The 72,089-nt window shown below is 36.4% G+C and overlaps 2 protein-coding genes and 2 long non-coding RNA genes across 4 annotated transcripts; 3 read left to right on the top strand and 1 right to left on the bottom strand.

Moving 5' to 3' along the window:
- Positions 1 to 22,028: 22,028 nt before the first annotated feature.
- Positions 22,029 to 24,099, bottom strand: LOC141626641 (uncharacterized). Its single transcript, XR_012536245.1, has 3 exons — positions 23,704 to 24,099; positions 22,497 to 23,444; positions 22,029 to 22,285 (listed from the first exon to the last, which is right to left on the bottom strand). It is a non-coding gene; the product is annotated as an uncharacterized LOC141626641 (long non-coding RNA).
- Positions 24,100 to 24,477: 378 nt separating this feature from the next.
- LOC141629669 (uncharacterized) lies at positions 24,478 to 26,678 on the top strand. The gene is made up of 2 exons (XM_074442640.1): positions 24,478 to 24,525; positions 25,821 to 26,678. Exons 1-2 carry the CDS (start codon positions 24,478 to 24,480, stop codon positions 26,676 to 26,678), a joined length of 906 nt encoding a protein of 301 aa, XP_074298741.1.
- A 15,807-nt stretch (positions 26,679 to 42,485) lies between these two features.
- On the top strand, positions 42,486 to 43,511 carry LOC141629670 (uncharacterized). The gene has a single exon (XM_074442642.1). It carries the CDS (start codon positions 42,486 to 42,488, stop codon positions 43,509 to 43,511), a length of 1,026 nt encoding a protein of 341 aa, XP_074298743.1.
- Positions 43,512 to 52,108: 8,597 nt separating this feature from the next.
- Positions 52,109 to 52,778, top strand: LOC141634525 (uncharacterized). Its single transcript, XR_012539249.1, has 2 exons — positions 52,109 to 52,322; positions 52,435 to 52,778. It is a non-coding gene; the product is annotated as an uncharacterized LOC141634525 (long non-coding RNA).
- Positions 52,779 to 72,089: the final 19,311 nt, after the last annotated feature.

Below are 72,089 nucleotides of genomic sequence, written 5' to 3' on the forward strand. Positions count from 1 at the left end.
TATTGTTGTGGAGTTGGGCATTGGAAGAGAAACTGTTCCAAGTATCTTGGCGACATCAAAGCTGGAAAGGTTATTCCAGTAGGTATATAACTATCCCTATCTTTTATGTTTCAATCTCAATTAGTATGTGATACAAGTTGTGATGATTACCCTTTTTATTGTAAATAGGGGCTCCTACCAAAGACAAAGGCAAGGAGAAGCAAGTCTAGAGGATCACGAGGAAAGCTAGAGTAGCCGACCATGGTGATGGATCATTGGAAGCTTGGCTTTAATTTGCTTTGTCTTTAATTTTATGATGTATTTCATGTTTTAGAACTATTTTGATTTCCTTGTGTGACTTGGAAATTGGTTTGTATCCTTTAAACCCGGGTTGTATTTTGGATATTGGTGATTTGGTTTTCAACCCAAATCACTTATTTTATTATGTTATTTGTTCTAAAATCATCATCATTAATTACATGCGTAGAGAAACATTAGATAAACAACTTAAATTGATTGTTTAGACGATTATGATGATGGGATCATTATATGTCCATAAGCTATGAATTTGATTCTCCTTATGCCTTTGTTACTTAAAGTAACAACTTACTTAAATAAGATCAATCATAAAGTTGTAATGAGCTATTGAACTTATCAAGTAGGGAATTTACGATACCATATGGACAGATTATTCTAATTGGATGGTCAACCATGAGATACCTAGTATAGAGAGTCTATTAAACAGATGACATGGGTAAGACTCGTATATTATCAAGCTGCCATGTTAGGATGGCCTTTTGAATGCTAAGCTCCATTAAATATATATGTTTGTATATATATATATATATATATATATATATATATATATATATATATATATGTTTGTGACTCACAAAGCTATCTCTCAAGAAATAGATATATTTACGAGAGATAGAGTGGGAGTAAAATTGAATCATCGTCACAAACATCACTTATAGTTGAAATGTTACTTTGTGAAAGTAATTGAATTATAGAGTGGGAGTTGGTATTGAACTATTATCTATGAAGATAGTATGAGAGCATAGTTCAGTGGGAGTTTATCACATATGTCTTATTGTTCAAAAATATTACTTTGTGAAAGTGATAGTATCATGACCTTGTTTCATACAAGCCGAAGCATTACAATCCAAAAATTGTTACTCAAGAGTAGATTTACTTTAAGGCGCGGGTCTCCTCAAAAGTAAAAGGAGCTCCAGAGTACACAAATGTATAAGACTTACATAAAGATGTTGATCAGATAAATTGTGTTAGGAATTGCCGCATTTCATTATAATGAAGAATGGCAAATAAAAATTCGCTTTTCTAAAAAGGGAATAGAGAAGGAAGTGTTTAAAACACAAAACCTTATATGAAGATCTAAGAATCCTAACATATTATGCGTAGCTATCTTAAGTGATCACAAGATGGTCTTAAGCTAGCATTAAAGGATTATACTTTCCGTTCATGTGATTATAGTGAATTGTTTCATTCACATGATTGAAGAATCATGATATACATGAAGTTAAGTGGGAGCTAAATTTATTTAATCCATGTCTTATACATTGAATACATATTAGTTATTGAGTATTATGTACCAATGCTCTCTTCTGGCAAGAGTAATTGGAAGACTTGGAAAGGGGTGCAAAGTATTCTAGATTTTGAATCTATGTGAGAGAATATTGGCATAAAGTTGAGAGTCTTATGAGGATAAGTTCTTTCGTATTTGTTTTACATCAACAAAGTTGAATGGCTTATTCATGATGATGAAAGTGGAATTACTATGATGGAATCATAGTCGTTCACTGAACCCATTAAGTTGTTGATTACATAAAAGCGATTACTAATGTTTCCGCCATTAGAACGATTATGTATGCCAACAGACGCACCTGCTGTGATGTACCATTTGCTAGGTACATTATGAATCAATAATAATTTAATTCATTATATGGGCTTGTGAAAGCCTTAAAGTACAATTGATGACTTGTACACATGTTTGGATGATAAACTAAGTTTGTGTTGAAGGGTTGCACAAACTTTAGTTTCCAAGCTTAAAAGGATTTGATGAAATCCTAAGCTAATGTTATTGACTAAGGAGTAAGAAACTAAGAAAAATGTTTTAGTTTCATGCATTTCAAATTCTACAAAAGGATTCTAAGTAAATAGTGATTAAATGGTCAACGTAGGGATTAAGGGTGAATCCCTCTACAAATGACTTTATCACAAGTTATGCGATAACAGTGGGAGCATCTTTCAAGTTAAAGAGCCCAAGTCTAGTTAGATGTCTAGACATACACTTGGATAAAATTCATGTCATTAGAGATGACATTGAATGTAAGGAAATAGCAATTTATAAAGTTGGAATATATGGATATCGGGTATATCCACTTGCCAAGCTTGTATTGCATTTTAACTAGTGTTATAATACACTAAAGATTATAGAATATGAAGTAGTAATAGTGTATTGACTATTCATATGCGATAATCACATTTATCGTTTGAGTTTTATTAAACTCACCCGCTACCTTGTCGTATCCGAATGGGTTGTAGAGACAAATTGAACCCCATTAAAGTGAACTGGATTGACATGGTATTCGCCCCTAGTTAATTATACGAGGTGACGTCTCGAAGTGACTAGAGTGTGATGCGATTGATGGCAAGTTCAAGTGCCATAGAATCATATGGGATGACTAGTCGATCACATAGGCGGTGTATGGGACAATCGTCGGGCGGTGACCGCTTATAGAGTTACGGTAATTCATAAAGCCTGGTCGTGGCAAGAGCTACTATAGTATTCTTATGAGTCGATTCTTTTGACTAGAGACTATTCGCCCTTGATTGGCACAACTTCGATTAGCTTTGATTTATACTCTACGATTTCGTAAATGAGGTCAAACTGGGTATATTTTGGGTTATGATGGACTGTGGACGAACGAAGGGAATAGGGCGATAGAAATTGTCCACCCCTTGTCAGGGTTGTTTGAAATCTCAAGGCCACTCGAGGAGTAGTTAACTGGAAATGTGTGGCCACGCTCGGAAGGTATCTATGATGGATAATTCCGGTCAGATAGTTAATCTCCAGATCGAGAAAACCACTCAGGATATGATCAAATGTAAGTACGACCTGCAAGACACCTTGCATTGAGTGGGAGATTGTAATAGGACAAGAGAGTTGGTGACGCACACTTGTCGAGGACAAGTGGGAGATTGTTGGGAAATGTGTCCTCAACAATAGTGCGATCATATGATTTAAATATCATTATTAAATCTCATATTAAGAATACGTGAGGAATGATTCTTTATACGATGATGACCGTCATTAATTGGTAATGATTGGCTAACTAGAGTTTGACATTCTTGTCGTGTGACGGTGGTGGTCAATTGATCCCTTTAGGTCACACCTATAGGATGAGGCCCAAATAGATATTTAATTAATTGTATGCGATACAGATTAATTAATTCCTTAATTATGGGAGTGCAATTTTGCGTCTTATTTTAATGTGATTAAATAAGATTGAATTTAGTAATTAAGTGTTATATTACTAAATTAGTTGGGGTATAAATATAAGTTTTGAGGTAGAGGAAATTAGTTATTTAAAGTTACATGAAGTTGTAATTTTAACTAACTAGTAATTATAGGACCCATTATATGTTAATATAATGGTAGTATACTACTCAAAAAGTGGAGTGTATATTATATTATTAAGTGTAATATTTAAGTGTTAAATGATTACATTAATAATTAAATATGTAAGATAGTTAAACATAAGACTTATAAGCATTTGTGGGACAAATGACAAAAGGCAAAAATGGACCATATAAGGACCATTTTTTCGGCCAAATAAGATGAGCAAAAGATGCTCTTTTGTCTTATGTTGATGTTGGTTATTGTGTGAAAGAGACCTTACATACTAGCCTTTACATACTACATCTTACACAATCTACCTACAATTAACAAAACAAGTAAAAACAAATGACAAATGATTCCTCCTTTGTCTAAAAGCCACCGGTTTTGGCTTATAAAGACGAGCATTTTGGTTGCTCATTTTACTACTACTTGTTTTTGCTAGTTTTGCTTATTTCTCTCTAATAATTCCTCACATGCAAATGCAACAAAGCTCTCCATAAATACTAATACACATCATATATTACTTGAGATAGTAATACAAGATCATTAGTATTATTAAGGTAATATTTCTACTAAATATCTAGTTAATATTAGTAGGAATTTTTGGGATTCATCTTGGGTGCAATTTATTGGAGTGGCTTCTATACTTGGAATCTTAGGAGGATCATCCATCATTATAAGCTCAAGAACAAGTGAAGGAAGGTGACCTTAGTTGTGCCCATAATTTCGAACCAACCAACAATGTAAGGAACATTGTTTTTCTTATAAATCTTTCATTTTGTTATGCATGCACTAGATCTAAAGAACAAATAATTAACAAGTTAATTAGTTCACTATTAGAGGAGTCTAATAATAGGTATATGAACCTAACATGTACACCCATTGAAAACATGACCATTTTTACCACAATAATTGCAAATAATGTACTCGGGAAGACCAACGTATTTCCTTCTTCTAAAATCATTTTTAGGCTTCTGGATGCAATAGTCAGTCTGACTGTTCCATTTGAAGCCCAAACCAGCAACTTTGTTACATCTCTCGGTTTGATTCGTGAGAAAGTTTAACACGGTTTGACTTCCTTCCCATTTTTCAGTGATGTTTTTAGCACTCACAAGTTCATTGGTCAAGTTATTGACTCTGGAGAGGAGATGTAAATTCTTTTCTTTTTCTCTCTTGAGTTCATCATTGTTTACACTTTCTATAGACAACCTTTTCTCAACTATGAAGTCATGGGTGTGGTTGTTAAGTTTAGACACGAGATACATGATTCTTTCTTTGGACTCTTCATAATTAGACGTCATCTCGTCAAGAAGTTTGTTTAGATCAACGATTTCATCGGATCTATGATGAGGAGTAGACCTAGAAGTGCTACATTCGGGCATACCTTTTTGAATAAAAGTAAGCCTATCATGAAGAACTTCTATTTCTTTCTTGAGACAAACAACCTCACCTTTTAGACACTTGTTTTCATTTACTAAACATTCAATCTTTTCATTGGACTTGTCTAAATGTTTGTCGAAGCAACGATCTCGGTTAACTTTGTTTCTCTTAGGTCTACAATCTCAACTACAAGGTCATAGACTTCATTTTCAAGAGCATATTTGTCCCTCAAAAGATCATCACGTTCCTTGGTTAGTGAGGAAACTTGCATCACCAAGGTAGTGTTGACATTTTCAAGGTCAGCTACGTCCGTGGGGGTCATCTTAAGACACTCTAGTTCATTAGTTAAATGTTTGTTTAACTTGTTGACTCTTTTAACTTCATCATAAGCCTCAGAGGTGACAGTGACGCTGTCTGTTGCTTTCAGCTCATTTTTAAGGTTAAAGTTCTCTTGAGCAATTTCCTCAATTTCATTTTGCATTACCTCAAGCTTATCATTTTGAAACCGACACTTATCAAAAAGTTGGTCAAGAAGCTTACATACTTTTTATTTGGAGTAAGTTCTAGCCTTGGCCTTTAGATGATTTACCTCGTTGTCGGAATCGGATTCGGAATCGTCGGGATTAGCCATGAGACATCTTAAATGTTCAATTTTTGAGGTTTTTGAGACTTTTTCTTTAAAATGATTTGTAAGACACATTTTAGCCTCTAGTTCCTCCTCGATGAGTTCCTCATCTTCCTCGGAGTCGGACATTCCCCAAATGGCACTCATGACTCTATGTTTATAGTCCTTTTTAACCTTTTCTCTTCTTTCCTTTGATTTGATATCATCCCACTTGGGACATTCTTTAATTTGGTGAGTTTTATCACCACATTTAAAGCATCCCACGGTGGAGTTAGGTCGTTTCTTAGGAAAGCGTTTTTTCGAGTAATTATTAGTGAACCTTTTGTTTCCTTGACCATTGACTAACCGGGCTAGGTTTCTTGAGAACATAGCAAACTCGTCTTCCTCCTCATCTTCTCTATCACTTGGAGAGGATGTGAGGGCGAGACTCTTTCCCTTTGAGGACTCACTAGAATGATTGTCGAGATTAAACTCGTGAGCCATTAGTGATCCCATTAGTTCATGAAGAGATAGGGTTGACAAGTCTTTAGCTTTCTCTATGGCGGTGACCTTGGGTTGCCATTTAGAGGTTAGACTACGAAGGATTTTTCGAATGATGTCCTCGGACTCAAAGTTCCTTCCTAGAGTCTTAAGCTCATTAATAATACAAGAAAAAGGTGAAGAGAAACTATTTATGGACTCGTCCTTTGACATTCTAAACATTTCATATTGTTGCATGAGAAGGTCAACACGGTTTTTTCTTACTTGGGATGTCCCTTCATAGGCAAGTACAAGGGAATTCCAAATAGATTTTGCCGTAGGACAACCAGAGATTCGACTAACTTCCCCCTCACCAACACAACGTTGAAGAATCGACATTGCTTTGGAGTTCTTTTCGGCAAGTTTGAAGTCATTTTCATTGTAGTTTCTTTCCTCTTTTGTTTTGGTGAAACCGTTTAAGATATCGGTTTCCTCAATAGCAAGAGGTCCATTTTGGATGATGTTCCAACATTGATAGTCTATACTTTTGATGTAATGTTCCATTTTGAGTTTCCACCATCCAAAATTCGCACCGGTAAAGACCGGGATCTTGGAGTGTTTCTCGGAATCCATTACCCACGAATCAAACTCTAAGGCGTTTAGCCTCGATCAAGAGCACGAGGCTCTGATACCAATTGTTGAGTTTATGGATTCAAGTACCTAAGAGAGGGAGGGGGTGAATTAGGTACTATTTAAAATTTTAACTTCTACTTTATTGAATTAAAGTGAGTTGTAAGAGTGAACGAGATGAGAGAATACTTCAAGTAATATTGCAAGATTAAATGAGTAATACAATAAGTGTTTGCTGAAGTATGAAAGTAACAACTGTTCTGACTGTAGCTATTTGTCTCAGTTTATGGAGTACAGACTGCAGACCAAATGTGACAGTATGATGAACTGTTACTTCGAAAGTTAAGCAAAGCAAAACAAACAAAATAAAGAGCAGCGGAATAAAATAAACAGATCAAACACGAGATTTTGAATTGGTTCGGCAAATACTCAAGTGCCTACGTCCAATCTACTTTTTATTGATTTCTTTTAGTGATCTACTCCGACTACTAAAAGACCCGTACAATAAAAGACAACAACCTACTCCGGTTGTGATACAAGTCCAAGAACTACTCCGTTCTTAGAACAAGCCAACTCGCAACCTACTCCGGTTGCCAAAGAGTTGAAGACTACTCCGTCCTTAACTCTACACACACACTTAGAATGTTATAAGGATCAAGTTTCCACTAGCTTATTCTTAACAAAGAATTGAGGTGGACAATTTTTACAAGATCAACAATTCATAAGTAAGATAGTTTAGTATGTTAAAGTAACAGTAGCCATAATTGTAACAACTTGAAGACTTTTAAAAGTTTTGCAAAATAAACACTCGGTTTTTTAAGCTTTGAAAAAATGATTTGCAAACTTAAGATAAATCTCAGAAAAAAGTCTTGGGATTTTTGAGAGGAAATGGCACGCCTTTTATAGAGAAGATGGGTAAGGGAGTTGCTAGGGTTTTGAGGGTCAAAGACCTCACATGTGATGAGTCTCAACAACTTCCCAAACTTACACCAAAGAAGGTTCTTATTCAAAGGCAAAAGAGAGAAAGAGTGTTTGAAAATTATCCATAAGAGCTCATGCAAATTCAAAAAACAAAGAAGGAAAAACAAGTCACATGATGACAAGTTTACACAAATATGGCAAAAAGCATTTCTTGTTTTATGAAAGACCAAAGGGTCAAATTTGCACAAAGAGGAAACATTTTGAAAATGATAATTATTCAAACCACTTTTTCTAGAGAGCCAAGTCCTTATAAAAATCTGAAGGTTATCTTTCAAAAATAAGAGACACGAAAAAGACTTTTGAAAGATAAGAAAGAATTCAAGTGTTACGAATTGAGGCAACAATCCAGGCTACTGTTACTTGTGAAAGTAACAGTCGTCTTGACTGTTTCAATTACTCTAAAATACTTTACTTTCTAACTTGTACATTAGATGACACCTACGACTCAATATAATGGGATGATCAACAACTCAACACTTCTTAATCCAAGCTTGATTTAACCATAAATCCTGAAAAGGTAAACTAAGATAACACACATCAAATGGGCATGTTATCATCAATCAAAGGAACCCAACAAAAGGATTTCTATAAAATGTTTTTATTAGTATAAATTAATAATTGAAACTTAGATATAAATTAACAAATTAAATATATACAAAAATATACCCAAAAGATGTTGAACCATTCTTCTTTTTGTTAGGGCGTAGCGTCAATGCAACAAGTAGCAACAGGCCCCGTCATCTTCTGTTTCGTACTAGCCGAACAACCACTAACAACCGTTCTGCAGTTAAACCTGAAATACAATATGTTAAATACAAGTACGCGTTTATATTAAACAAAGACGGAATATTGTAACTTTAATGGAGTATATGAAATGAACATATGAATAACATATATCTTACCAAAGACCCGCCGGATCAAGTATCATCTTCCCATCCGTAGTCCACTGAATCTCGGGTCCCTGATCTGATGAGTAATCATCATTGGTCGATTCCTCGACCGACGGTTGCTCAATCTCCATCTCCTCTTCCTCTAAAGAAGACGTACTATGACGCTGACTACCCCCACCTCGCTGTCTACCTCGTCCTGTGCGACCTCCTGCCATCTACAATTGCAAAAAAAAAAAATATTAAACAATGTTGTTAGTAAAATAAAAACATAATTGCAATAAAATATAAAAAAAATTAAAAAAAATTTACCAATAAAACTAACACTAATCCTCATCATCCTCTTCATCAGTTTCATCCTCATCCTCATTTTCATCCTCCTCCTCATCGTCATCATCAACAACATCATCATCATCATCATCATCATTATGTACTTCCTCCTCCCACTCCTCCAACTCTACATCTTCTCCATTCTCTTCCTCCTCTTCCTCGTCTTCCAACTCTTCACCCTCTTCATTCCCATTCTCGTAATTGATTTCTTCAATTGGAGATAAAATTGTTCTAGTTGATACTACTTCTTCTTGGAAAAAAGAGGTATATATTTTTGATCTTGCCTTTGTCTTAAAGACTGCCCACAATTGCTTTTGATTTCTATCAATCCTCGTGCATGGATAAGAAGAGAAATACACTTGATGAGCTTGATGTGCGAGTATAAATGGGTCATACTTAGAATATTTTCGAGTATGATTCACTTCTACGAGTTTGTAACGTTCATGTACTCTTGTTCCGGCCATAGAATTATCCTTCCATTCAACCTTGAATAAGACAGTCTTATAAGCACGGTCACGCCTATTATAGCACATGTCAAATATTTCCTCTACTATACCATAATAGTCATTGTCATCAAGAGAAGAAATAGTGACATCATAATTGCATCTAGCCTTATTTTTACCATAGTTGAATGTATGAAAATTGAATCCATTAACTAGGTATCGATTTCAAGTTCTAACCATTCGTGAAGGACCAGAGGCCAAACTCCTTATCAAATCATCTTCGATATTCAACTCAATAACATGCTTCTTAAACCACGATGGAAATTACTCCTCGTGTTTATTCCAAACATCATCCTTACTCACATTAGGATGCTCTTTCATGAAATCAGTCACAAACTGCATTTCATATGGCTCTAAGATTTCACAATTAGATAGAACGTAAAGGTGAGCACGATTATATTCTTTGTCATCCAAATATCTTGTTCCCCCAATTGTTGACCAACATTCATCATCATGAGTTTGAAAAAACTCGGGTAAACTTGCATCAATTTCATCCTCTTTGTCAATGTTCAAGTATTTTGCCTTGGTTTCTATATGTTTTTCAAAGTAAAGAGAGCAAAAATTTGCAATCTTTTCTGTTAAATATGCATTGCATATAGAACCTTCTTTACCAATTTTTTTCTTCATATGTTTAAGAAACCTATAATATAATTGTAGAGCTTAATTAAAATTTGATAAAGTTAAAACATTAAAGTGTATAAAAGAATAATAGTTATAATTTCAATAATACTAGTTAACTTTTATTACCTTTCAAATGCATACATCCACCTATATTGGATGGGTCCTCCAACTTTGGCTTCGTAAGGCAAGTGAACCGGTAGATGGTCCATGGAATTAAAAAATGTAGGAGGTAAGATCATCTCAAGTTTACACAATATTTCTGGTATTTGCTCTTCGAGATGTATCATGTCATCAACGCATATTGAGGAGGAACATAAATCTCGAAAAAATTGAATAATCTCAACAATTGCATTATACACGGTAGTCGGAAGAAGATGTTTCAAAGCAACGAGTAATAATCGTTCCATGAAGACATGACAATCATGGCTTTTCAAGCCTTGTAACTTTAGCTTCTTCATATCAACACATCGTTTAAAATCTGATGCATATCTATCTGGAAACTTCAACTTTCGTAACCACACACACAATACCTTCCTTTGAGCTTTGTCAAGAGTAAAAATGGATTTTGGCTTTGACCCGTCTTTGCGAATGTGCAATTTGGGACGGTCACAAAATTTCTTTATATCTTTTCTTGCGGCAATAGTATCACATGACTTTCCTTCTACATCCATAATCATATGAATCAGTAGCTCAAAAAGGTTTTCTCTATGTGCATTACATCCAAGTTGTGCCTAATTAACATTGTTTTCCAATACGGAAGGTCCCAAAAAATGCTTCTTTTAAACCTAACATTTTTTTTTCAACTCTTTAAACTCTTCTTGTGTACCATCAACAGTAGTTGGAAAATCACATATCAACTCCCATACCTCATCCCCCGGAAGTCAATCCGGAGCATCGTCACGCACCTCTTTACCTTTTAAGAAAACTTTCTTATTCCTCCTATGTCCATGTCTTTCCGATAAGAAGTGTCTATGATAATCAAACCAACTTATTTTCTTGTAATTAGGGAGATATAATGCTTTACTCTCTTCCATGCAACAAGGACATGCCTTTTGCTCAGCAGTAAACCAACCCGATAACATTCCATAAGCGGGAAAATCATTTATTGTCCATAAAAGTGAAGCTCTTAATTGAAAATTTTGCTTTTTTGACACATCATATGTTTCCACACCAACTTCCCACAAATGTTTCAACTCTTCCACCAACGGTTGTAAATAAATATCTAAATTACCTTTTAGATTCTTTGGACCGGGAACAATAAGTGACAAGAAGATAAATTGCTTTTTCAAGCACGACCAAGGTGGTAAGTTGTATGGAGTGACCATTACTGGCCAACATGAATAAGGTTTACCAAGCTGATCGAATGGAGAAAACCCATCTGTACACAAGCCAAGTCGCACATTGCGGGGTTCATCGGCAAAATCAGGATACATCATATCAAAACGCTTCCATTCCTCCCCATCACTCGGATGACACATCTTTCCCGGAGTACGAGGATTTTCCTTGTGCCATCTCATTTGTTCGGCAATAATTTTTGTTGCATACATTCTTTGAAGTCTTGGAGCGAGTGGAAAGTAAATTATTGGCGGGTTTATTGATATTGGTTTCCTACTCTTTCCACCTCTCTTACAATCCTTGTTGCCTTTTTTTTCCCACAAAACAATATCTCCCTCACTTGTCTCATATCTATCTCTTTGAAATTTCTTGCACTTGTCAAGGAAAGCATCATCTTTCAAAAAGAGCATACATCCTTCCGGACATGCATCAATCTTTTGATGCGGAAGTTGAAGACCTTAAACTACGTTTTTGGTATTGTAGAAACTTCGGGTCATGACATTATTTTCGGGGAGAGCGTCCTCAAGCAAAGAAGCAATGGCATCAATGGCATATTAAACTCACATTTCACGGTTACTATCCTAGAGGCGGCTTGTAACAATGACATTTTGCTCCCTTCATATAATGGTTGTTCAGAAGCTTTTAACATGTCAAAAAAGACCTTTGCTTGTGGATTTGGTGTTTCTTCTTCATTCATTACAAGATGATCGTAATTATTGAAAATATTAGACTTCAAGGCATCAACAACCATATCTCTATATGGGTTCTCATTTTGTTGGATTTGAGGTTGTTCGGGAGAATATGCTTCTCCATGAGAAATCCAATTGTAATAGTTTGGACAAAACCCATTTGTATAAAGATGTTCTTCTACCTCTATGTCGTATAGATATTTCACGTTTTTGCATTTAGTATAAGGACATCTAAGTTTACTTTCTACCAATTCATATTCATCATTATGTTTAGCAAATTCAATAAATCCGTGAACCCCCTTTATAAATCTAGCGGTAGGACGTCTCTTCTTATCTACTCTTTCTTCGTACATCCATCCACGTTCCAATCTTTTTTCATTTTAATCTAAATAATATATAAACCATAATTTTAACAATAAAACATAGAACCATCTTTAACAATAATCCATACAAACTAATTAACTAAAATTATAGTAACTAACTAAAATTATACTAAAATTATACTAATCAACTAAAATTATACTAATTTATACTAATTATACTAAAATTATACTAATTAACTAAAATTATACTAACTATACTAATTTATTACTACCTTTAAGAATACTCCACATCAAACTAATTAAAATAATTTACTACCTTTAAAAAAACAAACTTTATACTAACTTACTATATTCAACATTACTAACATATAATAACTTCCACCTTACTAACATTATACTAATTCACTAAACAATATAACCAATAAACAAAATCAACAACACTAACAAAACTAATATTAATCAAAATCAACAACACTACTATAACTACAATCATCACTATGAAAAGCCCCAATTTACACAACCCTTAATCCCAATTTAACCAAAACCTAATTAAATTACATTTAAAAACCTAATAATCAACACAAATGTTTATATAAACATATCAAATCATCCTAATACTAATTACGATAACAAAATAATCTAAAATTAAACAAAGTAATTGAAATTTAAAACAAAGAAAGAAATTATACCTTCAAATAGCTTAGGATGAACCGAAATAAGGCACCAACTCTTCTTCCCGGCGTCGAGGTGGTCGATGTGATGGGGGTCGGAGTAGTGGTCGGAGTGGTGGTCGGCTTAGGTGGTCGGATTAGGTGTTGCAGTGGTCGGGTCGATTTTTGTGTGTTTATGTTTTAGTAAAGTAAGAGAGAGGGGAGAAAGAGTCCCGTGTTGTTGTCTATAATAAGTGACTGGGCGACTGAATTGGCGACTGATAAAGGGTAGTCGCCAATTTGGCGACTGATTTCAGTCGCCCGTTTTGCAAATTAGTCGCCAGCTCCAATAATTGGGAGGAAATTGGTAGTCGCCAAATTAGCGACAGATACTAGTCGCCCGAGTTTTTTTTCAGTCGCCAATTTGGCGACTATTTCAGTCAGTCGCCATTTTTATTCGCCCAAAACAGGAATTCTTGTAGTGGTTGGATAATTGGGTGTTACCCAAAAAATCTCCCCCTCCAACACAAGAGACCACCACCGAAGAATCAACCATTAGCCTTTTTAAATCACAAGCTGCACACCAGAGTTAGTATCCGGTCCTCACCCTAACTCACTATCACAGCCAATGCACCGTGTACAGCCTAAATCCAGTCAATGACGTTAATTGACTCTAGAGAGAAACCTCTTACTCTCCACCTTCCCACCAGCAGGAATTTTACCTTTGCGCCCGTCTGTAACCTGAAAATAATTTACCTTCATTGCCTCTTCCGCAAACGAAACACGTGCACGATTTCTCCGTTTCCAGCCATCCTGTGAGGTTTTTATTACATGTCCACCCAGACGATATAAACCACGACGAAGCTCCCCCTTCATGAGGACCATAGAACCCTTAGTAACTTTTATTACTTACCCATGAGTTTTACACCCATAACCTTCGGAGTCTAGTTGACTAAGTGAGATTAGATTACACCGCAACTTTGGAACATAAGAAACCTTATCCAAAGTGTGCACCACCCCATTTGACATTTTTATTTTCACCACCCCAATACCCATGATATCAACCGTTGAGTTATCAGCCAAACTCAATTTCGGGCCTTCTTGGAGCTCATCAAAACTATCCTTTCGGGTGCAAATGTGGTTGACACAACTAGAATCTAATATCCATTCTTCCCTTGAAGACACGTCGTTTACATCCGTGACCGCAAATATGTCACTACCATCGGTAAGGAAACAACCACTACTTCCTTCACCGGCAACCAAGTTGGTGTCGCCCTTGATTTCTTCATTCCCGCATTTCTTAGGATAGAACCTCTTAATATGCCCAAGGTCACCACACTTGAAACACTTCACATCATTATTCCTAGAAGCGTTCCTAGATCGAGACCTCCCATGCTTCGATCCATCCTCCCTGTTAAACGATCGACCTCTCCCATCTCGAGCAACTGCAACTGTACCCCTACTGTCACTCCGTACCCCAGCCTTGTCCTTCTTCCTCGCATCAAAGGACAATAAATCTGTTTGTGCTTGCTCCACCGTGATTGTGTCTTTACCGCACAAAATAGTATCCACATAAGTCTCATATGTGTCCGGGAGAGAATTGAGGAGTAATAACGCCTTATCTTCCTCCTCAAGTTTTACTTCGATCTTCTTTAACTCGTCTAACAGTCCATTGAACAAATTCACATGTCCAATTAAATTATCATCCTCATCCATCCTCAGCCGATATAACCGCCGCTTCAAAGGCAACTTGTTGATCAAACTCTTCGCCATGTAGAGTTTCTCCAACTTTTCCCATATCACTGATGGAGAGTCGTCATCTAGAACACAATTGATGACTGAATCCGAGATGCACAACCTACTTGCACACTTGGTGCAAACCTCTTCCCAGTTGGCATCACTCATCTTCTCCGGCTTACCATCATCTCCTTTTAAGGCTCTAGCCAAGCCAAGATGTATTAGGAGATCCTTCATCCTTCTTTGCCAAAGGCTGGAACTACTTTTACCGTCAAACTTTGGTAATGCAAATGGAGACCCCATTTTTGACATCCTTGCCAATTATAAACCAGCCACCAGCCCGAGCCTAGCGGCTCTGATACCACTGTTGGGAAATTAGCGCCAATCTCTCATGTGCAACGGAAGCAATCAATCGACAAGTAAACCGTAAAAGTAAATAAATGTAAGCAATAATAAGATGAGAAGGTATTTTAGGGTCAAACCCAGGGCAAAACCATCCAAACCGGAAGTAAAACCAACTAGCCAGATAGACTAGAATCCACTATAATAATATAGTACCAGTATAACGTAACCGTCTCGAATTAAATACCAATTCGAAACCCACAATAATATAAGATAACAACCTCTAGCCCTCCAGTAATATTAGTCAATGCCACTAATAGTATCCCTAGAGTAACCTCCTAAATTATTGTATAAAAACACCTGTTATACTGCCTCTCACCCTCAAACCCGACTTCCTATTTACCAAGCTAAGTCACCTTGTTTGATATTTTGTTGTGAGATACATTTTCCAAAGGATTTGACATCCTTTATATAGCCACGTGAAAGTGACGTTATAACTATCCATATGTTTTTCACTTTTCCACACGTAATGTTAAACAAATGTTTTAACATTCATTTAACATTACTAAATACAAAATGTTACATGTGCATTGTAACACTTCAACATAAATCCTTGTGTTGGATAATTGGGTGTTACCCAACAATATTTGATTTCGAAAATCGTAAGAGAATCAATTTAGGGAGATTTTAAAGACTTAGCTTGATCCGTAATTGTTCAGTATTGTTTAATTTGCAGTATTTAAAACGTTTTTTACCTTTATATTTGGGGATTTCTTGTTGGGGAGAGAGAGAGAGAGAGAGAGAGAGAGAGAGAGAGAGAGAGTTTGTGTCTATTTCGGGAGCGAGAGTTGTTTAGATACTGAGGAAAAACGTTATTAGGTGAGATAAAATCTAGGTTGTTGATCTTACATTAATTTAATGGTTGATTTGTGAGCACAAACTCACCATAAGAAACCAAACTTACAAGATCCCAACTATATATATATATATATATATATATATATATATATATATATATATATATATATATATATATATATAGAGAGAGAGAGAGAGAGAGAGAGAGAGATAGGTTGGATGAGTCCACAAATTTGGTTGATTCCCTAAGTCCTCATCTCTACCATTAGATCATACAAAATTAATTGTTGAGATTAAAACAAAAAAACACTCAACAAACATGCAATTAATGAGGGATTAAAGTTACACTCGTAAAACACTATATCTTAATTGAAGTAACACCATATTCACTTGAAGTTACATCTTTTTTTACTTGAAACTAAATAATTAATTACTCACTAATTAAAATACATGAAAGTTACGCTAATAAAAGACTAAAGTTACACCCGTAAAAGGCTAAAGTTACACTCGTAAAAGACTAAAGTTACACTCATAAATTACTAAAATTATATAAACTTATGCTAAAATTACCAATATTCAAAATAATATGCGACAAAATCAATTTGTAATATAAAATTACATTATTAAGTATTAAAGTTACACTCGTAAAAGACTAAAGTTACACTCGTAAAACACTATATCTTAATTGAATTTACACCATATTCACTTGAGGTTACACCCTTTTTACTTGTAACTAAATAATTAATTACTCATTAATTAAATTATACTAAAGTTACATTCATAAAAAACTAAAGTTACAGTTAGAAAAAATTAAAGTTACGCATAAAGGACAAAAGTTACATCATCAAGAACTAAAGTTATACTCGTATAACATTAAAGTTACATAAACTTGTCAAAAAACTACATAACTTCAAATTAATATATTCAAAATCACGCTATCAAGTACTAAAGTTACATTCGTAGAAGACTAAAGTTACACTCGTAGAAGACTGAAGTTATACTCGTAAATCACTAAAATTACATATATATAATAAATAAAGATTTCATCATCTCGTCATCCATCAATCTAAATCTCACATTTTTATCGTCAATTTATTACGCCAAAGACTCAACAAGATCTTCATCGTCAATGTATACCGCCAAATACTCATCCATCTTCATCATCATCATCATCATCTTCATCATCATTATCATCATCATCATCATCATCATCATCATCATCATCATCATCATCTCCATCTTCATAAAAAAACTTTAATTTATTATAGTTAAAAAACGTAGATATAATTCAACAAAAAAATAATTATACAAACTACTATATTTCGAACTATAATAATCTCACCCATTATCCAAAAACACTAAGTTGCACAATTAAATTATTCCAAATACATAACCAACATTTCTAACAAAATTCAACAAAAATTTCACAAGAAACAAATACACAAACGACAATATTTCGAGCACAACCGAGCAGTACTGGATATTTTGAAAACTAAATAGGATATGAAAATATTACCATTGCAACGGCCTCGAAAAAATAATAAAGTTAGGCTTTTGTTTCGCCTTAATCGGAGTCCGAATGAAGATATACGGAGGTTTTTATGAAACCGCTTTTGTTTTACGCGGAAATTGTAAAGATGATAAAATGGGAGAGAAGAAGAGGAGAAAAGTGTGAGTTGATAAAAAAAAAAATCAGATTTTTGTAATATGATTTGATGAGAGGGAGAATAAAAATATATGAAAAGAAATTAATTAAATTAGTGTATGGAAAATTGGGGTATGAGAGACAAGAAATTAATTATACATAGGGAGTGTGTTTTTCTCTTTTAATCTTAACCATCCATGTTATAAGATCTAATGGTTTACATTAGGACTTATGGACTCAACATAAAATATAGAACTTACATGATCCTATTTATTTATATATATATATATAGATATATATATATATATATATATATATATATATATATATATATATATATATATATATAGAATTAGGATCACATGAGTCCACTCTATCTTTTTGAGTCTCGTGAGTCCACTTATGTATCACACGCTCTACACAAAAATATCACGTTTTTTTTTTATGAATAAATTTTTTTTTTTATGAATAATTTTTTTTTTTAAAAAAAAATGTCTAAGCTGTGATATTGTTTAGTATAAGCTGTGATATTGTATCTAAGTATGTTAATCCAGTAAAAGAGTATCACAACTTATACAAAACAATATCACACCTTATGATAAATAATAGGATTAATTGACGGGAATAATCTCACCTTTACACTCTCTTCTTATAATGATCCAAGCTTTTATTAATCTCGTAATAATCCGACCTTTTAGCCTTATCTTCTTTAAATGCACCCAAAGCCAGGTTACCTGTTGAGCCGGTTGCCCAAGTCACTAATCATTCATATTTCTCTTTAGTTGTCTTTCTATCAATCAATCAATCAATCAATCAATACTATATATTAAATCCAGAAACCAAGGGACTTCAATGTAATTAAAGAAAGTTATACAAATTAATTATACTATATAGTTTTAAATCACTAGCACCGTGTGATGGACCCGATTAAGGGATCTCAATGCAAATATTACATAGTTTGGGTTAAAATTAAATTATATAGAAGTTTGGCAATTTTCCTAAACATGGTCAGTTTCCTTAGAATAAAATAATTAATTAAGATTGTGAATTTCCTTAAAATAAAATAATTAATATGGTCAATTTCAAGGAAACTAAAACAAAGAAGATGCTGGTAATTTTCCTAAATTTATAAAAGACTAGAAGATGGTCAATTTCCTTAAAATAAAATAATTAATTGGTATAAACATGCACACTTATGACATTAATTATTATCATCATAAAACTATATATTAAATTTAAAATCTATGTAATTTTATTAAATTTTATAGTTTATTAGATGTATAAAGATGTTAATTATTTAACATACAAAAATATAATAAGTAGGTTATAAATAATTCAAGTTGGAATCCATAATATATAATATTGCATAATTCTTTCGATTTGATTTAATGCATATATGTAATATATTTATATAAATATATAATCCTCTTAAAATTGCATGCCTAAGTAGTAAAAATAATTTCGTCAGTAAAGAAAAGAATTGTAGTAACATTGGATATAGTTATATAATAATAATCACTCATCTGAATAGTAAAAGTAACAATATTATCAACAAGATTAGTGAGAGTGGTAGAAACAACAACAGGGGTAGTGAAATAATCAATATTAATGCGACAATAGTGAAAGTAACATTAATCACGACGGGAGTAGTGAAATTATCAATATTAATGTGGCAGTAGTGACAGTAACAATAATTACGGCGGGAGTAGTGAAAGTAACAATGATTACGGGCAAGTAGTGAAATATTATTACTATTGTTTCATTAATAAGAGAAAAATATTAATAGCGGGAGTAGTGAATTTGTCTCAAAATTTATTTCATCGTAATTTTAGGATGTGTTATAAAAATATATTAATGATAAATTTATGGGTTATGCAACTTTAAGTAATTTTATTTAATGAAAAAAAAATAATGGTAAGTAGAGGTAGCCCGGGCGAAGCCGGGCACCAATACTAGTTAGTCCTGTTACAAGGCACACCCTCATTCTCTCTCGTTTTCTCCTGTTAATCTCCTGTTAGACCAAATTAATCTTCTTCCCAAGCAAATCAGTCATTCATTATACATTGTATTTATCTAGTGTACAATGTATCTTTCGCTTGTATTACAGAAGTATTTCTTTGGTCCTTTATTGTTCCCTTACATCTTGCAAATCAATCAGAAAATATTCATCTTTCCATTTCCATTTGTGTCAATCTCTTTACCAAACATTTCCTTCATAGTCATTTTCTCCTCTTTTCATACTTCTCGCGTCATCTCCTTCATCGCCATTAGATTAATCATTTTGTGCTTTTTTTTGGTGATTTACGGGTGGTTGAAGGTGGCCATGGTGCACCTGATTGGGCCATAGCTGAAACGAAAGTGGACCATGGTGCCGTCGATGATTGTTTGTGGAGGGTTGATTTTGGGCTGGTGGGTGGAAGTGTGGAACCATGGTGGCTTAACTAGAGAGTTGTGGTGGTGCCGTCAGTTAAAGGTTGACGAAGGAGGTAATATGGTGGTCATCGGGTAGTTGATGATGGACGAGGCTTGGCAAGATGGTGCAGGGCATGAATAGCCATGACAAGTTCAATATTGGCACCGAACTAGGATTGGGATGTTAGATGTATTTGGTCACCTTGACTTTGGTTCATTTGCTTAAAGTACGTATTAATTGAGATAAAAATGACTAATAAATTGGCAACATGAATAAAAGAGAGACATTAAGTAAGAGAATACAGCTAGTTACCTACTATAGCAAGTCTAATCTATAATAGGTGCATTTAAAGAAGATGGGGTTAAAAGGTCGGATTACTACGAGATTAATGAAAGCTTGGATTATTATGGGAAGATAGTGTAAAGGTCGGATTATTCCCATCAATTAATCCATAAATAATATCACTGGTTATACTAAACAATATCAGTGGTTGTATTATACAATATCACACCACTGAACCTAATTCCGCCTTTTACTCCGCCTTGGTTGTCCTCTTGAAGTCTTGGTTTTAGAACTCCATAGAAAATTGTCATCTGAGCGAATTTGTAAGCATTAACAAATATTTAAGCTCTTTGGATTTTGGACGTAATACAAAATTGATCTCATTTCCCTTCGCTACAAGCCTGACCCCTTGCATCCAAATTCCAAACAAGGGTAAAGCAATCTCAATCATGGTACCAAATGTCCAAATCACAGTATTAGATACGGTAAGTCGGTAACAACGCGACTTTAACCGTATATCACAGATTATAGGCCCTCACTTTGTAATTGAATCATCCTTGTATAGTTTGCATAGGTCAAGTATCAACCATATCCACTAATTGGCAAGCATTTATTACATGATATTGATACAGTGAACTGAAAACCTTTCACTCCCTATATATCATCTATTTCGCCATAATTGAAATGCACTGTGTAATGTAGAAATAAAGGAGGTAGGGATATGGATGTTATATCAGTTGAACAACATCCTTGTCTGTGATTCCAGTCATACCCAAGAGAGAAACTGAGGTCAAATTCCCAGCACATTTTACCGTTGATATTTGGAACGATCCATTGTCAGTAATTTGACATCCCCATCGACTCCTCGATCTGAACGTTAGGCATACAAACAAGTGAATAATAAACGAATGAAGTAAAGACATCGCGGAAAATGTTTCATCTCGGAAAGTTCAATCAACAAACTATTTACATTATAATTAGCGGTTGCCTCATTGGATTCAGATGACAATTTGCGATTATCTCAATCTTGCATGTCCTCTTGAAGTCTCTTCCTCAGTCAACAATTTATCGTCTCTTTTGGTGATAATGTTAAAAGTTATAACTTGTACGTCAAATAAAATTATTGTAAAAGAAAAAAAGTGATATTCTTGTGCACAACGTGTGATACATAAGTGGACTCATGGGACTCAAAAATATAGGTGGACTCACCGGATCTTGCCTCTATATATATATATATATATATATATATATATATAGTTGAGATCTTGTGAGTTTGGTTTCTTATGGTGAGTTTGTACTTACATGTTATTCTACTGTTATTCTTATACTCTTATGCTTCTCTAGTTTTCTCATTATGTTACCCTTTAATTTAATTTATTTTTTGTGTTAACACATATTATTCCAGTTTTTTTTTTTTTTTGGTTAATACCTGTCATTTGAGTGTGATTTTTTTTTTGTCTTTTTTTTTTGTTACTCTAAAATAACACTACAATAACACGTGTTATTCTGTTGTTATTGTACTGTTATTCTAGTGTTATTGTAGTGTTACTCTGATGTTATTGATGTTATTCCGATGTTATTCTGGTGTTATTGCATTGTTACGTCGATGTTATTCTGATATTATTGTGTTGTTATTCTGGTGTTATTGTATTGTAAAGGAGAAATTACAAATGTATGGCAACACATTTATCATATAATAATATAACTATAATCATGTAACAAAAAATAGAAATGCTTAAGTAGTACAATCAGGACATTATTAAGATTACAATCATTATTAACACCTAATGTGCAGGAAAACAAAAACGAAACTACTCGACCACCATTAATATATTTAGCCATTATTAATTCCACCTTCCAATCCTCCATCGTCACTATTATAAACTACTCAACTACCAATTTAAAAGAAAGCAATAAAAGGAGACGATGAGTTGATGATGATTTGTGCCGCTTAAATATTTGGGATATATATACTCCCTCTGTCCCGGTCATTTGTTGTCCTTTTCTATATTGGGGTGTCTCAGTCATTTGTTGTCCTTTCTATTTTAAGAATGAACTTGATGAGTAATTTGATCATTCTCATTCAATTTGCTCCACTTGTCATTTAGTTATTGGTCTTTTCCTCTTTTTTTGGTCTTTGTGCCAAAATAAAAGGACAACAAATGACCGGGACGGAGGGAGTACAATACTAAAGCAGTACATCGTAATAACTCGGTGAAAACTAAAATTCGACATTACCTCATCGAGAAGTAGTTTGAGCTCCCTATATCAAACTTCAGCAAAATCAAATCCATCTTTACGAAGCTCCTGCAACATTACAAAAGGCTGAAATTCTAGGCCTATTGGGTTGAACAGGTTGAATCAATTTGGGGGTAGATCTATATACACTGTAATTAAATGCTACGAAATACTTCGAATTACACCAGATATGGTTAATCAAAATACTTTTTCGTCATTTCCATTTCAGCCACCGTATTGCTCCTTCTCCTCTCTTATTCACCATGGTTAATCATAATATTCGACGGTGCAGTTCAAGTGCAACGACAATTCGACTCCTTCAGAACCGTTGACAGCCACCCTGCATCACCATAACTCCATGACAACACAAGGAATGGCGATAGTTATTTATGAGATGATAGTTATTTATAAGATAAACACACGAAGACGGGGAGCTTAATGTCACAGCATCTAGTTATTATAGAATTGCAGACACGGAGTCTTAATGTTACAGCAGCCAGGCCACCAACCCACCTTCTTTCACCACAATAAACACTATCTTGACCCCATTATCGTCTCCACCAAATCAGGCATGACTCCGTTGCGTATTCCGAGCACCCCTAATGGCCGGACTTTCCAGCCACCAATCAAGCCCGAGATCAAAACCAATTGTCCACCATTTCACTGCTCCATCATCACGCACCAAGAATCTTCGAGTCGCTGAAACCGAACAGCTACTTGTTTACTCCCGGAGAAATTTGAACCCAATGCTAAGTTCAAGCCTTAGACCAATCTTCACAAAAGACCACAGCAACTATGGCATCGACGCCAACAACATTAACTATATGTCGCGTCTCACCCAACCGTCAACAGCACCACGAGACAAGAGGACTAGAGGAGCAGCCCAACTCAGATCTAATCAACCCAGAAAAACCAGCAGTAATCAATATACGAATCATCGAACAAACTTTACAAAAAACAAGAAATTGGAACGAACCCGGTTCAAATAACATCACTAGCAAACTAAATAAACCCAAATTCAGAAAAACTTAAAGAAGTCACAAATCAAAATATCCACAAGATTTTACTACTCATTCATCCGTCTCAATCATTTGTTTACGTTTTGCTGACGGAATTTCAAAAGACGAAAACTAGGGAAGAAAGAAAGTAGAACCTGGTAAGTAGGAGTGTAAAACTCAGTAGAAGCACGAGCGAAATCAGGAGGAAAATGAGTCGAAAAATCATAATCATGATTATTAGTCGGTGACGAGACATTACCGAAACGCGAAGAAGTTGCCCATGGTAGATTAATCCTCAGTTTCCTTGTATTATCAGTCATTTCACTCTCATTTGATGCAAAATTGTTGGTGTGATTATCATCAATTTGATTGGATTGATTGATTATGAACTAGATTTGGGAATTTTATTGAAAGGGGAAAGCGAGGTTGTTTAGTGGTAGGAAAATGGAGAGGTTTCTTTGAATTAACCAATCAATTGTTGTGCATTACTATTTTGGCATTATCATCATCAACAGTATTAAATGTTGTTTATTGTTGTTTAATGGAGGGGGAAGGTTGAAGAGGACGAACGCGTTTTTTAATGTCAGCTTTGTTTTTTTTTTTTTTTTATTTATTATTATTTCATCTCAGCCTTGATTTTCTTGATCTAATGGCTGATATTTGTGAGCACAAACTCACCGTAAGAATCAAAGTCACGATATCCGCCTATATATATAAGAATGAGATCATGTGAGTATAAGTCGAGCGCTGTAAAACGTCGACGTTTTATAACAAATCATCGACGCTTTTCATAAAAAAGACTCCCTCTACCCTTCCTCTTCCTCTCTCTACCCAATTCTCTCCCAAGCAAACAACACTAAAAAAAAAATGATGTTCTAACTCGGTTGAACAACTACACGAACAATCCACATCAACAAAACAACGAATCAATGTCAAACAACGAGCAATCCACATCAAATGCTAACAACGAATCTGAGGTACGTAATTACACAATCTATTTTCATTTCAATCGAATTAGTATGATTATTGAATTACATGTTAGGTTGATATATTGAATTACATGTTAAGTCTTCATAGAATTAGGATGAATGGAACAAACACGCCCAAACCCGTCGAAAATATTTGTAGTCGTCAATTAGGACGTTGAAATTCAAAGTCCCTCATGGAGAGGGACGTGTAGATTCAAAGTCCCCAATGGAGGGGGACGTGAAGATTCAATGTCCCTCATGGACGGGGACGTGAATATTCAAAGTCCGTCATGGATGGGGACTTTGAATTTCAACGTCCACCATGGACAGACTTTGAATATCAAAGTCCATCATGGGGAGGGACGTGTACTATTCACGTCCATAATGGTGACGGACGTGTACTGTTCAAGTCTGTCATGGTGATGGATGTGAATATTCAATTTCCCCTCCTGGTTCAGACTAGGGATGACAGTCTCACCCTTATCCTGTGGATATCCATCCACCCGAAATTAAATGGGTGGGATATGGATGACGAATTTTTTTCAAATTTAGGGTAGGATATGGATATGGTGAATTTAGGGTGGGATATGGATTATCGTCTCTCACCCGCTTAACCACCCTGTGGATATCCGAAATTAATATTTAGAATTAATTTTTTATTAAGTTAATAATTTTTAGGTCATTAATGATTTCCTTCAAAAGAATATTTTTTTATCAGAAATTTTACTTAATTTTAATATCATACTGTTATTTAGGAAAAATAAAACTTGTGTTTATGTGGATATTGTTATTTTCACTAATCAAAGTAACTTACTTTTGTTAGTTTAATCAATAATAAAATGCGTTTGTGCTTTCTTTGTAGTTGGCGTGACGTATTTGTATGGTCGCTTGCTTTGCAAAGACACTTTGTTGTTGGATATATACTGGGTTGCTATTTGCTAACACATATTGTTACTTGAATTATGTATGCCTTTTAATTTTATCGCCACAATTTTTTTACGATATATTATCTTTAAATTTTATAAGCTGTGAAAATATCCAACGGGTACCCGCTCCACCCGCTTCACCCGATGGATATGGATATGGATGGATGAAAAAATATTAAATGGATGAGGGTGGGATATGGATGATCATAAATTAAATGGATATGGATATAGCTCCACCCCATCCATATCCCACCCATTGCCATCCCTATTTCAGACTAGTAAATTGGTTTTTCTTCATTTTATTTAGTTTTTTTTCGTAAGTTTAGGTATTTTTACATATTTTAGCATCTAATCATTATTAATTTTGCGTTTTAACAGGATTCATTTGAGGAGTTTGGTGGAAACGATGTTAATTACAACCACCTATTTCAGACGGTTACATGTTTTGCGAGTCAGGATGAGGCGTTTGAGTGGGCTCAAAAAATAGCTTTTGATAACGGGTTTGCCTTAGTAAAAGCATCAAATGGGGCCAAAAATCGTAAACAACCCGAGTTGCTAGGTTCTTACTTTCGTTGTTCAAGGTACGGCCGAACTAGAAAGAAGATCGATCCCGATATTCCCGAGAAGCCTAAGAAGAAAGGCACAACTAAGTGTGAGTGTTTGTTTCGGGTTCGAGCCGTTCAGAACCGGGCTAATGATATAAATAGGAAGGAGTTGATTGTTTGGAACATTTTGACCTCGGAGAAAGGTGGATATCACAACCACAAAGTAACAAAGTACAAAGACGGTCATAGGCATTTTGCTGGTTTGAATGCCGAAGAGAAAGAGTACGTGAGGCAACAAGTCCGGGCGTCGATTCCCCCGAGAGATATTAAAAATGGTCTTCATCAAAGAACTCCCGATAAACCCCAACCTACAAGCGCCCAAATTTATAGTGCGGCTAACAAGTTTCGGCGTGAAATTAAAGGAACACGGAATACCGCTCAACAAATGTTGGTTGTAGCCGTTGCTGCTAATTATGTGGAATGGCACAAAAAAGATTCTGAGACAAAGGAGCTCAGTCATGTTTTTATGGCTCATCCGGAAGCGGTTAAGCTCTTCCGTGCTTATCCACATGTGGTTCTTATTGACTCGACGTACAAGACAAATATTTACAAAATTGCGCTTGTTGAGGTTGTTGGTGTAACACCGTGTGGGTCTTCCTTCTTAATTGATGCGGTGCTCCTTCCGTCATAGTCGGAAGACGATTATGGGTGGATGTTGATGAGATTAGGGGAGCTACTCAGTTGTACGGGTTCATCTATTTCTACCTTTGTCACTGATCGGGAGATGGGTTTGATCGCCGCTCTTGAGTCCCTTCATCCGAGCACTCCTCGCCTTTTGTGTCGTTGGCACATTAACCGTGCTGTGGAGAAACAAGCACTCTCAAATGAGAATTTGATGTGGTACAAAGATATCATAATGCACAGTCCAGAAAGCGGTTGGTACCGCGTGATCAATGCATCCACCATTGATGAGTTTAGGAGCGCTTGGGAATGTTTTAGTGAAAAGTGGGAAGAGTTGGCGCTTTATGTGATCAGTACATGGGGTAAATACAGGAAGAAGTTCGTGAAATGCTATACAAACCAATACTTACATCTTGGAAACACGGCCACTTCCCGAGTAGAGTCCTCCCATTCACTTTTAAAAGCTTGGTTGAAGAGTAATAACCTAAACCTTGACACTATGTGGTTCCGTATTCATTACATGCTTGAAGCGTGATACTGTCGTTTCGTACCAAAAATAAATACCTAAGTTACTACTAACAGAAGTCAGCGGTAAGTAGGGTCGATCTCCACAGGGAGGCGGTGTACTATCTATTTGTCTATTTATCTGTCTAAATGTCACAATTGGGGGTTTTGATTGATTTAACTAAACTAGAGATTAAAGCAAGGGAAATAAAAAAAGATAAATTAACAGAAGAAAAGGGAGTATGCTAGGAGTCGGTCCACCGCGGCAGCTATCAGATCTTATGCTATCAGGAATACTAAGGCGATTAGACTATTGATAAGAAGAGCTATGGTCGTCACCTTTCGGTCCTTAAACCGCCCTAGAGCGTAAACAGCTTAACTTTCGCCCTCACTGCAATACCCTATTGTAATTAAGCAAGCCTTCCCTTCCAATCTTTCGATCTAGGTCGGGGTTAACTAGATTTATGGTCTCCTGCATGCATTCATTCGACCGGATAACAATTAAATTGCCTAATACAATTCCTATCGCAAGACTAATCTATATAAGTCAGTTAAAACATTGCTACCACGGCTTCCCTAATCCTAACATACTAAGGGGATTTAGCTAGACATGAAATTAATAAGAACAATAAATAAAGAGGGAGAGGGAATAATAAACATTAAATAAAAAGAGAGAAAAGAGGGAAGAAATTACTGATATAAATGATCCGGAAATGAAAGAACAAAAGTAACAGGGAAAGTGACAGAAGAAAGTAACGTATATTGATCCCCCCGATCCTAACTAATGACATCCTAACTCCTATTTATAAGAAAATAGGAATAGGATTAAACCTAATGACGGAATTAGAGCTTAAAAGCCCAGCCCGTAGCAAAGTCCACTCGATCGAGTAACTAAATCACTCGATCGAGCAAAGGCATAAAAGGAACTGGTCGATCGAAAGGACAAATAGTCGATCGAGTACTTATTCATCCTAAACCACTCGATCGAGAAGAAGTGTCTCTCGATCGAGCAAATGGGCTCTCGATCGAATAGAAATAGTTCTCGATCGAGCACTTCTCAGCGCGTAATTCCTGCTTCGCGCACTGAACTTCAAACGGCTGCCATTTCTTCGTTACTTGGTCAAACAGGGTGATTCCGGTGGCATTGGAAAGCTAAAAGGACAAACTTTCATATCCAATTGGAATCACCTGAATATCTGTTGTAGAACTCGAGATATGGCTCTTACAATCAGGAACTAGCAAATTGAAGCACTCTCTTGGCTCGCCTAACTTCCTTACTCCAATGCGCATCTCAAAATAGCTTCATTCCCGCTCCAAATTCACTCTTCCTCCAAATGCATGCTAAATGAGCGGTAAAAGGCTTGATTTCACTACTTTATGGTCAATTCCTGCAAATAAGACAAAATACACCAAAGTAGCATATTCGGGGCATTTCGTAGCATAGAACCACGATAAAAGCATAAAAATACGTGCATGAATTAGGCTAAAAAGACTATATAAAATGCACGTATCAAATCTCCCCAAACCAAACCTTTACTCGTCCCCGAGTAAACTAAAATGCAACTAAAGGAACGGAAAAAGATAACTCAGAGCTAGCTACAAATGCCCACTTAAGCCAATTTAATGCAAGCAAACTAACACCTATAGCAAATAGTCAAATGCAAACGAGTTGTAAGATGTTTATAATAAAGCTGAACCGTCGACCTTGGAAGACCTTTAACAATGGACTCTCACGGGTCACTCTTCTCTCATGAAGCAAAGGGTAGGCAAATGAATGTAAGAGAGAAGAAGAAAAATAGTCGCTCACCTAGACTACGACCCACATAAACATGCATGCACCTAATATGATAAACAATTCTAACTACCGTACACACATTCCAACCAAACAAGGTCCTGTCACAGCCGAGGGCTTACAAAAATATGGTAAAGTGAGGCAATGGGTAAGAAAAGGCAAAACATTTATGGGAATGTGGAGGTATAGGTGATCAAGCTAGTACCTAGACAAACCATATATCAACATCCATTTCCAACTCGATTATGAAATACGCACATGCCCTTCATTTGGCATAAAATCTCACCAAACCAAACCAAACATACTCCTCAAATGATATAAGATAGAACATAGGAGCAGAAACCGTCAACCAAACAACATCTTTTTCTTTCTTTTCTACTTTTTTTTCATTCCTTTTTTTTTCGGTTTCTTTTTCTTTTCGAATTCTTTTTTTTTTTTTTTTCATGTCCTTTTTTTTTTTCTTTTCACGTCTTTTTTCATCATCCTCCTTTTCTTCATAAATTACCAACTCCGAATCAACAGAATACGCGCCAACATTTGATACAATAGACAATATACCGCAGAACAATCTAAACTAGCTTGACAAGGCAGGCTAAATTTGGAATGTAGCTAAAGGTCAACAGGCAAATTTGGCTAATGTGGAGTTAAATGGGTAAAAATGAAAGAAAGGGAAATTTGTAAGCACCTCCCTGCATGTGACACCAACCACTAACCCGAATGTATGTAGGCAAAAAGCAATTGAGTTTCATATATGTGCAAATTGATGTTACATGTTATGCAAGGAGTACACTACTCACAATCCTACATGAAATCGGTCATAAATGACACCAGTTTATACGGCTCTAATCCTTAGAATTTATAAGTAGGTTGCCAAAATTTCGGGTCAAGTCTATATGTTGATTAAATTTAACATTAACTCGTAGACATGCAAAAGACAAAGCTAAAAGATAATAGTTTAATGCAAGGCTTAAGCAAAAAGACAAATATAGTGCAATTTCATCATGGAAATCTACCGTTCCGACTCAACTTATATGCTAAAATAAACGTGAAAATTTAATTTTTTGAATTTTTTAACAATTTTTCAAATTTTTATGGAATTTTAAATTTTTATGAAATAAACAACAATGCAAACATAAATTAAACGTGATAATTGAAATGCAATGAAAACAAAATGCAGACACAGATATGGATGCAAAACCTCCCCAAACCAAACCGTACAATGCCCCCATTGTACCAAATCATGGAAAAGAAATGCAAACTGAAGGAGAAAGAGAGTAAAAGCGAAAAAACTCACAAAATGCGCGAATAAGGGGACCTCCCCAAACCGACCATGAAATGGGAGGTTGCTAAGGGCCCGGAAAACCGTCTCAGGAAGCTAATCCAAGTCAATCGAATGAATGGGCATCCAAAAACTGCTCGATCGAGAAGAAAGGCAGTCGATCGAGTAGTTTCTCTTTTCGCAGGTGGTCGATCGAGTAAATGTTTCACTCGATCGAGTAAATATAGCAGAAAAAGCTCTCGATCGAGTACAAAAAGTACTCGATCGAGTAATCCCAGTGCATACCCGCAAAAACGCAATAAAAACAGCCCGCAAACTAACAAGACAAGCATACCGAGAAAGTTTTATGGTATAAGAACCATTTATTACAATGAAATTGAAATAAAAACAAAATAAAATCGCCGGGTTGCCTCCCGGGTAGCGCTAGCTTCAGACAGTCCCGGCTCGACCTTCTTTTTCTTCGAGCCACTATAATCGCCTACAATCAAAAAAATTTCAAAGCGCGCAGCAAAGAACTTTGTCAAATAGCTGCGCATGTGCTACAGAAGAGTAAGTAGCACCAAAGTGGAATAGCAAAGTAGGAAATAAAGATATGTAAACATTTAAGTCTAACAAATTTCCTATGGGCGCTCCTAAATTTATCCACAAAATAAAGGAGCGGCGGAGCAATTGACGATAATATAGGGCTCCAATTCAGATTAACAATTTTATAATGACAAGGATGGTGAGAAATTGCTAAATTATGTGTCCACATATGAGGGGGTATAGCTTTGAAAAAGGAAGCATGAATAAGACGAGGCAAATTACAAACAATAATGAAATTACCGTTTACTACCTCAGGTTGATCACTCTTAATGACGGAATCATAGATAAAAGAATTCATTACCTCTTCCGTGCTAGGAGTAATTACCGACTCAGCTGTCCTTTTGTCACCCTCAGTGGAACCCGTCCCGTAAATCTCAGCCTCAAGCGCATCTAACTCGGCTTTGAATAAGGGGGATTCACCATAACCGTTATCATCGTCAAAATCGTCATCAAAATCAAGCCCAAATGACGAACCAAAGCTCCCAATGGCCAGACTACTCGATCGAGAGGAATTATCATTCGATCGAGCAGTTTCCTCTGTAGGGTAATATCCGTATAAGACCCTCTAAATTTAGGACTATAACGTAAATTTAGCATGTGAAATATTGTCATAAACGAAAAACAACAAAGAAACAATAAGAATTAAGAATCAACCTCGGGTCCTTTGATGCACGGCGTAAAGAAGTAAATCAAACGAGATTCCTCCTAATTGTTGCACCCAAGATTTATCCGAGATATGCCCTTGTGCTAGAAGGTGTTCTCCGATTGCCTTGCAATATTGGGAGAACTAATGTGAGTTTTTCTCGATATGTGAGATCTCGGCCAGAGAAAACTTAATCTCCAAAACCCTAGTTTTTCTGTAAATGAAATTGTCTAGGTCAAAAGGAGAGGGAGTCTCTCCTTTTGTTTGGTTCGGCCGGACCGAGGGTATGCATGGGGAAGTGGGCTTCCACTTCCTCTTAATTTTACCTCGTGGACTGGCTCGAAAAATTGCTAAATGTATATGACGCGGTTTTTATAAATCGTCATCGGTTATCGGCTATTAAAACATCAACTAATAAGACGGATTAGTTGAATTATTAATACATGTCCGACAAAGACAATATTGTATAATTATATTCAATATACATTAATTAAATATAAATCGCTTATATTTAATTTTACGAATTAATCAAGTTAATTCGCCTTAGCCCATAATATTTAATCCGTATTAAATATAATATCTCAACATCATATTTTGACTAATTACTAGTCAAATAACTCTGACTAATGGTTAGTCAAATTTGGCATCTACATATTTGTATTTTCATCTTGTCACATCTCTCGAACGTATCCTATAGGTGTGACTTTTAGGGACCAGTTGATCACCGCCATCCGTATGACAATAACGTCAAACTTATCTAGCAAGCCAACCGTTATTGATAAACGTGGATCAACGGATAATAATACCAAAAGTATGCCCTTTGATCCTTTTAGAGGTTTATGAGTCCTTGCACTAATTGTTAAGGACACCAACCCCAACAAGCTCCCACTTGTCCGTACAAGTGCATGTGCAATGACGTTATCCGCACTAACCGGAGGACACAAGCTCCAACAAACTCCCACTTGTCCGTACAAGTGTATGTGCGATAACCGATTCTCATATTCATTTAAAATTTCTCCCACTCAATGTAAAACAATTTGCAGATCCGGATCCGCAAAGGTCGTATTTTACAATCGATCGGTATCTAGAGTGGTTTCCCCGACTAGAGAGTAACTCAACCGATAAAACGAATCCGTATCCGAGCATGGCCATGCATTTCGATTCTGACTCCTCGAGTGGCCCTGAGAAATATCGAGTACCTGATAAAGGCTGAATATTTCCTTCAACTCGACTCCTTCCGATCTAAGCACAGCATGAAATGACCCAGAAAAAATCTACTTGGCCCCCTGTTACGGATGACCGTGAGAAAGAAACCAAAGTCACCCAAAATCTGCCGTAGTCTCAAGAGACAGTCGATAGTCAAAAGAATCGACTCTTAGGATCACCATGGAGGTCCTATCCACGACCGGGCACGGAATGTTATAAAACATTTAGGACTCCACGTCGATGTCACAATAGTGTCCTACGAAATATCCGTATAAATCGCCTCTGTGATTGGTCAGTCAACCGGTTGACTTATGGCTCGTTGAACCCACCATCAACCAACGTCACAAAATAATTGCCAGAGTTATCAGCTCATGTGGGCAATTAAGGACTGAAAAAAAATATAATGTTCGTTCAGTTCACTTTGTGGTGTTCAAAATTTGTCGTACAAATCCACATGAAAAACAAAATATATATATAAAATATCAAAACGATGATGTCGTATAGAGTACAAGAGAGAATGAATCTGATCCATAAAAGAGTACTACAACTTAGGAACACGTTTAATTCCCATGGAATTAACATGCCCTTCATGCTTATCTTGTCGTAATGCTTTAGTGAGAGGATCTGCTATGTTATCATCTGTAGCAATCTTTTCTATCACTACTTCCTTTTGCTCCACGTAATCCCGGATTAGATGAGCTTTCCGTTGTACATGTCTAGACTTGTTGCTAGACTTTGGCTCCTTAGCTTGGAAGATGGCACCACTATTGTCGCAATAGATGGTGATCGGGTCATTCGAACTAGGCACTACAGAGAGCCCATGTAAGAATTGACGCATCCATATCGCTTCCTTTGTAGCTTCAGACGCGGCATAGTACTCGGACTCGGTCGTAGAATCTCTTTGTAACAGTTTGTTTCGAACTCTTCCGGTGATCAGCGCCATTAAGAGTAAAAACGAATCCAGACCGAGATTTCGAGTCATCTCGATCCGTTTGGAAGCTAGCATCAGAACCGGTAAAGATAGCCTTTGTTCGCCTCCATAAGTCAATGCCCAATCTTTAGTCCTCCGTAGGTACTTAAGAATGTTCTTGACAGCCCACCAATGTGGTTCACCCGGATCTTTGTTGGAATCGACTTGTCATACTCAATGCATATGCCACGTCCGGACGTGTGCATATCATGGCATACATGATTGATCCTATAGCCGAAGCATAAGGAATCCGTGTCATGCGCTCTTTCTCTTCCGGTGTCTCGGTGACCGAGACTTGCTCAAATGCACCCCGGAGACATAGGAAGAAACCCTTTCTTGGAGTTAGTCATGCTGAATCTCTCCAGGACTTTGTCTATGTAAGACTCCTGACTGAGAGATAGCATCCGTCGTGATCTATCTCGATAGATACGGATGCCTAGAATTCTTTGTGCCTCTCCCAGATCTTTCATCTGGAAATGGTTTTTCAACCATACTTTCACCGAAGTTAAGAGAGGTATGTCATTCCCAATCAGGAGTATGTCATCGACATACAATATTAGGAAGACAATCTTGCTCCCACTCGACTTGATATATAAACATGGTTCCTCGACCGATCGAGTAAATCCATTTTCTTTAATCACTTGGTCGAAGCGATGATTCCAACTCCGAGATGCTTGCTTAAGTCCATAAATGGAACGCTTAAGTTTGCATACTTTCTTAGGATGTTGTGGATCGATGAAACCTTCGGGTTGTACCATGTACAACTCTTCCTCCAAAAGCCGTTTAAGAAGGCGGTTTTCACGTCCATTTGCCAAATTTCATAGTCATGAAAAGCGGCGATCGCTAAGATAATCCGAATGGAACGCAGCATGACTACGGGTGCGAAAATTTCATCGTAGTGCAAACCTGGCACTTGGGTGAAACCTTTAGCAACTAGTCGTGCTTTATAGATATCTTGTTGACCTTCCACGAAATGCTTTATCTTGTAAAGCCATTTGCATTGAAGGGGACGAACCTTAGCAGGTAAGTCAACAAGATCCCATACGTTGTTCTCATACATAGAGTCCATCTCGGATTGCATGGCCTCAAGCCATAGCTTTGAGTCAGAACTAGTCATGGCACCTTTATAGGTTGCGGGTTCACTACTCATTAAGAGTAGAACGTCATCTATGTCATGTTCCTCGACCATACTAATGTATCTGTCCGGAGGAATAGAGACTCTTCCCGACCTCCTAGGTTCCTCAGAATATTCACCGAAGCGGGATTGAAGGAACAGTTCCTCCAATGGTTGCTCGGTGTTTGGTTCTGGAATCTCCGACAGGTCGAAGGTTCTATCACTCTTTGCATTCTCAAGAAATTCCTTCTCTAAGAATGTCGCACTAGCCGCAACAAAAACACGTTGTTCGGTTGGCGAATAGAAGTAATGACCAAGTGTTCCTTTAGGATAACCTATAAAGTATGTCTTGACCGATCGCGGGCCGAGCTTATCCTCGTGTCTCCACTTGACATAAGCCTCGCAACCCCAAACCCGTATAAAGGACAAGTTAGGGACCGTTCCCTTCCATAGTTCATATGGAGTCTTGTCAACTGACTTTTAGACGGACTTTTGTTAAGTATTAGAGCAGCCGACATAAGAGCATAACCTCATAATGAGTCAGGCAACACGGTGTGACTCATCATGGATCGAACCATATCAAGTAGTGTTCGATTTCTCCGTTCGGACACACCGTTCAACTGAGGTGTTCCAGGTGGAGTTAACTGTAGGGCAATCCCACAGTCCTTTAGGTGTTGATCAAACTCGTGAGAAAGATACTCGCCACCACGATCTGAACGTAGTGTTTTAATCTTCCTACCTAATAGGTTCTGTACCCTATTCTGGTATTCCTTGAATTTCTCAAAGGATTCACTTTTGTGCTTCATTAAGTAGACATAGCCATATCTACTTAAATCGTCCGTGAAAGTGATGAAATACCTATAGCCTTCTCATGCGGTGATTGACATAGGACCACATACATCCGTGTGTATGAGCCCTAATAGGTCAGCAGCGCGCATTCCAACACCTTTGAAGGAAATCCGAGTCATCTTACCGATGAGACATGATTCACACGTGCCAAATGATTGAAAATCAAAGGCCGAGATAGCTCCATTTTTAATGAGCTGTTTTACGCGTTTCTCATTGATGTGTCCCATACGGCAGTGCCATAGATACGTTTGATCTTTGTCACCAACCTTTACCTTTTTATTCATTACGTGTAATATTTCGGTGGTCTGATCTAAATCATAAATTCCGTTCATGGAGACTGCCTTGCCATAAATCATATCGTGTAAAGAGAAAATGCAAGTATTATTATCTATTACAAATGAAAAACCAAGTTTGTCAAGTGCAGAAACTGAAATAATGTTTTTCAAAGACTGGTACATAATAGCAATCATATAATGATAACTCAAATCCGCTAGGAAGCTGGATCACATATGTTCCCCTCGAGACGGCAGCCACTCTTGCTCCATTCCGACACGCAGTCAACCTCACCCTTTACGAGAGGCTCGAGATTTCGGAGGCCCCGCACATGATTACACAGATGAGAACCACAACCAGTATCAAGTACCCAAGTTCCGTAACTTGCGTGGTTAATCTCAATCATATGAATAAAAGTAGAAGAAGAAGACATACCAACGGGTTTAACGCGACCGCTTTTATGTCCTCATGATAAACAGGACATGTGTGTCTCCAATGCCCGATCTTGTGGCGGTGATGGCATTCCATGTTTTCATTCTTGCTTTTGTCGTGCCTGATGAGGTGCTCGACTCACCAGCCCACTCTTACCGAACCCGACTTCTTGAACTTCGCCTTACCTCATCGCTAGGTTTGCTCGAGCTTTGCCCTTACCCTTTCCCTTGTTTGTCACAACGAGAACATCTTGTTTCATGCTCCCACCGAACTTCATGTCCTTCTCATGTACGAGGAGGGAGTGCGATTCATGGGGAGTTTTCTTCAAATCATTCATATAGTAATTCGCTCTAAATTGCGAATAACCATCGTGGAGTGAGTGAAGAATGCGGTCGATCACAATGTTCTCGCTGATCTTACAATCAAAGGTCTCCAACTTCTCGACATTCTCAATCATGCTGAGAATGTGTGGGCTAATGAGTTGGCCCTTTCGGAGTCTCGCATCAAAGAAGCGAGTGGTATGCTCATAGGTCACGATTCTCGGTGCTTTCGAGAATTCCTTGGTGAGCGTGGTGAAAATCTTGTTTGCACCTTGGGCTATGAAGCGTTTCAGCAAATTGGGTTCCATTGCAAAAATGAGTACGTTTTTAATCGCACCCACTTCCAAGGCGAAATCGTTATACTTGTCGATCTCGTTAACTCCAGCCGTGGGGCCTGGGTGTGACGGCATGGGCTCAACAGAATCTGAGCTTCCGTCGGCAGCGGCAAAGATTCCGTAATGCCGCCTCCCGGTCCATGAAGTTTGATCCATCATTCTTGATCGAGTTGATCGATTCATCCGATTCATGAAGATCCGAAGCCGGGACTCACGGTCCAATGTGGCACTAGGCATTGGGTCGTTCAAGTGACCAGCCATTTTGTTATTAGCAGTTTAACAGTTCGTGATCTACACTGAAAAAGAAAGAAAAACAAAAACGAAATAAGCAACTCATCGAGGTGATTTAAGTCTATTTAAAATTCATTTTAACGTGTAGACTCAATGCACTTGCATAATTGATCTCCCTCAAGAATGATACAACTGATCCCAAGACTCAATTTCTGTAAATTGATAAGCCAACTGTTTAGCTAATTCTTCCGGAAGAACTCTTGGTCGATAGATTTCCGTAAATCCTATCTATAGTCCACCATAGTCACAGGATCGTACGAGTGACCATAGTGTTGAGATAAAATAGGTCAATCGGTTCCAACTTACCCGACGTAGAAGGGGTCATATTATGCCTACCGACGAAGAAGGGACTCATTGAAGTTTGACCTATAAAGACCGTTCTCAATTTTTGTTTATACGAGGAAGATCCCATCAACTAAATTATAATTCATATTAAGTGAACGAATAACTAGCGTCTGCGTGAATGAATTAATTTGGGTGATGGCTTATAATGAATCGTGTGACATACGAATGTCAAAGAAAACTAACTCGTGACCTCTATATGTGTCGGTTTTCATGCAATTATTAGGTGGTTTGGTTTTAGGCGGAATATGATGCATACTATCGTTACGATAAAATACATAATTGAATGCAATACGTAAATAAAATTTCCTAGTGTGGCCTATCCTAGTAAAATAAAACATAAAACAACTTTGGAATCCACCGTTGGACCCGAGAAGCTTGTCTTGATGTTCCATCTTGATCCAAGTAGCGGGAGTGAGCATCCGGTCTCCATCTTTGGTCTTCTCAAAAATTATAATTTAAAATTACAAATATTAACCTATTTACATTCTAATTAAAACTGTAATTACAAGTGAAAAATCCAAAACGGAGATACGAGATCTCAAAATACAACCAAGACCGTGTTCCATCATTACGGTAACACGTTCTACTAAGGCCACACTAAGTTACAACCGTTTGCAAAAATAAATAAATACGTAATAAAAGGCATTCAAGGCATTCAACAAAACGATAAATAAATGCATCAACTAAAAACAAATTCATTCGTGACATAATTCCGTAATTATGTGAAATTTATCCAAACCACCTTTTAATGATTAAAATTCATCTGATAAAACTGCTTCTATCAATTTAATTTTAATCTAATACAGTCCGTTACTTTAAATACGCTTTAAAATAACTTAATGGTACGCGTGTGAACCGTTTCACAATCATAGCGAGTGTACAATATCCGTATAAAGTACATATTAAGGCCAAAAGAAAATTTAAAACAAAAAGAATAAATTTTCAAAGTCGCTGAATTTAAATCCCTCGATCCAGGGACATAAGTGCTCGATCGAGGAAACAAAAAGGGCTCGATCGATCAATCGCAAGTCGATCGAGAGGGTTGCCAAACAGAAAATGCTCGATCGATCAAATGGTGGTCGATCGAGTACTTTAATCGACAAATTTGCTCGATCGAGTACGAGGACATCTCGATCGCGGAGAGGGTTTTGAAAGGGTCGATCGAGTACAAAGCAGGACTCGATCGAACAAAAACAAGGAGAAAAAGCACTCGATCGAGTAAAAACATGCTCGATCGAGGTCAAAAATTCTGGAAAATACAAAACCTCGCGAAAAACAGATTGTCGAGACAAAATCAATTGCAATTTTGATCAAAAACGCATCAAAACAAATTTAACAATTGACAAAACTTGACATATTGTCATAATCTCTGTATAAAACAACAATATGTAAAAGAACAAATCGAAAATCACACAAAACAACCGTGTAAAATCATGTCACGGTTTAAAAAAAACAAGCCGTGTATACATGGCACGGTTTTCGAGACAAAACAATCGTTTCAAAATCGTTTTTTATGAAAAATCACAATGAAAATTTACGTGGCCTCGCTCTGATACCACTTGTAGGGTAATATCCGTATAAGACCCTCTAAATTTAGGACTATAACGTAAATTTAGCATGTGAAATATTGTCATAAACGAAAAACAACAAAGAAACAATAAGAATTAAGAATCAACCTCGGGTCCTTTGATGCACGGCGTAAAGAAGTAAATCAAACGAGATTCCCTCCTAATTGTTGCACCCAAGATTTATCCGAGATATGCCCTTGTGCTAGAAGGTGTTCTCCGATTGCCTTGCAATATTGGGAGAACTGATGTGAGTTTTTCTCGAGATGTGAGATCTCGCCAGAGAAAACTTAATCTCCAAAACCCTAGTTTTTTCGTAAATGAAATTGTCTAGGTCAAAAGGAGAGGAGTCTCTCCTTTTGTTTGGTTCGGCCGGACCGAGGGTATGCATGGGGAAGTGGGCTTCCACTTCCTCTTAATTTTACCTCGTGGACTGGCTCGAAAAATTGCTAAATGTATATGACGCGGTTTTTATAAATCGTCATCGGTTATCGGCTATTAAAACATCAACTAATAAGACGGATTAGTTGAATTATTAATACATGTCCGACAAAGACAATATTGTATAATTATATTCAATATACATTAATTAAATATAAATCGCTTATATTTAATTTTACGAATTAACCGGTTAATTCGCCTTTAGCCCATAATATTTAATCCGTATTAAATATAATATCTCAACATCATATTTTGACTAATTACTAGTCAAATAACTCGGACTAACTGGTTAGTCAAATTTGGCATCTACATGATTGTATTTTCATCTCGTCACATCTCTCGAACGTATCCTATAGGTGTGACTTTTAGGGACGAGGTTGATCACCGCCATCCGTATGACAATAACGTCAAACTTATCTAGCAAGCCAACCGTTATTGATAAACGTGGATCAACGGATAATAATACCAAAAGTATGCCCTTTGATCCTTTTAGAGGTTTATGAGTCCTTGCACTAATTGTTAAGGACACCAACCCCAACATCCTCTGCGTGCCACTCGATCGAGCAAAGCAATTTCACTCGATCGAGTTGTTTTCCTGGCAAATCACTCGATCGACCTATATAAGTCACTCGATCGAGTGATTCCTCTATCTGGCTGAAATCTTCGCGTGGGGCGGTGAAATATGATAGGAACTCGTCGTCCGAATCATAGAAGTCATCCTCAACATTGGGCAACACGGTTTCTTCGGGGGAAAAACCGCTCTCAAGAAGGTATACCTCTTCTTCTTGCATCTCACCGCTAATCGAGCAACTACTGACCTCGAGCTCATGGAATCGAGCGTCCATATTTTTGTTGCTCTCTTGCATTTGTGATACAAGCGTCGCCACATCGAATATGTCCACTCCGCGATCTCTTCTATCTCCATCTCACCGCTAACCGAGCAATCGCAGACTCGAGCTTATCAATTCGCGAGAAGTATTCTTGCGCTTGGAATGCAAGTGCCTCCATCAAGGATTTCAGCTCCGCAATCTCTTCTTCTTGTATCTCAGGAGGGTCTTGTTGCGGTGGCCATTGATAGGATGGTTGTGGCGGCACAACTATACCGTGCATTGTGCTCGAGCAGACCACATCTCCCGCAGCGAGATCATCACCTTACATTCCATATAATGGGACATCGGTGACGGGTCAAAGGTACTCAAGCCTTCCTTTGACGGTCTTTCACCTAGAACTGTCTAGGTAGTACTTGTAAGGCCTATCAAAACAAAGACTCAAGGAAAAAGATTTAACGGCCTCAAGGAAAAATCCCCCGAGGCTAAAAACAGATAAAATTTAACAAATAAATAAATAGATTGCCTCCCAAGAACGGCGCCAAATTTTGATACTGTCGTTTCGTACCAAAAATAAATACCTAAGTTACTACTAACAGAAGTCAGCGGTAAGTAGGGTCGATCTCTACAGGGAGGCGGTGTACTATCTATTTGTCTATTTATCTGTCTAAATGTCACAATTGGGGGTTTTGATTGATTTAACTAAACTAGAGATTAAAGCAAGGGAAATAAAAAAGATAAATTAATGTAAGAAAAGGGAGTATGCTAGAGTCGGTCCACCGCGGCAGCTATCGGATCTTATGCTATCGGGAATACTAAGGCGATTAGACTATTGATAAGAAGAGCTATGGTCGTCACCTTTCGGTCCTTAAACCGCCCTAGAGCGTAAACAGCTTAACTTTCGCCCTCACTGCAATACCCTATTGTAATTAAGCAAGCCTTCCCTTCCAATCTTTCGATCTAGGTCGGGGTTAACTAGATTTATGGTCTCTTGCATGCATTCATTCGACCGGATAACAATTAAATTGCCTAATACAATTCCTATCGCAAGACTAATCTATATAAGTCAGTTAAAACATTGCTACCACGGCTTCCCTAATCCTAACATACTAAGGGGATTTAGCTAGACATGAAATTAATAAGAACAATAAATAAAGAGGGAGAGGGAATAATAAACATTAAATAAAAAGAGAGAAAAGAGGGAAGAAATTACTGATATAAATGATCCGGAAATGAAAGAACAAAAGTAACAGTGGAAAGTGACGGAAGAAAGTAACGTATATTGATCCCCCGATCCAAACTAATGACATCCTAACTCCTATTTATAAGAAAATAGGAATAGGATTAAACCTAATGACGGAATTAGAGCTTAAAAGCCCACCAGTAGCAAAGTCCACTCGATCGAGTAACTAAATCACTCGATCGAGCAAAGGCATAAAAGGAACGGGTCGATCGAAAGGACAAATAGTCGATCGAGTACTTATTCATCCTAAACCACTCGATCGAGAAGAAGTGTCTCTCGATCGAGCAAATGGGCTCTCGATCGAATAGAAATAGTTCTCGATCGAGCACTTCTCGCGCGTAATTCCGCTTCGCGCACTGAACTTCAAACGGCTGCCATTTCTTCGTTACTTGGTCAAACAGGGTGATTCCGGTGGCATTGGAAAGCTAAAAGGACAAACTTTCATATCCAATTGGAATCACCTGAATATCTGTTGTAGAACTCGAGATATGGCTCTTACAATCAGGAACTAGCAAATTGAAGCACTCTCTTGGCTCGCCTAACTTCCTTACTCCAATGCGCATCTCAAAATAGCTTCATTCCCGCTCCAAATTCACTCTTCCTCCAAATGCATGCTAAATGAGCGGTAAAAGGCTTGATTTCACTACTTTATGGTCAATTCCTGCAAATAAGACAAAATACACCAAAGTAGCATATTCGGGGCATTTCGTAGCATAGAACCACGATAAAAGCATAAAAATACGTGCATGAATTAGGCTAAAAAGACTATATAAAATGCACGTATCAAAGCGCAACACTCGAAGATGAGATATGAGCTAGAGGTTTCGAGGAGTAGGCCGCGAATTGGAGATCGTGTATTTTCATTGTTGAAAGGAAATGTGTCTATCAATGCCATTGAGATAATGGAAGAAGAGATTAAGAGAGGGATAGAGCTCAGGAATGTGTTGGAAGAGCATTGTGGATGTGTGCTAAGGGTTACTCATGGATTACCTTGTGCTTGTACATTGATCCATTTGCAAAGAACGGGTAAGAGGGTCCATCTTGAAGATGTTCACGCTTTTTGGAGGACCTTGGAGTACGACAATGTTGGTGTAACACCCAAGACTGATGATGATGAGTTGGAGAAGCTGTTTGCAGAAGCTAGAGCTAGTGACCCGGCTAAGAAACGGGTAATCATTGAGAAATTGCGAGATGGTCTTCACCCGGAAGACGAGGAAGTTCAACCACCTCCTGTTATAGAAAACCCCAAAGGGAGACCGAGGGGTTCTACTACCCGGAACAAGTCGGGATTAGAGCATGCAAAGAAGAAGGCTGCCAAAGTTTCTACTCCTGCGACGACATTTGTTCAACATACGGTGGGTGATTTTGATCAAGGACCGGTTGGTACACCGTTGGAGTCCGGCTACACTAAGGGATTTTTGTCAACTTGGACTAAAACGTATGCGATCCCTGAAGAAGTACGGGATTTCTTTTATGGTTGGGTAGATGTAGGTAATGATGGTAATTGTGGTTATCGGGTGGTCTCGCATGCTGCGCGGGGTTGGGAAAGTGACCATTTAGTCATGAGAGAGTGGGGTGTTCGGGAGATTAAGGCATACGAGGTCTACAGGGAATTTTTTGATGATAGTTGTGCGTTGCCTACAGGTCTTACCAGATTCCAGGAGACATTGAGACGAATGGAGTTTACTGGCAGTGGAGGATGTGGGCCTAACCATTGGATGTACGGGGAATATTTGTTTGTCTTTGCATCGTTGTTTAAATGGACTATTTGTGTCATCGCCCAGTTGGAGAATCTCGTAGTTGGCAATGTAGCACATACTTACCCCTAAGCCCCACAACCCAAGTGTCGAGGCCATATGGTGTTTTATGGATCGTTAATTACCATCTCCATTGGATGAGATTGCATTGTCGAGTACCATCGAGAGATGCACCGATGCCACCGATCGATCCTTTCTGGCTAAGGACAAGAGACCCTTTGGTTGCACCATATGCTGATTTGTACAAGACAAACATCGAGAAATGGCATACCTTGATGGGAACTACACCTAAAGTTTATGGCAGAAGACGACGTTCCACACCAACTAACCCAGAAACTGCAAGGAAATTAAACATTGATAATGCATTTAAAGTTTGATTATGTAGTAATTTAAAATATGCTCTACTGTTATAACAATCATATTACTAATTATGAAATTTCTGGAATTCATAACAACTGATACAAATTTGGATTATTTTGCAAATACTCACTACTTCATAACAATGGCTAACATAAGAAAAACAAACAAATACAAGATACACTTGAAATAAAACTTCAAATATAACAGTTACAATTCAAAAATAACCGTTACAATTCTAATATAACTGTTACAATTCAAAAATAACCGTTATAATTCAAATATAACCGTTACAATTCAAATATAACCGTTACAATTCAAATATAACTGTAAAGATTCAAAAATAACCGTTAAGATTTAAAAACCGCCGCTATAGTTCAGAGCTTTTAAATTGCCCATTCTATTTCAATTTTAATCACAACATCCAATCCTATTCACTCACTACAATACTAAAATGGTTCTCACAAATGCTCAGAGCCTGAAGAGCCTCCAATTGGTAGCCTTTGTATAATTTTATCCGGAAACCTGGATCAAATTATAACTCCAGCAGTTAGAGATGAGGTTGTTTCTGATGAAGCAGTAACCGAGAAGATGTGGGAGTTTCGCAGGTTAAGAAGTGATCTCTTTACATATTTTGAGCGCATCCTCACCGTGATCGATTACGCAAGACTATCAGACTTATGTGTCGGGAGAGTGCTCAACCTAGGAAATGTTTATCTCTACATCAATGATTTGTTGTCTCGATATATGGCTACCCAACCTGAAGAAATTGAGGCTCAAGATCATGAAGAAGATAAGGAATTGTCATCTTCATCGGAAGATAATTAAATTCGGTAGTTATTTAATTATGTTTTAAGTAAGTTGTATTTTCATTTTATGTCGTCGTTGCATTTCCATTTAACTACGTATTAATTCCCGTTGTATTTTCAATTTATGTTTTATCTTATTAAGTGTTGTCTCTGTATTATGTCCTACTGTTATATTGTATCGTGTTTTAATTAAGTGTTGGACTACGTTTTAATTAAAGTTGTATTTTAATTAAGTTTTAAGTACTTTCGTTCATTTCAATGCATAACATTAAAAACACTAAAAATGTTCACACAATTAAAATATTCATACATAACGAAAGACAATAAAAATATCCATACGCAACACAAATAAAAATATCCGTACATAACAATAAAGATCTACACTATGGGGTACGCTCATCATCATCATCATCATCATCATCCCCAGCATCATCCTCGGCATGGTCCTCGTCTCTGAAGAACGGCTCCATCTCCTCCACCAATCTCCGCGCATATTGCCACTTCCTATCCGCGGTAGGCTGTCTATAGATCTGTGAGAAATGACGACTAAGAGCTCGGGATACCTTGGGCTCCTCGCTGAAAGGGAATGAGCGAAACTGAGTACGGCGTGCAGGGGGGTACAAGTGTGGGTGAGAAATCTTCCTATACCAAGTCATGTATCGCGGATCACTCTGAAAAGGCATCAAAGCCCGGTCGACATCACTCACATACCACTCCAAATCAGGAGTATCTCCATAAGACAGCCTATAACCCAAGGTCGGCTTAGCCGGACGATAGTCAACAGTCGGGAACCGCATAGGTATCGGGATAACCTGAACATACGCGTACTGACGGAGACATCTATCAGGCTGGTACGACTCTACTATATCCAAAAATCTAATCAGGCCCGAGTAGAGGGAAATACTGCAAGCCCTGTGAGGACTAACACCATAAGGGAGCCACGTCACGTGCTCCGCCCTAAGCCCGTCCAACCTCTGCCTGTGCTGCTCCAACAACCGAACATCTCCCCTAAACCTAGGAAGCTGTGACCAAGCCTCGACTAGTGGTCTCCCCTCGGCATAATATCCGGAGTGTGGTCGGAACATGGGAAAGTACTCATATATCCAAGCCTGAAGTAACGGTAGACAACCGCTAACACCCTGACCCTCCCTACGCGAAGCCATCCCCAAATGTCGATACAAGTAGGCCAATGTCGCGGCCCCCCAAGCATACGTGCCGATATCACTCAACTCATCAAACAACGGTAACATACGGGCAATAACCCTATCACTAGACTTGTCCGTAAACAAAGTCTGTCCTACCAAAAACATCATGTAAGCCCTCAGCGAGTCATGCTGGTTACCCGTCTCCGCAAGTTCTATCAGTTTCTTAACCGTCACTCCACCACCCTCATAAAATGGTGGTTTCACCTCTTTCAGCGAGTCATGCTGCTAATGAGGTTCTCGTCCAAATGAGTTTCTTAACCGTCATTAGCGCTTTTCGGGCTGTCACCTCTCTACAAAAGCGCTAATGAGGTTCTCGTCCAAACCGGTCGTTAAAGAACGCCTCAAATGATCAAGGCCACTCTTACTAACTCTCTCCATAACACCATCATGGACCTTTATCTTACTTATCTTCTCTAAAGCACCCGGCCTCTCGTAACACGTGATCCATGATCTCACTCCCTGACCCGTCCAACTACCATAAGCTACGTGGCCACCAAAGCTACGTAGGACGCTAAGGACACTCGGACCACCCTCAACCGGACCCGTAAGACGCCAAGAATTATCCCGAGTCTTTATCTTCTTCCTCCCTGTGCTACTAGATGAACCGTCACCAAGCACCACATATCGACCTCTACCATCTCGTAACACCTTCTTAGGTGGTAGTGCAACGGCCTCCTCGTCAAGAAAACGAGAGTCATCCTCCTCCTCCTCCTCCTCCTCCTCCTCCTCATCATCATCATCATCATCATCATCATCATCATCATCATCATCATCATCATCATCATCATCATCATCATCATCATGCTCAACCACATGGTCAAAATGCTCTTCCTCCTCAAAGATCGGGATCGCCATCGCCGCCTAAAAACGCACTCGGTAAATCCATCTTGGTCATAACGGGCTCGGGAGTAGCGTCGGGAGTAGGGCGTATTTCGATGCCCCTACCCCTACCCCTACCCCGACCACGACGTGGCGCTAACGGTAAAGGGATACGCCACTTAAAGCTCGTTACTCTTCGATCTTTCGTACGACCTAGTGAAGTCATAATGTAATCTTCGCTGTTTGACATCTGCATTTACGAGATTAAAAAGTTAGATAAATAAAATAAAAACAAGTTTTTATATAAAAATAACTTTAAATACAAATAAATTCAAAATAACACAAAATTAACAACTTCTAATAAAAAATAAATATAAATTTAACCATTATAAGTAAAATACACAACTTCTAAAACAAGAAAAATAAAAATTGCACATTAAAATAAAAATTATCAACTTTTAATACAAAATAAATACAAATTACTTATTTAAATACAAAATTAACAACTTTTAATTAAAAAAAATATAAATTACACATTTACATACAAAATTAACAACTTTTAATGCAAAAAAAAAAAATTAACCATTAAAATTGAAAATATACGGTAAAAAGCAAATAAAAAGGTCCGAACCATGGACGGACATTGAAATTCAATGTCAGTCCATGGTCAAGACATTAAGTTTCAACGTCCCAACCAACAATGGACGTTGAAACCCAACGTCCAAACCAGACAAGGACGGCAACAGTACATGTCCTACCCAGAGAAACGTTGAAGTTCAACGTTCCAGCCGAAGATAGACGTTGAAGTTCGAAGTCCCTGCCCATTACAGACGTTGAACTTCAACGTTCACGCCCTTTACAACCCATTATAGACGTTGAAGTTCAACGTCCCTCCCCTGTAACACGCCGCTTTAATTCCTCAACAAACCCGACAACAAATCAATCGATAACAACAACAACAAAACCATTGAAAACAACAAAACAACAACAAATTCATCAACAACAAACAAAATTAACAATAACAATCCAACAACAACAACAAATCCGACAATACTAAGCCTATTTGCGAGATTGAAACGGGAAAATAACAAGAATGAGGAAGAATAACGAAATTGAAACAAAGATTAATTCAAATGAAGATAAACATACATTACTATCCTAATTAAAATCAAATTATACAATTAAAACTAAATTAATTGAAACAAAAACGACTTACTTGATTAAAAACAAGGAGAATGAGCTCTTGTTGGTGCTATGTCGGCTGTGGTGTTGCTGCGGTGGTAGTGGAGGTGTTGCGGTGGTGATGCAGACGCAGATGTGGTCGTGTCGTGGTGGTGTGGTGGGCGGTGGAGTCGTGAGAATAAAAGAGTGAAAGGGAGGAGTGAATGAGTGAGAGAGAGAGATACTAAGTGTAAGGGTCGTCTTTTTTCTAAAAACCGTCGACGATGTTTTGCAACCCGGGTATAAGTCATATAATTGAGGATTGAGGATTAAATAACAACCGTCAAATCTAAGAGATCAATGGCTGAGATGTGCGCGGAATAGTAAGGGTATATTCATCATTTTACAATTTAATATATATACTCTAATAGACAGCAGCCATTCGTTCATTCATTCTTTTTCAATCAGTTTCTCTCTCTACTCTTTCTCTTTCTCTTTCTATGCGATGTTGTTCCTCCGTCGACCTAATTGTTCGCCGTCAGCTTTTTCCCTCTTATACAAGCTATACAATTTGATTTTTTCTTCATTGCTTCTAGCAATTGAATTGTCAGGTGTGATTCACTCTCCTTTTTATTAGAAATTTTAATTTTGTTATTGAATTATATGCACTTAAGTTTATTTTGATCATCATTATTTTCTTTTTTAACTTATCTATTTTTATCAACTTTTTTCGTTTTAATTTAATTGATTGATGTAATTTTATCATCTCATTTCGTAATTAATGTCTTGTTATGATCTCTTTTTTCTATGATTTGAACATAACTATTATAATTTTTGTTTTAATTGATCCTATATTCTTTTAATTGATGTATTCTTATCATCTCGCTTAATGTTTATTCTTTCTTCTTCTATTTCTCTTTGTATATTCACTATATTTGGCATTATTTTATTCGGATTTGTGTTTTAATCAAGTTTTCATTCAAGTATTACCGATTAACAATTTCTGTATGAGTTATCTTTGTTGTTCATCCTTTTCTAACTACCTAGTATTGTTCAACTAATTAGTGTAAATCCGTATCACACGTTATCCTTAATAGTATCACATGTCATTCTTAATAGTATCACGGATTGAAATATAATATAATACATGGTTGTTTAGCTAATTAATGTAAATTAGTATCACACCTTATACTTATTGGTATCACATGTTATGTTTAACAGTATCACACGTTATAATTATGTATGTTGTATTTCTGGAAATTAAGGTCTCATTGTTTATGCTCCGAATTTTTGTTAAAACGATGCCAATTTTCTGTGTAATGTTGTAAAGTCTTGTAAAATTTAGTAAAATGTTGTTGTTTTGCAAAGTAAAATGATGTAAAATGTTGTTCTAAATGTCTGTAATCTGGTATTTTTATTGTAAAATGTCGTTGCTTTGAAGTAAAATCTTGTAAAATGTTGTCGCAAATCTTTGTAATATAGTTCTTTTGCTATATAATGTTGTTGTTTTGCTGTAAAATGTAGTAAATGTTGTTGTTTTTCTTCTGTAATCACTGTAATTATGTTGTACGATGTTGTAATTGTTGTTATTTCGAGTTTTTATTAATCCACTTTCTTCTATTAGTACAATAGGTTGGACTTTGTCCCACTAGATTGTTGGTTGCATAGACCAGGTTGTTTAAGCGGGTTAAAGGTGAAGAATCCTACGGAGTAAATGTGTCGCCATATTTTCTTTCTTTGAGATGGATCATCGATGAAGTGGAAGTAGACGCCACGGCACAGTATGGTTCATTGCACTTGACGAGCTTTACTTTACATCCTTGTATATCTCTCACATGTTTGCTTACTGGGAATGGCAGATCCACTTTGAAGGGGATATGAAGTCTCATGATGCGTCCAGAGAAGCTAATTGATAAAACCAAGTCAGAAATGAAGCTAAGGATCAGTGTTCCTTTCAAGGGGATATGAAGTCTCCGATATTCTTCATTGGTGTCGTACTAATGGTTTGATGTAATTGAGTTCTTGAAAGTTGAGTAGATAGTCGGTGGTTGCATTAACTTGAGTAATGGTCATGAAATGGTTGTATGAAACGGTTTATCTTGGTGTTTAAAACAAGATGAGGTTGAACAACCGTCAAGTAAGAAGTTGAAGATTGTGCTGAAAAAAGATGCCAAAAAGGATAATAAAAAGAAATTGGTAAAGGTAGAGGAAGAGAAAGGAACTAATATGTGTACTAAGATTGTGTTGACAGAACTTTAATTGAATATGCACTAATTGATGTAATTTTGGAAGGATAGTAATCTGCTGTAGTCGTTATAAATTAATATTGCTGTTGTAATTTTGTGATATTGTTTAGAATCAGCAATGATATTTTATCTTATATGCTGTGATATTGTTTCTCAAAGTCATTTGATATTATTAACACAATAAGAGCATTATTGTTCACCACATCTTGTGATACTGTTAAGCCAGTAGTGTGATATTGTGTACCACATCTTGTGATATTGTTAAGCCAATAATGTGGTATTGTTTACCACATCTTGTGATATTGTTAAACTAATAGTGTGATATTTTTCTTAAAGTCATTTGATATTGTGTCATGAAAGGTGATATTTTTTTTATAATTAAGCGTGATATTGTTTACTAAAACTTGTGATATTGTTAAAACAAACGTGTGATATTGTTTACCAAAAAAATGAAATACTTTAGAAACCATACATTTTCTTTTTAATAACATAAAAAAAGAGGCAAATCCTGGTACAACTATAATTTTGTTACCATTATTTTACATTCCAACTCAAAAATGGAAAAAAAATACAAATTTACAACCGCTTGGAACGATATCTAAGAATAAAGAATTTGTCTTTATAAGAGAAATGAATAAAAAAGCATGATTTGTTTAGTTGATCATGCATTATAAACTCCGCCAGCATGCACACATACTCTTAAGTAACCTCCAAATTAAAAAGTGAAGAAATCTGCAAAAAAAAAGAAAACAAAGTACAAAACATCATCGTAGTATCATCTTTCAAAAAAAAAAGACAACAAATATAAAAAACACACCATATTACAGCATTTACAGCTACATTTTACATTATTTTACCGCAAATCAGTGACATTTTACTGCGAAAACACCATACTATAGCGTTTTAGTTCCTTGATGACATTTTACTACTAAATTATGTAGTCAACCTGCCAAAATGTATGAAAATAGAGTCCCACTAATCTTCACATTCAGTATCACATCATACAAACAACAGTATCACACGTTCTCCGTTATCATAACCAACATGTAATTCGACATTACTCATTTTACTGAACACAAACGATTACTTCAATTCTATCATATTAAAATTTTATCTTTGCACAAACCCTAATTTTCGCGATTAAAACAATATGAAACCCTAATTTTCACAATTAAACAATGTTGAACCTTAATTTTCACAATTGACCAATATTAAACCCTAATTTTTGCGGTTAAAAAAAAAAAGACATCTTATAAACAACTACAACTTCAATTGATGATACTAATTGATTCAATGTGTTGATATTATGAATGAAAAACGTTTAAAATCATTTATAAGTAAAATATTTAGAAATTTACAGCAAGAACATGAAAGTACACTAAATAACTTGACGATTAGTTCAATTTTTTTGATTTAATCCTATTAAATTCATGTAATTCAACATACATACACTAATTTCGAACAAAATTAACATGTAAAATCAATTTAACACTACATAAGTTGAAATAAAATCGCAAAAATAAAAGAAAACGAGAAACAAATGTACCTCAACGATTTTTGCGCGATTTTTAGTGAGATTATTCAATCTAATGAATGAATAAATCTAGGATGTTGAAATACAGTTGAAATCGTGTTTGAAATTTTAGGTTTTCGCAGATTTTCAGTGAGATTTTGAGAGGATTGTGATATATTTTTGTTTGAAATGTTTTAGATTGATTTTGGATTTTTAGAGAGAGAAACGAATGTCTAATTTTGGGAGTTTTAGGTGGTTTTGTTTGTCAATTTTCCTCGCGATATTGTTTTGTATATGGTGTGATATTTCATTCGTAGATTCTACTCAATCCTCAAATATTTAGGAGTTTAGGATCCCGACATTTATATATATATATATATATATATATATATATATATATATATATATATATATATATATATATATATATATATATATATATATATATAATTAGGTTCAACTAAATTCACTTAGTTTAGATGAGTCATTTGAATCCTCATCTAAGCCCTTAGATGAAACATAATGGATGGTTGAGATTAAACAAAAAAAACACACCCACCCACCCATTTCAATTAATTTTCCCCAATTCCCAATATCCTATACATTTCCCAATCTTGTTTTATTTACGTCACATTTTCATTCACTTTCAACACAACCAACAAATTATCTCTCTCTCTCTCATCAAGCTTTTCATCTGCGTTTTTTGTTCTAGCACCAATTTGGTTCACAAATTCATTCTCCATTGGCATATATGTTTTCAATTCATTGTTATGGTTAGTTATCCCAGGATTTTCTTTTGTTATTTTTTCTGTTTTCTCTTCAATTTGCTCGGTCGATGTACACCTCGTGTTGATGATGTGGTTGCTCGAATTGTTGGTTGAGCAGGTGGGCATGCGATAGTGCTTGATGGCGTTTGAATTGGTTGCTAGTGTGAACGCATCGAAGACGTATTGATGTATGATGCACGGTGGTTATCAGCTCGATTTCGGGTTTGATAACCTTAATATTAGATAGACTGTTTGAGTTATAAGATTAATGGTGTATGATGGTGGTCGTGGATGGTGATGATTAGGGCGTTTGGGAATGTCGTGAATGGTGGTGGTAGTAGTTTTTTAATTGTATCCTATTTCAGATAAAGGAGTAGATTTTTGTTCTTACTTTTTACAAATAATAATGGTGTAATTTGTATAAAAGAATGCAATAAATATTTGAAAGAAACTTCAAACTAATTTTGTGCATCTTTAATTCGATAAATGTGTAACTTCAAAGCGATATTATGCAACTTTAAATTAATCAATGTAACTTTTTCGAGTGATCGTGTGTAACTTTAAATAGTTATATGTGTAACTTTAATTCAATAAATGTGTAACTTCAATTCGATATTGTGTAACTTTAAATCAAATTAATCACATTGTTGTACAAAATTATGTTATTAAGGATTAAAGTTACACTAGTAAAAGACTAAAGTTAGACTCGTAAAACACTAAAGTTATGTATCATAAACTTGTATTAAAATTACATAAATTAAAATTAATATCTTTAAAATCACATTGTTGTATAAAATTTAGGTCATTAAAGATTAAAGTTACACTCGTAAAAGACTGAAGTTACACTCGCAAAACACTAAAGTTACGTATCACAACCTTGTGTCAAAATTACATAAATTAAAATTAATATATTCAAAATCACATTGTATAAAATTACGTTAGTAAGGATTAAAGTTACATTCACAAAAGATTAAAGTTACACTCGTAAAATACTAAAGTTACGTATCATAAACTTGGATTAAAATTACATCAAATAAAATTAATATATTCAAAATCACATTGTATAAAATTATGTTCGTAAGGATCAAAGTTACATTCGTAAATGATTAAAGTTACACTCGTAAAACACTAAAGTTACGTATCATAAACTTGTGTTAAAATTACATAAATTAAAATTAATATATTCAAAATCACATTGTTGTATAAATTACGTTAGTAAGGATTAAAGTTACACTCGTAAAATACTAAAGTTACATAAACTTGTCTTAACATTACAAAAATTCAAATTAATATATTCAAAATCCGTTCTAATATAAAATTACATTATTAAGTATTAAAGTTATATTCGTAAAAGACTAAAGTTTCACTCGTAAAACACTAAAATTACATAAACTTGTCTTAAAAATATAAAAATTTAAATTATTATATTCAAAATCACATTGAATATAAAATTACACTATTAAGGATTAAAGTTACACTCGTAAAAGACTAAAGTTACATAAACTTGTGTTAAAATTATAAAAATTAAAATTAATATGATTTAAAATCATTTTGTAACTTCAAGTGTATGAGTAAATTAATTAATTGATTTCAAGTAAATTGGATGTAATTTCAAGTAAATTGGGTATAATTTCAAGTGGATATGGTTACTTTTGGCGGATATAGTGTAACTTGGAAATCACGGAGCAGTACTGAGATTTAGAAAATTCAATTGTGTATGAAATTATTATCACTGCGACGGGCTCAAAAAAATAATAAATCTAGGCTTTTATTTCGCCTTAATCGGAGTCCGGATGAAGATTAACGGAGGTTTTTACGATAATGCCTTTATTTTAACCCGGAAATAAAATTTCAGATTTTGAAAATCATTATTGTTTGGGTTTTTAAAATTAAAATAAGACAATTAAGTGAGTTGATGAGAAAGAGAATGTTATTAATATGTGAGTTGTTAATTAAATGTATGAAAGAGAATATAGTTAATGTAGCATTTATTATTAGGTGAGTGGGTGTTTTTTCATTTCAATCTCAACCATCCATTGTTTTAGATCTAATAACTTAGAATAGGACTTAGAGACTTATTTTTTTAGTCGGACTCATTTGAACGTGACTCTCTCTCCCCCTCTCTCTCTCTATATATATATATATATATATATATATAGGAGCGGGGTCAGGTGCGAACCGTACGCACTAACACTTCCAAAGTCACATCCTTGCATTGAAAACATCCAACGGTCCAAAATAAACCTCCAACAAAACCAGTCCATCCCATTTTTATATCTTCCCTTCCACATACTACCAGCAGGCGTTCATAACCAGGGGCTCGACTCCATCTATGTCGGAAAACACCTTCCAGTGGCGGCAAACCTGACCGGAATCATCCCACCGACACAAGATCGGAGCATCTATGACGACACGGTGGTGCTTAATAACCAGGGGCTCGAAAGCACGGCGGTGATATTCGCCTGAGATACATCGAATTCGTAAGGCTCGAACCAAATCGACCCAGATTTGACTTTATTCGGCTTGGGTTTCGGTATGGTGCTTAATAGCAGGTGGTTCTGGGGTCCGACTGATTCTTGTCGATCTGGGTTGATATCGGAAAGTTGTATCCTCGAATTTTGCGACGCGATTAATAGAAGCTCTTCTCTATAGATATAAGAGGTAGAATAGAAGAAATAAAATGATGGAAAACAGAATTGGTATAGCTTTATTTGAAGTTGTTCCGGGTATAAGTTGTTCCGGAAAACAGAATTTTTGTATGTCACATCTGATACATGAACTCCGTTTTTTGCCTACGTATAAATAATTGAGTAACTTACAGTTAGACTCGGATTGATTGCAAGTGTTTCCAAGTCTTGGACTCAACTGTTTGTGAAAATCTATGTTGTTTTTTGCTTAAATGATGCATTCAAATAATATTGTTAGCTAGTAAATCCACCAGGAGTGGTACCAATTGTCGGATACACTGATACATGAGGTAATATGAAAAGTCATAAACTCGGAGTTAACATTTTTATCTTGAAAAGTCAATTGACAAAACTATCCCAATTCCTAACATCTCAGGGTCTCCTGCAAACTAGATGGTAAGAAATACTCGGTTTCATAGAAATACCGTTTCCAAATGACCCAAAATGCAAGTTGGATCAAAAGACATATAGTATAACATTGTAAAGATGGTTTCTGTTTACCTTAACTATGCCGTTTCTTGTGCCATAATTCTGCTCAATAACTAAGTTATTCCGGGTATAAGCTCGGATTTTGCCATCGGTCTTTAGACAAATCATATGTGTATCTAGCAAGGTAAATAAGTGTATCTAGCAACGTAAATGAGTGTATCTAACAAGGTAAAGAAGTGTATCTAGCTTGCTATAGATGTGTATCTAGTAAGGTAAATAAGTGTATCTAGGAAGGTTAAAAAGTTTATCTAACTTGTTTGAGAGGTGTATCTATGAAATGTAAACGAGTGTATCTAAAAAGGTAAAAGAATGTATGTAGCTTGTTAGAGGAGTGTATCTAGCAAGATAAAAAAGTGTATCTAGCTTGTTTGATATGTGTATCTTAAATTTTAGCATTTTTTTACCAATTTAAGAATCGGGTCTTTAAGAAATTAAGAAATTCAACAAATTTCGTGTCTTTTTACCAAATTAAGAATTTGGTTTCATAAATTTTAGCATTTTTTTTTACCAATTTAAGAAAGGCATGCCATTTAAGAAATGGGGTTTGTAAGAAATTAGTAAATTCAACAAAGTGTCGTTTTAACAAATTAAGAACTTAGTTTTATAAATTTTAGCATTTTTTGTATTTAAGAATTGGGGTTTTAAGATAATATTATTGAGGATATGGAGAATTTTCTTGTTAATGCTAATAAGCATGTTCCTTCAAGGACGAACTAAGTTACGTTGCGAAGTACGAACTACTCTCATACATCTCTCCCTTCTTCCAGATACATTTACAAGTACTCTAAATACATTTTTAAAATGTATATAGAACCATATCATATGTATCCAGCCACCCAACTTGGAGTACCACTTGCTCACTACCACTACTACCACCAATGCACCATCTATCCACCACCGACTAACCAGCTGACCACCGCCATCACAACAACCACCACCCATCCCAACTAACCTAACTGTCACAAATCCGCAATTAAACACCATTGTGGTAGGCGGCCAATCATACCCACGCCTCCAACTTCTCCGATGACGAAGACGAAGCTCGCATCCTACCCGGCTGTCAACACCACGCCAAACAAACCCCGTCATTCACGCCTTTCTCTCTGCAAACGTAACCACATCCACAAAGCAAGCCCACCTGAAATTCAACCCCTACCCGCCCCATACATAGCGATCACGAAATCATCAAGAACCATCAAACTCTCGTCATTCTTTGCTCTTTCGGTCACCATTAGACCCGCCATGCGAGTCTCCGACGACTTATTCTAGCCTCATAATATACATTTTCGACTAAGATAATTCCGCACTAGCACAAAATGCTCTAATCTATGCCCTTTATATCGTTCCTCCCTCCGCACATCAGGGGTACGCCATTGCCAATGACCTAGTTAAAACATTACTGAGATGATGATCCCACCACTCATCTAGCGTCGACAACCACCATTGCTTAAAATTTTGTAGATACGGAATTTCAAATAAATTTTTCCATAAATATACCATGACAACAAATTGGGAAAAGGGCATGTCGTAAAATAGGGTTAATGGGGGAATTACTCGGCGAGGTCGGCGATGGTGAATGTCACGGAGAGACACCAACACCATCGTCGAATTAAGCCAAAAACACCACTTCGTTATCGATAGAATGAAAACTTCGCGAGAAGAAAAGCGGCGGTTCTCCGATAACAAGCGTGTGTAATCTGGAAAGGAAGCTCGTCGCCAACGTTGGTACGGGTGGCGGCATTGGTATGGGTGCTCGGGGAGTCGGGGTGTTTAATAATATGTGGGAATTTGGGGATGGGGTCTGTGTTAGAAAGATAAAAGAAATAAAAGGGTGATTTTGGGATTTTATGTCACGTGTGTTTTGGTTATTAAGTTAGTTCGTACGATTCGCACCGAACTTTAAGTTCGCACGAGATCCTATATATATATATATATATATATATATATATATATATATATATATATATATATATATATATATATATATATATATATATATATATATATATATATATAGAGAGAGAGAGAGAGAGAGAGAGAGAGAGAGAGAGAGAGAGAGAGAGAGAGAGATTGGATTTGGTGATTTTGGTTCTTATGGTGAGTTGTGAGTTGGGGGAATCTCAGCCACTAGATTATATTAAAGATGAGTGGCCAAGATCAAATCTTACATGTCATATAAAACCATTATCATTTACTTATTTTCTCTTTTTTCTAATGTTACTTTTTTTTTTTACTTTAACTTTTTTTTTCTCTTTTTTTACCTCGTGTTATTATGCTTTTTTTTTACCACTTTGATTTTTGTTTTCTCTTATGTTTTTCTTTAATTTACTCATTATGTTACCTTTTTTTTATTTTTCTTTTTGTACCGGATTTTTTTTTACTTGAAAATTTTTTTACTCTTATTTTTTTACCTCGTGTTATTATGCTATTATTGTGCTTTTTTTACCTGGATTTTTTTTACGACTTTAATTTTTTTCTTTCTTTTTTTTACCACATGTTATTGTGCTGTTATTGTTATTCCGCTGTTATTGTGATGTTATTCTGCTGTTACTTTGATTTTTTTTTACGATTTTGATTTTTTTTCTCTTTTTTTTTTTTTTACCATATGTTATTGTGTTGTTATTGTTATTCCGCTGTTATTGTGATGTTATTCTGCTATTACTGTGAATTTTTTTATGACTTTGATTTTTTTTCTTTTTTTTTACCATGTGTTATTGTGCTGTTATTCTACTGTTATTCTGTTGTTATTATGATGTTATTCCGGTGTCACTTTTTTTACTACTTTGATTTTTTTTCTACTTTGATGTTATTGTGATGTTATTCCGGCGCCGCTTTGATTTTTTTTACGTCTTTGATTTTTTTTTCTTTTTTTTACCACGTGTTATTGTGCCGTTATTCTACTGTTATTCTGCTATTATTGTGATGTTATTCCGGTTTTACTTTGATTTTCTACTACTTTGATTTTTTTCTCTTTTTTTACTGCATGTTATTGTGCTGTTATTGTGGTGTTATTGTGATGTTATTCCGGTGCTACTTTGATTTTTTTTACGACTTTGATTTTTTTTACGACTTTGATTTTATTGTGCTGTTATTGTTATTCCGCTGTTATTGTGATGTTATTCTGTTGTAACTTTGATTTTTTTTATCACGTGTTATTGTGCTGTTATTCTACTGTTATTCTGCTGTTATTCCAGTGCTACTTTGATTTTTTTTACGACTTTGATTTTATTGTGCTGTTATTGTTATTCCGCTGTTATTGTGATGTTATTCTGCTGTAACTTTGATTTTTTTTTCTTTTTTTTACCCATGTTATTGTGCTGTTATTCAACTGTTATTCTGCTGTTATTATGATGTTATTCCGGTGTCACTTTAATTTTTTTTAACTACCTTTGAATTTTTTACTCTTTTTTACCATGTGTTATTGTGTTATTATTCTTCTGGTATTGTTATTCTAGTGTTATTGTAATGTTAATCTGGTGTTATTGTGAGTAGTGTGTCCCTATGTTCAACATCGGTAAATTGACAAAATCTCCTAGAAGTGGGATCATCCCCAATAAGGAGAAGAACTCTAACTCCCTCTTGAGCCTTAGATTTAAGAAGGGCGCCTAATGTGATACCCGGTGCATTATGAGCATCGCGAACCAATCTGACAAGGTTATTTACAGACCACCCTGTAACATACACCAATCGACGAGCAACAAAAATAGAATTGAATATGTCACGCCAACATCTTCCGTGCACATAATGCATACCATTCTCGAGTCTGAAATCTGGAAGCATACCATCTTCAACATGGGCATCTTGGTAAAGCGTAAGCCTATTTCCATACCTGAGAGGGAAATATGTCCTTGGAACCCCAAAATAATCAGGACCAGGTCCTACACCCAAGTAGTACATGTTCATTCTCTCTACCAGAGTATATTGGATGGAAACACTCAGTGTAGCTCCATTCTCCTAATTACTACCACCAGGTTTCACAATTGGAAAGGTCCCCTCGATTATTGCACCAGACAATAGTTGCTCTGCCGGGATACCTACAACACCTATGATATGAGAACCTACGACATCATCATCTTTGACCACAAAATGCATTTACGAGTATTATGTGCTCTTGGTACAAAAAATGTTGCATCCAAACGGGGTTCTCGTCATTTATCATCAACATTTCGACTTCGACCCACCCCATATCACCACTAAACTCGTCACCATCGTCGCCCATCACAAAACAGATCCACCGCGACGACCACCAACACACTTCTCCCTCGTTAATCGAGGTACCATGTCTCAATTCTCTACAAACCGAACTCGATTTCGGCGAACTCAAGACTCCCGCATATCAGCCACCATCTAGAACCGAGCACCACATCAAACGACTTTTTCCTTGATATCAAACGAGGTCATTGAGTCGAGTATCTTGATTCATTGATGCGTAGAAAGCCGAGGCAATAATTGTGGCTAGCTGGAAGTTCGGTGTAACTGACACGAGCACCATAGCCAAGTAACTGAAGTATACCAAAGTACAGAACATGGCATACAAGTATCAAAGGACTTTGTGGGCTGACCAGTAGTACCCAATCATCGGATATGTGAACATTGTGAATAACACAGCCATGATGAAAACATAAGGAAGCTCGATAGTCACCTGTCACATTTATAAATCATTGGTACCAATAACTGAGAATGTGATTCGAACTTGTAATCTAGCATACGCAATATCCAATCATATTCATTATTACCCAATACAAATTTAGCAATCTTCGTAAATATTGGCTCAAGGTCCCCGACCATACTCCCTTTATCATTGTTAACTGAAATTTTGGGTAGCTAAACTAATTTTTTTCTTACGATAATTTGCTATTTGGGCTAGTCATTGCATCTAAAAGCCTTCGCCAATCACCCCTGCAGCAGCATGATTTAGCCAAAGCAGGAAATTGGGCGCAAGAAAAACTTCAGATGAATTAAGTTTTTGTTTTAATCATAACTAATTTAGGTAAAACACATATCTCCCTTAAGATTTTCAGATTTGGTAATTAATGTTCCGTTATGAGAAGTTCAGATAGATATTTGTACCTGCGCGAAAGCATAGGCCCATGAGGAGTACATGCCCGCAAATCTTTCTTCAAGTTCGAGTACAGATCCGACCACCACCAAATTTGCATCGACTCAGGTCGACATCCGCTCAATTTCAGTCACCAAATCGGTGAAATTAAGATGATATAAATGTTCGAATTTGAGCATCGAATTTGTGAAAGTGAGATGATATCAATGTTGCAGTGTTTTTTTGCGAGAATTTCTTGATTTTAATTGAATTTTTGGGTTTCTCGGGAGGTTAAAGGGATGATTATAAAGTGTGTTTGGGTTTGATTTTCAGATGGCGTATGTTTTCATTGTATTAGCTGTTATTATATGGTTTAATCTCAGCCATTTATTTTCTTATATTTAATGGTTGAGATTTTCAAACTCACAACTCACCGTAAGAACCAAACTCACGAGATCCCGCCTATATATATATATATATATATATATATATATATATATATATATATATATATATATATATATAGGAATGGGATCATGTGAGGATATACTATCTTTTTTAGGATTGAGGATTTCATTACAATATCACAGGTTGTTCAATACAATATCACAGGTTATTCAATAAAATATCACACAAAAAAAACACATGTGCAAAAAAAAAAAATTATATTTTTTTTTTATTGGCAAAGGTATGATTTTTCGTGATATTGTATTCAAGAACCTGTGATATTGTATTCAAAAATCCTCAATCCTCAAATATTTAGGAGTTCTCACCGGATCTCTATTACCGCAACATGACACACCTCTCTATATAAACTATATAAAACGATTATCACCAAAAGCATAACTCACGATCCACACTTGTTACGTACACTCACACTAGATCCTCAAGTTCCTTTCTTTCATTACCGCAAGACTCATACATAACTTAACACGACACTTATTATTCAACACCCTACACTCCTTTGTCTCAACAAAAGATTATGAACCACCTGCATATATCGGATCATTACCACACATGTTCTACGAATCATTTGCCATGACTATGACTACCGATACCTCATCTTAAAACAAGATCAAAATTCTTTGTAACAACTTCTCACAATGTGTCCCATCAGAGAATGTCACTATACCATGACAACAACGAAAACATGTACAACTCTCTTTCATATCATACTCTACTCACATACCAAAACTTAACTGGTAAGAAACATCGATAAACAAAACAAGCTGTCTATCATACAACTGAAACTCACAGGAAGCAACGTCAAACAAAACAACAATCTATGTATGATGGTGTGTACTTTCGAAACTCGAATCATAATCATCCCGCCTACTCCACCACAACCGGTGACGCCATCACAACACCGCCACCAACAGCCACACCGCAGTGCGAAAAAAAAAATACCCGCATCTCAACACTAAATATCGTGCCCGGATCACCACCCGAGGCACCACAACCACATCGATAGTCATCACTGGCGCATACAACTCCCATAAATACTAACTCGAATAACTTCTCGAGACAAGAAAAACTTACTCAAATCCACTTTACTAAATCATAACACAACATATTTTATGAATTAAACAGGTAATAACCTCGTGAATATCATCCCCTTACCATATCACAGATTGACATGTATCATGATTACATACAAGTATAGCCAGTCATGCCAGATCACTCAAATTATTACCTTTTTGAATATCATTCAATTAGATTAGCGTACTCAACATGCATTACAGAACATTCAAATAGCAACTTTATGATAATCACACCATACCACGTCTTGTGAGGTCATAACCTCACACAAACATTTATATACATCTTAGACCCATAATCACATCCAACTAGTCAATCCTGATCACGTAAGTTACCACTCAACAAAGTTACATGTCGAGCTTAACTCGCATGCCCCTCATCACATTCTTCCATTCGCATAACCAGCACCTTCTGCCATACATAACTATGCAGTTAACACTTACTATGAGAAACCGCCTCCTAAGACTATGTCTTATACTTCCTCACAACCATAGCTATCAATTCAATCTCTACAAAATCAGCCTATTTAGAATTGTCATCTTTCCTATTTATCATTAACCTTAACCACTAGCGACAACACCTCCACACAACTACCGTTCGTACATCAAACTTCTTACACTCATCTCTAAACATCACCGTTTCTTCCCTATCTTTGGTTATCATCCCCAATAACGAGCATCAAATCCATCAACAAAATTACCTCAACATTATTCCCAATACTATCCTTAATTGTATCATCATCTAACTCTCCACCAAAATCTCATATCCTGCAGACATTCTACCAACTTCTTACTTTACTTAATTCCTCAAAACTCAAGACTAATCTTGTAGTTCCAAAGCTCCTGTATAATCATTAATTCAATTCCTCATGATAGTATCATGCATCTTGACGATTCCTTATTATTTTTTATTTTTTTTATTTTTTTTATTTTTTTTTATTTTTTTATTTTTTTTATCACATAACTCCGGTGAACATTTTCTTAGTTTTACTCCCCTCATGCTTTTCTTTTTACACTCGACTAAAGCAATTAACCATTCAACTCCTTATTACTGCTTCCTAACTCTTTAGTGCTCCGATCACCTTCTCATTGCTCCAAAATTCCAATCCCATTATTTCTTATCGATATTATCTCACTCTTTCTTACCATGGGTCCCCTCTCATCACTCCACTTACTCACACTTGTCACTAATTTGTCCATAAAAAAAAATCAACGTTTAATGTTCAAACCATTACATCTCCCTTTTTACATCTCTAGAAATCAAAATTCTTTTTATACCGTTAATTGCCCAAGGAAATCACACATTAGTTTCGTCTCTCGATAACACAAATTTCCAAACTCAGTCACTATCTGCAAATCCACGTCGCGACATGTCTCCATTAAGTTCGCTATATACCACTCTTCTCAATTCCTCTAAAACGACCTTTCATTACATATATTCTTACTCAACACTATTTCTAACCATCTCCCTCCATAATTTGTTATACATCTCAGGTTGCTACTATCCACATTCTTTCTTTCAATCTTTTCATTCTCACGTTCCTTAAACTTACATCACTCTTTGCCCACATTCACTTACTCTTACATTACTTAACACACAATCATATCACTCATCCCGTCTCACAAAACATGCTCTATGCTTCAATTAAGCCATACCAATCTCCTTTTTCTTTTTCCACTATCTATCACAACACATAGAACTCATGTCCTCCCACCGAACTCCTACTCACCACAGGTGCCACTCACTACACCATAAGATTGGGTAACTTACGCATCAGGATCAACATACATGTAAAACGGTGCATAAAGAAGCAAAATAATACCTTTGAATTAAACATAATATGCAACGAATGTCCAAAAGATAAGCATATGACCCAAAACAGGGGTCACTAGATCGAGTACAGGCCACTCGATCGAGTAAGTGACTTACTCGATCGAGTAGGCGAAGATCAGAAGCACGTAAAACAAATCACCAGGGCTACTCGATCGAGTAACTAACGTACTCGATCGAGTTCCCCCTTACTCGATCGAGTACCAAGGCTACTCGATCGAGTACCCCAATTCTCAAGCCTTTGTCCGATTTTCAGTAAAGCAGTCATAACTCACTCATTTCTTGGTCGTTTTGGGCGTGTGACCTATCGTTAGAATCGTAAAAGAACAAGCTATCACCTCAAATTGGAATCACATTAAAATCATTTATGCATCTCAAGTTATAACAGTTTAAAGACAACTTTGCTTTGAATCAGACGACTTAACTATTCGATTTTCTCTTTCAAACAACTTAAACGACAACAAGGTAAACAAAAACAACTCAATACTCATAAAACCAGTATTCCTAATCACATGTTACTATCTCCAAAAGCCAAGCAACAACATTCATCATGCACATAGATTATTTAACTTGTCAATCATAATTTACCCACATCCATTTATTCTATACCTTTACGTACAACAATAACATAATATACGACATAAATCCCCCGATTCACATGTTACTAACATAGCAAAAGTAGAAAATCCACTTCCATCACATAAACATGTTCTCCACATGAATTTCATATTCTCATGCAATTCCTTACCTCATCTTTTCAAACCAAATCATAGATCACATTCATACCCGTATTCATACAATTTATTCATCCAATCATATGCACGCAATCATATGCATATACACAATAGTAACTAGTAGTAATTCCCATCACAATTCATGTTATCATAAAAAAAAATATTACCTTTATCTTTTCCACCACACATCCATTCAACTATATAACACTCATCCATCCAACACACGCAATAGAGCATTAGTAAACACATAGCAATCCCGACTCATATCCCATGGTGACCGGTTCAAAATTGTAGGGCGATTTCGCGACTTTAGGACGTCTCCCAAGCCTTTGCATTAGCTCCTACAACTTTTACCCCGGGTTCATTTTAATTGACTCCCTATATTCATTGGATTCATTGGTTACAGGTTTCAGGATCGTCGCTCTGATACCATTTGTAACACCCCCATACTCCAAGTGCCTTACCAGGACCACTCAGGTATAAGGATGCCACCATCTCGGTTACCCGAGGCATGATATTCATAAGACAATAACGAAACAACTTTAAATAATATAAGTTTAGTGAAAGGTTACAACTGAAACCAAATACCAAAATACAATACATGTTCTCAAACCAACTGTCTACTGAATTAACTGAAATGTTATAAAACTAGCAAAGTTACAACGGAAGACTTCTATCGTCAGACGGTGGCACATCCCAGCTATCCCAGTACTCAACTCAAACCTGCTCAATTACTGCTCACCATCCCCGAATGGATCACCGCAGGTTTTACAAACAACAACCGGGGTCAGTACTAATCACACAACTTATATATATCAACAATACGACAAACAGACAGCTTACACCGTCACACACACACAATCACACCAGTCCCATCAATCTCAATCACCGATGTCCTTTGGACCCCACCGCTAGTGGGGGACCGCAGCCGTACCCACCAAATCCTCGCTCCTCATAATGAGCGATAACCCTGTCTATTAATGTGCATATCCCCTTCCATGGCGGGTTCCACGAAGGGCGAAACTAGGGCGTGAAGCCACTCCCGCAAGTGACCCCACTCAGCCGAGGACACGCCTCCAGAACCAGAGACAAACAATCACAATCAACAAACCGTCACAATACAATTTCTATATTATTCAATCAACCACAACACATCAACAATCATCCCATTATGGGACTAATACTGAGTAGGAAATCCTTCCTGGAAAGCATAACAATCAGACGGTCTCAACAGCTGTATCAAAAAGCCTCTTCTACAAATCCTCCTCTTATCATACATACACATAATCACTACCAATCATTATCTACAACAAAACCCCCAATTCCCCATATTAGGGTTTAAACAACTTAAAGGAAATACTATAAAAACGGTACATAGATATTACCCTCGACGCAAGGATCTCAACGGTATAAAGAAAGGTGAAATCCGACCTTCCAAACTCCGGGATTTGCTAACAATGCGATTAAAGTGAAGAACGATGTTTTGTTTTCTCTCTTGACAGTAAATAGGTTTTGAAAAGTGTTTAAGAACAATGACGGAAAAGATTATATACCTAATCGCATAATTAACAAAACTCGAGAAAAACTCCCCGTAAACCAGCTACTCGATCGAGTGCCCCCTTACTCGATCGAGTATCAACGGTACTCGATCGAGTACCCAACAGGTCAAAAACTATTTTAAAACGCAACTCACCCTTACTCGACAGAGTAAGGCCTACTCGATAGAGTACCCAGAGACTCATAAATACGGAGTATTACAGCTTGTTCCTTGCATAAGTTGTATGTTAAACTAGCACCGAAATTCAATCTTGAATTTTGAATGATCAATTGCTTATGATATTCATTCAAATGATTTATATTGTCTGCAAGTTTCTCAAATTCCCTATTTTTGACCGGCGTCACTGGGTGATTGTGACCCTCACGGAACTGTTCAATCTTGTACATTTTTTCATGGATCATGAATTTTATCATTGCTTTACAACTCCACCTTTTAATTTTAGTTATTCTTGTACCACTTTGCTTATTGGAACTCTCAGCCTCATCTGCACTTCCACCCTTTTTCGTCTTGGTTTTTTGACTATTGTTTTTCTATTTCCACTTATTTTTGACTTTTGTTTTGTCACAGTTTCAACGATTGTTGTTTTTGCATCGACTTGGGAGGACGTCTTTTCTGTTATTAAAACCTTGACGATGGCAAAACATGCATTTTGTTCGAATAATACTATCTTTAAACCTCTTGGTTGAATACTTCCTTACTTCAAACCCACAAGCAATAACATAAATTTTATAGAACAATATCGCTGACTCTAAGTCCACAAATGTTTTGCCAACCACGGATGTAAACTTCTCTTCAATCCTACTTATCCATTGCTCGGTGCCACCGGTGTGTAAGTTACGAGTAATAGGTGTGGAAATAGTTGGCATTGTAGGGGTTGTTAAGACAATAGTAGAACCCTCACCACCCCGACCGAACCAACATTAGAGCAAGGAACCTCAATGCAACCGACACGAGGCGTCACACTACCCTCTGAGTTGTTGTTGTTGACATTTGAATCAACACCTAAGAAGATAAAATGTTCAAAAAGTCACATCTCACATTCACAAAACAAGGCTTAAGATTCACTAAGTAAAATCTGTGATTCACAAATGAATGTTGTTGTTTAGTTAATTCGAGAGCCATGAACCTGCGTAATTTTATGTGATGAAAAATTACAAGATTTTTAAGTTTGCTGTATATTACTTATGTTTTAATTATCACAATATCATCATTGGCTTAGATTCACTGAGTAAGGTCTGAGATTCACAAAATAAGGTCTCAGATTCACCAAATAAGTAAAAGAGCATAAAAGGTGAATCTAACCACTTATGATGACCAAGTTTCACAAACAAAAGCTCTAAAATTCACTAAACAAAAACTTAGATTCACAAAACAAGGTCTGAGATTCACCAAAAAAGGAAAAGAAATACATTTGTGGACTTAGAGTAACATAAATACTTATTTGGTAAGATTCACTGAGTAAGGTCTGAGATTCACTAAACAAGGTCTCAGATTCACCAAACAAGGTCTCAGATTCACCAAAACAAGGTCTGAGATTCACCAAAAAAGTAACAGAAATACTTATTTGCTAGCACATACGGAGTATTACATTTTATTGACTCAATTCATAAATCAACTCAATATCATCTTCAAGAGTCAGTCAACCAACTCTTACAGTCACACAATTAGGTTCTAAATTCACAAAATCGACTGAATTCATAAACTAAACCTTGCAAAAAAACTGAAATAAAAAATCGCTCAAAATATTGGTCAAATCGCGAGCAGAAATTTTGACAAATGCAAATTGAATCAGAAAAAAATGAGATTTTACAATAATTAAACAAAAAACGATATACCTGATTCAATAGCACTATTATCATCAATCATCGTGATATCTACAATCTCCATAGCAATTAGAGCTGCAAAATCGTCAAAAACAATGTAGTAAGTAGTACGAAATCGCGAGAAAAAGGAAATCGCTCAAAATATTGGTCAAATTCGAACGTTCTATTTACGAAATCGTTCAATTTGATAAAATTCGAACCTGATATCATCAAATTATGAATGAATTGACAGAATTGTATGAATATACTCAATTTTGATCAAAATTATGAAATTACCTGAAAATTAATCGAATTTTCTTCTGAAATTACTTGAATCAACGTTGTTGAATGTTGTTTTGATGAAATCCACGAACAATCGATGAACAAATTTATGAGCTTTGCTGAAGAATTTCCGTTGAACGAACGAGAGCTTGCTTGTTGAAGAATTTTTAGGAAAACGATTTTGTTTGTATATTTTAGAGAGATAGGGTGTAATTGGGCTTTTGTATGATTTAATATTTTAGTGAGAGAAAGTATTTTGGGCTAAATGAAAAGATTTGGAATGATTTAATATACAGCAAACTTAAAAATCTTGTAATTTTTCATCACATAAAATTACGCAGGTTCATGGCTCTCGAATTAACTAAACAACAACATTCATTTGTGAATCACAGACTTTACTTAGTGAATCTTAAGCCTTGTTTTGTGAATGTGAGATGTGACTTTGTGAACATTTTATCTTCTTAGGTGTTGATTCAAATGTCAACAACAACAACTCAGAGGGTAGTGTGACGCCTCGTGTCAGTTGCAGTGAGGTTCCTTGCTCTAATGTTGGTTCTGGTCAGGGTGGTGAGGGTTCTACTATTGTCTTAACAACCCCTACAATGCCAACTATTTCCACACCTATTACTCTGGTAACTTACACACCGGGTGGCACTGAGCAATGGATAAGTAGGATTGAAGAGAAGTTTACATCCGTGGTTGGCAAAACATTTGTGGACTTAGAGTCAGCGATATTGTTCTATAAAATTTATGCTATTGCTTGTGGGTTTGAAGTAAGGAAGTATTCAACCAAGAGGTTTAAAGATAGTATTATTCGAACAAAATGAATGTTTTCCCATCGTCAAGGTTTTAATAACAGGAAAAGACGTCCTCCCCAAGCTGATGCAAAAACAACAACCGTTGAAACTGGTGACAAAACAAAAGCTGGTGCAATAAGTGGAAATAGAAAAACAAAAAGCTGCTAAAACCGATACGAAAAAGGGTGGAAGTGCGGATGATGAGGCTGAGAGTTCCAATAAGCAAAGTGGTACAAGAATAACTAAAATTAAAAGGTGGGGTTGTAAAGCAATGATAAAATTCATGATCCATGAAAAAATGTACAAGATTGAACAGTTTAGTGAGGGTCACAATCACCCGTGTGACGCGGTCAAAAATAGGGAATTTGAGAAACTTGCGGACAATATAAATCATCTGAATGAATATCATAAGCAATTGATCATTCAAAATTCAAGATTGAATGTCGGTGCTAGTTTAACATACAACTTATGCAAGGAACAAGCTGTAATACTCCGTATTTATGAATCTCTGGGTACTCTATCGAGTAGGCCTTACTCTGTCGAGTAAGGGTGAGTTGCGTTTTAAAATAGTTTCGACTGTTGGGTACTCGATCGAGTACCGTTGATACTCGATCGAGTAAGGGGGCACTCGATCGAGTACCTTAGCTACTCGATCGAGTAAATAGGTTTCTGGGAGTTTTTCTCGAGTTTTGTTAATTATGCGATTAGGTATATAATATTTTCCGTCATTGTTCTTAAACACTTTTCAAAACCTATTTACTGTCAAGAGAGAAAACAAAACATCGTTCTTCACTTTAATCGCATTGTTAGCAAATCCCGGAGTTTGGAAGGTCGGATTTCACCTTTCTTTATACCGCTGAGATCCTTGCGTCGAGGGTAAGATCTATGTACCGTTTTTATAGTATTTCCTTTAAGTTGTTTAAACCCTAATATGGGGAATTGGGGGTTTTGTTGTAGATAATGATTGGTAGTGATTATGTGTATGTATGATAGGAGGAGGATTTGTAGAAGAGGCTTTTGATACATTTGTTGAGACCGTCGATTGTTATGCTTTCCGGTAGGATTTCTACTCGGTATTAGTCCCATAATGGGATGATTGTTGATGTGTTGTGGTTGATTGAATAATATAGTAATTGTATTGTGACGGTTTGTTGATTGTGATTGTTTGTCTACGGTTCTCGGCGTGTCCTCGGTGAGTGGGGTCACTTGCGGGAGTGGCTTCACGCCCTAGTTTTGCCCTTCGTGGAACCCGCCATGGAAGGGGATGTGCACATTAATGGACAGGGTTATCACTTATTATGAGGAGCGGGGATTTGGTGGGTACGGCTGCGGTCCCCCAGCGCGGGGTGGTCCAGTGGACGATCGGTGATTGAGATTGATGGGACTAGTGTGATTGTGTGTGTGTGTGACGGTGTAAGCTATCATTTGTCGTATTGTTGATATATATAAGTTGTGTGATTAGTCTGCCCGACCCGGTTGTTGTTTGTAAAACCTGCGGTGATCCATTCGGGGATGGTGAGCGTAATTGAGTTTGAGTTTGAGTTGAGTCTTGGGATAGGCGGGATGTGCCACCGTCGACGATAGAAGTCTTCCGTTGTAACTTTGCTAGTTTTATAACATTTCGGATTAATTCGGTAGACAGTTGGTTTGAGAACATGTATTGTATTTTGGTATTTGGTTTCAGTTGTAACCTTTCACTAAACTTATATTATTTAAAGTTGTTTCGTTATTGTCTTATGAATATCATGCCTCGGGTAACCGAGATGGTGGCATCCTTATACCTGAGTGGTCCTGGTAAGGCACTTGGAGTATGGGGGTGTTACAAATGGTATCAGAGCGACGATCCTGAAACCTGTAACCAATGAATCCAATGAATATAGGGAGTCAATTAAAATGAACCCGGGGTAAAAGTTGTAGGAGCTAATGCAAAGGCTTGGGAGACGTCCTAAAGTCGCGAAATCGCCCTACAATTTTGAACCGGTCACCATGGGATATGAGTCGGGATTGCTATGTGTTTACTAATGCTCTATTGCGTGTGTTGGATGGATGAGTGTTATATAGTTGAATGGATGTGTGGTGGAAAAGATGAAGGTAATATTTTTTTTATGATAACATGAATTGTGATGGGAATTACTACTAGTTACTATTGTGTATATGCATATGATTGCGTGCATATGATTGGATGAATAAATTGTATGAATAAGGGTATGAATGTGATCTATGATTTGGTTTGAAAAGATGAGGTAAGGAATTGCATGAGAATATGAAATTCATGTGGAGAACATGTTTATGTGATGGAAGTGGATTTTCTACTTTTGCTATGTTAGTAACATGTGAATAGGGGGATTTTATGTCGTATATTATGTTATTGTTGTACGTAAAGGTATAGAATAAAAGGATGTGGGTAAATTATGATTGACAAGTTAAATAATCTATGTGCATGATGAATGTTGTTGCTTGGCTTTTGGAGATAGTAACATGTGATTAGGAATACTGGTTTTATGAGTATTGAGTTGTTTTTGTTTACCTTGTTGTCGTTTAAGTTGTTTGAAAGAGAAAATCGAATAGTTAAGTCGTCTGATTACACCAAAGTTGTCTTTAAACTATTATAACTTGAGATGCATAAATGATTTTAATGTGATTCCAATTGGAGGTGATAGCTTGTTCTTTTACGATTCTAACGATAGGTCACACGCCCAAAACGACCAAGAAATGAGTGAGTTATGACTGTTTTACGAAAACTGGACAGTCTTTGAGAATTGGGGTACTCGATCGAGTATCCTTGGTACTCGATCGAGTAAGGGGCACTCGATCGAGTACGTTAGTTACTCGATCGAGTAGCCCTGGTGATTTGTTTTACGTGCTTCGATCTTCGCCTACTCGATCGAGTAAGTCACTTACTCGATCGAGTGGCTGTACTCGATCTAGTGACCCCTGTTTTGGGTCATATGCTTATCTTTTGGACATTCGTTGCATATTATGTTTAATTCAAAGGTATTATTTTGCTTCTTTATGCA

The sequence above is a fragment of the Silene latifolia genome, chromosome Y (genome assembly GCF_048544455.1).
Source record: "Silene latifolia isolate original U9 population chromosome Y, ASM4854445v1, whole genome shotgun sequence".
Classification (NCBI taxonomy): domain Eukaryota; kingdom Viridiplantae; phylum Streptophyta; class Magnoliopsida; order Caryophyllales; family Caryophyllaceae; genus Silene; species Silene latifolia.

Coding starts and splice junctions, on each gene's coding strand:
- LOC141629669 (XM_074442640.1), top strand. CDS start 24,478: ATGTCAAACAACGAGCAATCCACATCAAATGCTAACAACGAATCTGAG. Junction 24,526..25,820: donor ATGCTAACAACGAATCTGAG/GTACGTAATTAC, acceptor GCGTTTTAACAG/GATTCATTTGAGGAGTTTGG.
- LOC141629670 (XM_074442642.1), top strand. CDS start 42,486: ATGAGATATGAGCTAGAGGTTTCGAGGAGTAGGCCGCGAATTGGAGAT.